Here is a 70,000-nt window from a genome sequence, read left to right as displayed (position 1 = left end):
TTATGTACCTTCTTCTAAGGAACAACTGGTTCGATTACAGTAAAATTTTTATGTGTTATTTTTTAGGTCCTTATCATGAAATATAGAGCGCAAAACATTTTGGTTTTTAAGAAAATTTCATTAAAAAAGATTTTTTTTAAAAATAAATGTTTTTTTTGAAAAAATTTTATGTTATTTATTTTTTTGCGTAATTATAAAAGATTTTTTTTTACAATTTTACGCTCTTAAAATGTGTATATTGGTGGCATGTACAAGTGGTTTTTTTTCATAATGATCCATCTAATACTTCCTGAGATAAAGGTACATAAGTAAGAAAAAAATTAAATTCCGGGAAATCAACGTTAAAGTTAAAATATACATTTGGTCTTACTTGGTAATATGTAAATGAAGTTAATGGCATCCCTGCTCCATAACTGGGATCATCAGGATCCTCCAAATCTTCCCATTCATCGTCCAACTTCATTTTAGCACTATCACGGGATTGTCTGCTTCTTTTTGCAACTTCCGAGATCATGGCGCTGAGCCTTTTTTAGCCGGGATATATCTTTATTTTTCATAGCATCACAAAAATTCTGCCCAAAAATCAATCCCAGTTTCTTAAATACCATACACCTTGCTATGTTTCCTTTATTAAAAGTATTGATGGCATCATATACACCTAAGTGAAGTTGGTGTGAATGCTTACAAACACGGTTTTCGGTAGGCGAGTCCAAATTATTTGGTTCACCAGACTCATTGGGATTCTGTGATTTACCATGTAAGCACTTTTTTTAGAAGGTCAGGAGCACTAAGATCTTTGAAAATAGGTTTTAGCCTCTCCATTATGGCAAGTGGTAGGTGAAAATGTTTTTCATGATCATATTTTTCATTTTGGACCAATGATTTTGATATTTTACACCAACTATCACTCCCTTTCGGGTAAAGTCCATGTTTGAGGATTAGAGTTACTTGATAGTAAATGGTAGTATTCTGCCCATATAGCTTGCTTCATGTCATTCAAATTACCTGTATTTCTGCGTATGGCTAATCCGTAGTATTTCTGAATTGATAATATAGCAGCATCTGTTAGTCGGTTGCGACCGCCTAAGGTTTTTTCCATCAATTTGTTTTGCCTTACCTTCTTTTAGTTTTAATGTCCTTAGGCGTGTGCCCATACGCTTTTGGACATGTCCAATGCACTCTAATTTTTGTAACTGGACAGTCATTACCATAAGGCATGCTTTCTAATACACTAGCAAAACCCTTTAGAGTCGCCGTCTCCAAGATATTCAATATAGAGTTGGAACGGATCGTTGAAATATTTTACAGGCTCCTACCACTTCCACTTCCATAACCCCCACTTACTCCTTGGTAATTAGCACTGCAATTTATCATCATGATGGCCAGTAAACTTGCCTCTACAACGACAGTACTTATACAGTATGACGACATCTACAACTTTACCAGTATCAACACTTGCAGCAGTTACAACGCCATTTTGAGATGTATGTCCACGCTTTTGCCAAGTGCCGTCGGATGGCAACACACAAATCCCTATTTCCATCATTTATTTTCACTGCTTCTTCTACAGCCTCTTTCATAAATGAAAAACATATATCCTCAGCTGTAGACCCTAGAACTCTAATGTATTTCACTAAACTTTGTAGGAGGTTTAGGCAAGTTTAGCACGCCGCAAAGAGTTTCACAAGCGACCTGGCCCCTTCCAATAGTACGCATACCGTACACTAACCTAACATTTAGATCATACATTTTATTGTGTGATGGATTATCAGGTAAAGTACAGCAATTTTCATATGAAGCTAATGTCTTTGTACTACAACCTGAACATGTAAAATCACCTGAAAAGAAAAGTCCAACACGCCTACCGACTTTGAAATCAATTGCTTTCATGGCAATGTTTTACAAACTGCTATATTAGAAATTATTTTCAACAAACTATTCAAATCAACTATTTCATAGGCTAGACTAGGGCTCACCATCAACAATAGATTGGTAGTTATTGGAAATATTTCCTAGTCTTGCTTTTGAAGCACTAAACTGGTTTCATCTAGACTAGTCATATCTTCCAAAACATCAGCATTAGGACTATGCCTAATTTCAGTTTCTACTACTGTCTTCTTTTTACAAAATACTCGTTTCCTTTTCTTGAAAACACTAGTACTCCCTAGGCATTTTGAATAATATATTCTTCTAAAACACTAGACACAACACTTTAGAAAAATAATTGTAATGTGTATTTACTTTTTGAGTCTTCACAATAAAGAATAAACTCATGAATGTAAAACAAACAATGTTTTTCTTACTTCTCTTGTCTGCTGTTTATTGGCACAATACTTCAGGTTAGCCAACCATTGAAAGAAAAACAACTGTTTCTGGATGCTAGTTATTATAACAAATAAATAATAGTATTGTCGTTACCATAGATACAATTCTGGTAAAAATTGCAGCTGTGCAGACAATATGTTGTTATATTTTTTTTAAATACTTCCCATTGTCAGAATTAAATAATTTTTATGTCAAAATGTTCAGAAAACAACACAGAAAAATAAATTGAAATAAAAAAAAATTTATAATTTTTTAATTTTTAACCTACCGAAACCCCCTTAAACGCAATGCAATTTCAGACTAAAAAATGTTACATATTTGTTCCATACAAAAATAAATTATATTGAAATATTGATGCATATATATAATTATATATATATATATATATATATATATATATATATATATATATATACAGTATATATATATAATAATTTATTTATTTCTTTCTACTAAAATAATCTCTAGATATAAAATATATGGCAAAACAAAGTTTGCCGGGCAGGATAGTATATATTTTGCCAAGTAAATTCTTTTTATAGATTATTTTTTTTGAAAAAAAATGAATAAACTATTGTAAGTATGTAAGGATGTGGTTTATGAGGGGAAGATGCATTGATCACTGTTAACTATGACGGAAATAAATAAACAAATTATTTTGTCTAATTCATTAAATTATATTCTGTCTTTAGATGTAAATAAAAGGTCTTTATTAACTTTTTTTCATTAACTGAGAAATATTGTTAATGTATTAGAACATTTAGAACTGGAATTATTACATTAGCACTCAGTCCAGCGAACTTTCATCTAGCGTAGTTTCTTGCCGACGGCTTCAAAGTCATTCATTATTCGTGTTTAAATTCTTACCACCTTATGTTTTGGGGAATTTTGTAAAATATAAGATTACTTACCTAATCTTTAAAATCTAAAACGGTGTTAAAAATATTTCTACCTTACTATAAAATGTAAACAAATTGAAAATAACAAAACAATGCTATACACAGAACAGTTGATTACATTAAAAATGAATTTTCAATTAATATTTCGCAATTTTAGAGACCAAGGCGGGATTTTGTTGCTACTTTAACGACCAGTGGGGTGGAGCGCGGAGATTTTCAAAATAAGAATGGGACCCTAAGAATGCCCATGTTAAATTTTTAGCGCAAACTGGATTAATAGTTTTTGCGCGAAAATAAACCAAACAAATAAAAGGGACTTTCCCATTTATAAAATTATTAGGATTAGGATTTGGTTAATACAGTTTTTAGTAGTTGTAAAGAAAAGTTCAATCACATGTTTGTAACAGTTCTATTATGCAAGGTATCAATAAAAATCAGGTTAATTATACAAACACACAATAATTCAAGTAACGTTTAATAAATATGAAAAATTACTTGTTGGCGGACATTACTGCTCCTATTAATAAATTGAATTGTGGAAGATTAAAATTTTTGTTATAGACTCAATTGTTATGCGAACCACAACGAAATTGTAAAAAGACGTATGCTACACATACATGTACTTTATTTTTTAAGTTGTGTAACATTCAATCTTAAGCTCAAACAGCAAAATCTATTTTAAACTCAAATATACGTCATAAACTAGCGTCTTCAAATAGTCATTGGCTATTTAATACACGTGACTGTCTCGTGTTGTAGTTTACAATGTTCAGGCGCTTTCAAAACTTGTATCTTTTAAGTTTAATTGGTAGATCACCATTATCACTCAGGGGTATGAAAAATAGATAGAAACCTATTCTAAAACCTATCTAGTGTACATCTAAAATTCGTAAAAATCTGTTAAGATAGCCGTTTCTGAGTGAATATGGCAACTAACAATGTGACCACGAAATTTGTATATTTATATATTTAAAGATATATACTTATATTAGATTTTATATATATATATATATATATATATATATATTTGATTATTAAAATCAACATATAAAATTAACTTTATTAAATAAAGTTATGCAAATAAAATATTATTAAAAGAACAACTAGAAGCACTAGTATATATGTATAATTGCCTCAAAATAAAAATATTTACATACAATAACTTTCTAGATGTTTTGGATGGATTAATGTGTTTTTAGATAACAAAACATTCATTTAGGTATGACTGGAAGGAAGTGTTACCATGTGAAATGCTTCTGCTATAGAAGCAAGGAAATTACTTCTGATCGAAATAACTCTACTCCAGGCAGAGGAAGTATTTGTAATGAAGCATTCTCGACCGAAAGCGGAAATTAAGTTACGCTTCCCGATAATTGAGTGCATATCCATTCATCGCTAACAAGTAAAAAACCTTTAAGTGGTGAATTTTCAAGTACCCTAGGCCTCCGGGATACACAATAAAATTTATTAGGCAGGTAAATAATACATTTATATGTAAACAATATGCGTAATTGTAAGATTATCTAATATATAAAATACAACCGCATTGTGTAACTGACTGACTGACTGACTCACTCACTCACTCACGTTATACTAATTCTAAACCTACTTCCAGATGAGTTAGAGAGACTTGAAATTTGGTACACAGATAGCTTTCCACGTGTAACCCACCAGGAAAATCCCGAAAAGTGAGAATTTTTCATTTTCAACCCCTCAAAAAAATTCCCAAAAAATCGCGCATTCTTCACCCCTGCAGGCATTTTTTGTAAGCCCGATAGCGGGCGAACCGTTGGAGCTAGCTCGGATCTGACGGAAAATTCATAGTCAGGAATGAAGTGAAACTACAAAAAAGGTCTAATGACTTTTTGCTCTATCTTCCATGGTTAAGCGACAAAACGCCTCGAACATTTGAAATTCCAGAGATTTTTTCGATAAAAATAATGTTTCAAGCCCGATAGCGGCCGAACCGTTGGTCGTAGCTCAAATCTGATTGACCCATCAAATTAGCAAAATTGCGCGAATCTACAGAAAAAGGTCCAGTAATCTTTTGCCCTATCTCGATTGGTTTGGCCGAAAAACGTGATTATGTACAATTTTGTTGTAACTTTTACGCGAAACTTTTGTTTTTGGGGTCGATAGCGGCGAAACCATTGTGTCGGAGGTCAAAATAAGACTAACGTTTTATTTAGGAAATAAGATGACCTACAAAAAAGGTCCAGTGACTTTTTACTATATTTCCCTTAGTTTGACCGCAAAACGCGATTAAGTGAAAATATTGGACATTTTCGCCCTAAAAATTTTACATTCCGGGCTTGATAGCGGCTAAACGGTTGGTCGTAACTCAAAAACAAATTTTAAACGGGATTTAGGAAATCACGTGATCTACAGAAAAGGTTTCAGTGACTTCGGGAGTTGGCTGAGCGTTAGCTAAGCGTCAATAGTAGATAGGGACAGAGGAATATTTATTATGTTCACAGACACAATACCCTCTAAAAAAGGCCCAAGTGTGTCATTAACCCCCGGTAGGTAATATTAACCCCCCCCCCCGGGATTTCCTGGTATGACCTGATAACCTCCTGTACATTCAACCCCCTGATGTGTTAACCCCCCTGGTAACATTAAACCCCCCCAGGGAATTTCCTGCCATGACCTCATGTCCGAATTTTACCAGTCACCAAATCTCTTAAACCCCCCCCCTGGGAAGATCCTGGTATGACCAGATAACCCCCTGGAGACTTATCCCCCGGTAACGTTTAACCCCCCCTGGGAATTTGTTCATATGACCAGACAATATCCTGACGAAATTAAACCCCCTCTTGTCTTAACCTCCTTAACATTAATCACCCACCCAGGGAATTTCTCGCCTTGACTAGATAGTCTCCTGGTGATATTAAACCCCCTGTTCGACTTAAAATACTGCCTTGAGGTCGGTTTTTATTATGTTTATACTAAACAATTCAAGATAGCTGACCCGTGCAGACTTTTTCTCCCGAGCTCATTTCTGGCTAAACCATAGGTCGTAGATCAGATCTGAGGGCACAATCGAAAGACAAAATTAAATTTCCAACAAGAAAGGTCCAGTCCACTTTTTGTCGTATCTCTAACGGTTTAACCGCAAAATGCCCTCAAAGTCAAAAAGTTTTTACGAATCCGGAAAAAAATCTATGAAAAAGGTCAATTTTTAAATCCCTTGTCATTTACTTAATGTCCGGACTTAACCAGTCACCGAATTCCGCTTATCCCCGAATTTGCAAGCGGAAGGCGAGTCCCTAATATATACAGCCGCATATGTAACTCACTGACTGATAGGGTATACGAAATTCTAACCCACTTCTAGAAGTGCTGGAAACACCAAATTTTGAACGCACGTAGCTTTTACCTTCAAACCACCGGGAAAAGTCTGAAAACCGGATATTTTTACTTTTAAACCCCTCAAAAAAATTGGCAAACTTTCGCACTTTTCACTCTTGCAGGCTTTTCTTTGAAGCCCGATAGCGGGCGAACCGTTAGAGCTAGCTCGGATCTGAGGAAAAATCGTTAGTCGGGAATGGAGTGATCTACAAAAAAGGTCAAGTGGATTTTTGCTCTATCTCTATTGGTTTGGCCGCAAAACGCAATTATGTGTAAAATTTTCACAATTTTCACTTAATCATTTACCTTCCAGGCTCGATAGCGGCCGAACCGTTTGGTCGCAGCTCAAAACAAATTTTCAATGGGATTTAGGAAACGGCGCGATCTACAAAAAAGGTCCAGTAACATTTTACCCTATACTTAATGGTTTGGCCGGGAAACGCATTTAAATGTGTCGCTTTTTCAAGTTTTACTGCAGAATTTTGTTTCTGGGTTCTATATCGGCAGAATCTTTAAAGTTAGGGTAAATTAAAAAGCGGATTTTATTACAAAATAAGACGATCTACAAAAAAGGTCCAGTGACTTTTTGCCCTATCTCTATCGGTTTGGCCAATTAAATGCTAATATTTTGTCATTTTGACGTGGAAATGTTTTTACTGGAGACGATATTGGTTAACCCGTTTATCCTAGCTTAAACTTAAACACTTTATTAAATAGCCATTAATAGGATCTACAAAAAAGGTTCAGTAGCTTTTTGTCGTATACCTTTCCGTAAGCCCTGTTATACGCTCTCAATGGCAAAATCTTTTTTGTGAATTGGTAATTTTAAGGGTTTTTTTATTTTTTCCGAATAGAATTGGTACAATTAATAACAGTTTCATATTGAATTTATATTAGTTCGTAAATCAGTTACTAGTGTAAGTGGCTAATTGAGCACATCGCGAATTGGCTGAGCGTTAGCAAAGGTTATTTTTAATTTTTAAACAGTTTATTTAATTCATATAATATATCAGATTTTGTTTTCTTTTTTATAACCATACGGTATTGTATCAATCTTATTTTATAGAACAATTATTTTATCGCCTTTCGAGCTCAGTGCTAGCTTGTTTATCTAATATACTATACAGCCGCATGTGAAACTGACTGACTGATATATGTATACAAATTCTAACATAGTTCTAGAAGTGCTGGAAACTTGAAATTTGGCACGCAGGTACCTTTCACAATATGACCCGGAGGAAAAGTCTGAAAACCGGACTTTTTACTTTTAAACCCCTCAAAAAAATTCCTCAAAAATCGCGCATTCTTTACCCCTTGCAGGCATTTCTTGTAAGCCTGATAGCGGGTGAACCGTTGGAGCTAGCTTCAATCTGACGAAAAATCGTTTAGTCAGGAATGAAGTGAACTACAAAAAAGGTCTAGTGACTTTTTGTCCTATCTCGTGTGGTTAAGCGACAAAACGCGGGAATGTTTGACATTCCAGAGATTTTTTTGCTTAAAATAAAGTTTCGAGCCTGATAGTGGCCGAACGGTAGGTCGTAGCTCAAATCTGATTGACCCATCAAATTAGCAAATTGCGCGATCTACAGAAAAGGTCCTAGTAACTTTTTGCTCTATCTCCAGTGTGGTTCGGCCGAAAAAAAAACGTGATTATGTGCAATTGTTTTGTAATTTTTACGTGAAACTTTTGTTTTCGGGCTCGATAGCGGCGAAACCATTGGACGGAGGTCGAAATAAGACAGACGTTGGAGTTAGGAAATGAGGTAATCTACAAAAATGTGCCAGTAACTCTTTACTCTATCTCCATTGGTTTGGCCGCAAAACGTGATTAAGTGAAAATATTTGGAAATTTTCGCCTAAAAATTTACCTTTCGGGCTCGATAGCGGCTAAACGGTTGGTCGTAGCTCAAAACAAATTTTTAAAAGGATTTAAGAAATTGCGTGATCTACAAAAAATGTTCAGTAACATTTTGCCCTATCCTCAACGGTTTGGCTGCATAACGCGTTTTAAAGTATTGATTTTTTAAGTTTTACGTGGTATTTTTAAACTGCCCAGTGCAGCCTTTTGTCCTAAGCTCTGTACTGCCTAAATTATAGGTCGTAGCTTAAATCTGATGGCATAATCGAAAGAAAAAAATCAAATTTTCGACAAGAAAGGTCCATTCACTTTTTCTTGTATCTCTAACGGTTATCTAATCTAATATACTATACAGCCGCATGTGAAACTGACTGACTGATATATGTATACAAATTCTAAACATAGTTCTAGAAGTGCTGGAAACTTGAAATTTGGCACGCAGGTACCTTTCACAATATGACCCGGAGGAAAAGTCTGAAAACCGGACTTTTTTACTTTTAAACCCCTCAAAAAAATTCCTCAAAAATCGCGCATTCTTTACCCCTGCAGGCATTTCTTGTAAGCCTGATAGCGGGTGAACCGTTGGAGCTAGCTTCAATCTGACGAAAATTATTAATTTGGAAAAGTAGATAAAGTTGGTCAATTTTTCACTCCCAAACCAGTAATCTTAAGCTCGGACATAACATTTCCCCTGTAACATTACCCTCTGGGAATTTCCTGGCATGGCTATATTAACTCCTGAGCAACCCTGTAAAATTGGCACACGTGTGTCATTAACCCCGGTAACATTTACCCCCCTCCGGCGACTTCATGGTATGACCAGATAACCTCCTGAGTAAATTAAACCTCCTGATGTGTTAACTCCCCCGGTAACATTATACCCCCCCAGGCAATTTCCTGGCATGACCTCACGTCCGAATTTTACCAATCACCAAATCTCTTCACCCCCCTTGGGAAGTTCCTGTTATGACCAGATCACCCCCTGATGCCTTAACCCCCGGTAACGTTACAACCCCCCCAGGGAATTTTCTGGCATGTCCTCATGTCTGAATTTTACCTATAACCAAATCTCTTAACCCCCCTTGGGAAGTTCCTGGTATGACCCGATAACACCCTGATGTCTTAACCCCTGGTAAAGTTACAACCTACCCCTGGGAATTTCCTGGTATGACATAATGTCCGAATTTTACCTATCACCAAATCATTCTTTTCCCCGAATTTGGCTAATACCCGAAAGGGGGCCTGGGGGCGTAGCCCCCAGCGAGCCGAAGGCGAGTCCCTAATATATACAGCCGCATATGTAACTCACTGACTGATAGGGTATACGAAATTCTAACCCACTTCTAGAAGTGCTGGAAACACCAAATTTTGAACGCACGTAGCTTTTACCTTCAAACCACCGGGAAAAGTCTGAAAACCGGATATTTTTACTTTTAAACCCCTCAAAAAAATTGGCAAACTTTCGCACTTTTTCACTCTTGCAGGCTTTTCTTTGAAGCCCGATAGCGGGCGAACCGTTAGAGCTAGCTCGGATCTGAGGAAAAATCGTTAGTCGGGAATGGAGTGATCTACAAAAAAGGTCAAGTGGATTTTTGCTCTATCTCTATTGGTTTGGCCGCAAAACGCAATTATGTGTAAAATTTTCACAATTTTCACTTAATCATTTACCTTCCAGGCTCGATAGCGGCCGAACCGTTGGTCGCAGCTCAAAACAAATTTTCAATGGGATTTAGGAAACGGCGCGATCTACAAAAAAGGTCCAGTAACATTTTACCCTATACTTAATGGTTTGGCCGGGAAACGCATTTAAATGTGTCGCTTTTTCAAGTTTTACTGCAGAATTTTGTTTCTGGGTTCTATATCGGCAGAATCTTTAAAGTTAGGGTAAATTAAAAAAGCGGATTTTATTACAAAATAAGACGATCTACAAAAAAAGGTCCAGTGACTTTTTGCCCTATCTCTATCGGTTTGGCCAATAAATGCTAATATTTTGTCATTTTGACGTGGAAATGTTTTTACTGGAGACGATATTGGTTAACCCGTTTATCCTAGCTTAAACTTAAACACTTTATTAAATAGCCATTAATAGGATCTACAAAAAAGGTTCAGTAGCTTTTTGTCGTATACCTTTCCGTAAGCCTGTTATACGCTCTCAATGGCAAAATCTTTTTTGTGAATTGGTAATTTTAAGGGTTTTTTTATTTTTTCCGAATAGAATTGGTACAATTAATAACAGTTTCATATTGAATTTATATTAGTTTCGTAAATCAGTTACTAGTGTAAGTGGCTAATTGAGCACATCGCGAATTGGCTGAGCGTTAGCAAAGGTTATTTTTAATTTTTAAACAGTTTATTTAATTCATATAATATATCAGATTTTGTTTCTTTTTTATAACCATACGGTATTGTATCAATCTTATTTTATAGAACAATTATTTTATCGCCTTTCGAGCTCAGTGCTAGCTTGTTTATCCCTAATATATACAGCCGCATATGTAACTCACTGACTGATAGGGTATACGAAATTCTAACCCACTTCTAGAAGTGCTGGAAACACCAAATTTTGAACGCACGTAGCTTTTACCTTCAAACCACCGGGAAAAGTCTGAAAACCGGATATTTTTACTTTTAAACCCCTCAAAAAAATTGGCAAACTTTCGCACTTTTCACTCTTGCAGGCTTTTCTTTGAAGCCCGATAGCGGGCGAACCGTTAGAGCTAGCTCGGATCTGAGGAAAAATCGTTAGTCGGGAATGGAGTGATCTACAAAAAAAGGTCAAGTGGATTTTTGCTCTATCTCTATTGGTTTGGCCGCAAAACGCAATTATGTGTAAAATTTTCACAATTTTCACTTAATCATTTACCTTCCAGGCTCGATAGCGGCCGAACCGTTGGTCGCAGCTCAAAACAAATTTTCAATGGGATTTAGGAAACGGCGCGATCTACAAAAAAGGTCCAGTAACATTTTACCCTATACTTAATGGTTTGGCCGGGAAACGCATTTAAATGTGTCGCTTTTTCAAGTTTTACTGCAGAATTTTGTTTCTGGGTTCTATATCGGCAGAATCTTTAAAGTTAGGGTAAATTAAAAAGCGGATTTTATTACAAAATAAGACGATCTACAAAAAAGGTCCAGTGACTTTTTGCCCTATCTCTATCGGTTTGGCCAATAAATGCTAATATTTTTGTCATTTTGACGTGGAAATGTTTTTACTGGAGACGATATTGGTTAACCCGTTTATCCTAGCTTAAACTTAAACACTTTATTAAATAGCCATTAATAGGATCTACAAAAAAGGTTCAGTAGCTTTTTGTCGTATAACCTTTCCGTAAGCCTGTTATACGCTCTCAATGGCAAAATCTTTTTTTTTGTGAATTGGTAATTTTAAGGGTTTTTTTTATTTTTTTCCGAATAGAATTGGTACAATTAATAACAGTTTCATATTGAATTTATATTAGTTCGTAAATCAGTTACTAGTGTAAGTGGCTAATTGAGCACATCGCGAATTGGCTGAGCGTTAGCAAAGGTTATTTTTAATTTTTAAACAGTTTATTTAATTCATATAATATATCAGATTTTGTTTCTTTTTTATAACCATACGGTATTGTATCAATCTTATTTTATAGAACAATTATTTTATCGCCTTTCGAGCTCAGTGCTAGCTTGTTTATCTAATATACTATACAGCCGCATGTGAAACTGACTGACTGATATATGTATACAAATTCTAACATAGTTCTAGAAGTGCTGGAAACTTGAAATTTTGGCACGCAGGTACCTTTCACAATATGACCCGGAGGAAAAGTCTGAAAACCGGACTTTTTTACTTTTAAACCCCTCAAAAAAATTCCTCAAAAATCGCGCATTCTTTACCCCTGCAGGCATTTCTTGTAAGCCTGATAGCGGGTGAAACCGTTGGAGCTAGCTTCAATCTGACGAAAAATCGTTAGTCAGGAATGAAGTGAACTACAAAAAAGGTCCAGTGACTTTTTGTCCTATCTCGTCTGGTTAAGCGTCAAAACGCGGGAATGTTTGACATTCCAGAAATTTTTTTGCTTAAAATAAAGTTTCGAGCCTGATAGTGGCCGAACGGTAGGTCGTAGCTCAAATCTGATTGACCCATCAAATTAGCAAATTGCGCGATCTAAATAAAAGGTCCAGTGACTTTTTGCTCTACCTCCAGTGGTTCAGCCGAAAAACGTGATTATGTGCAATTTTTTTGTAATTTTTACCTGAAACTTTTGTTTTCGGGCTCGATAGCGGCGAAACCATTGGTCTGAGATCGAAATAAGACAAGCGTTGGAGTTAGGAAATGAGGTGATCTACAAAAATGTGCCAGTAACTCTTTACTCTATCTCCATTGGTTTGGCCGCAAAACGCGTTTTAAGTATTGATTTTTTAAGTTTTACGTGACATTTTTAAACTGCCCAGTGCAGTCTTTTGTCCTAAGCTCTGCACTGCCTAAATTAATAGGTCGTAGCTTAAATCTGATGGCATAATCGAAAGAGAAAATTAAATTTTCGACAAGAAAGGTCCAGTCACTTTTTCTTGTATCTCTAACGGTTATCTAAATACTTATACAGCCGCATGTGAAACCACTCACTCACTCACTGATGGATGTATACAAATTCTAACATAGTTCTAGAAGTGCTGGAAACTTGAAATTTGGCACGCGGGTACCTTTTGTCGTGTAACCAACAGGAAAAGTCTGAAAACTGGGAATTTTTTATTTTAAACCCCTCAAAAAAATTAAAAACCGGTTGAAAACTGGTTAAAAACTGGTGTAGCTTTTTGCTTTCGAGCCGTCTAGCGACTAAACCGTTGTTAGTAGCTCAAATCTAATTTTTAAAGGGATTTTAGCAAATTTTATGATCTACAGAATGGGCACATTATACTTCCCCGCATCTCTACCGGTCCACCCGAAACATGCTCTCAAATTCGAAAATATTGTCAAATTTTGACGATTTTCGCTTGTAGATTTTCGTTTGAGGCTCTGTAGCGTCTAAACCGTAGGTTGTAGCTCGGATCTGATGAATAATCGTTAGTGGGGAATGAAGTGCTCTACAAAAAAGGTCCAGTGACTTTTTGTCCTATCTCGTCTGGTTAAGCGTCAAAACGCGGGAATGTTTGACATTCCAGAAATTTTTTTTGCTTAAAATAAAGTTTCGAGCCTGATAGTGGCCGAACGGTAGGTCGTAGCTCAAATCTGATTGACCCATCAAATTAGCAAATTGCGCGATCTAAATAAAAGGTCCAGTGACTTTTTGCTCTACCTCCAGTGGTTCAGCCGAAAAACGTGATTATGTGCAATTTTTTTGTAATTTTTACCTGAAACTTTTGTTTTCGGGCTCGATAGCGGCGAAACCATTGGTCTGAGATCGAAATAAGACAAGCGTTGGAGTTAGGAAATGAGGTGATCTACAAAAATGTGCCAGTAACTCTTTACTCTATCTCCATTGGTTTGGCCGCAAAACGCGTTTTAAGTATTGATTTTTTAAGTTTTACGTGACATTTTTAAACTGCCCAGTGCAGTCTTTTGTCCTAAGCTCTGCACTGCCTAAATTATAGGTCGTAGCTTAAATCTGATGGCATAATCGAAAGAGAAAATTAAATTTTTCGACAAGAAAGGTCCAGTCACTTTTTCTTGTATCTCTAACGGTTATCTAAATACTTATACAGCCGCATGTGAAACCACTCACTCACTCACTGATGGATGTATACAAATTCTAACATAGTTCTAGAAGTGCTGGAAACTTGAAATTTGGCACGCGGGTACCTTTTGTCGTGTAACCAACAGGAAAAGTCTGAAAACTGGGAATTTTTTATTTTAAACCCCTCAAAAAAATTAAAAACCGGTTGAAACTGGTTAAAAAACTGGTGTAGCTTTTTGCTTTCGAGCCGTCTAGCGACTAAACCGTTGTTAGTAGCTCAAATCTAATTTTTAAGGGATTTTAGCAAATTTTATGATCTACAGAATGGGCACATTATACTTCCCCGCATCTCTACCGGTCCACCCGAAACATGCTCTCAAATTCGAAAATATTGTCAAATTTTGACGATTTTCGCTTGTAGATTTTCGTTTGAGGCTCTGTAGCGTCTAAACCGTAGGTTGTAGCTCGGATCTGATGAATAATCGTTAGTGGGGAATGAAGTGCTCTACAAAAAAGGTCCAGTGACTTTTTGTCCTATCTCGTCTGGTTAAGCGTCAAAACGCGGGAATGTTTGACATTCCAGAAATTTTTTTGCTTAAAATAAAGTTTCGAGCCTGATAGTGGCCGAACGGTAGGTCGTAGCTCAAATCTGATTGACCCATCAAATTAGCAAATTGCGCGATCTAAATAAAAGGTCCAGTGACTTTTTGCTCTACCTCCAGTGGTTCAGCCGAAAAACGTGATTATGTGCAATTTTTTTGTAATTTTTACCTGAAACTTTTGTTTTCGGGCTCGATAGCGGCGAAACCATTGGTCTGAGATCGAAATAAGACAAGCGTTGGAGTTAGGAAATGAGGTGATCTACAAAAATGTGCCAGTAACTCTTTACTCTATCTCCATTGGTTTTGGCCGCAAAACGCGTTTTAAGTATTGATTTTTTAAGTTTTACGTGACATTTTTAAACTGCCCAGTGCAGTCTTTTGTCCTAAGCTCTGCACTGCCTAAATTATAGGTCGTAGCTTAAATCTGATGGCATAATCGAAAGAGAAAATTAAATTTTCGACAAGAAAGGTCCAGTCACTTTTTCTTGTATCTCTAACGGTTATCTAAATACTTATACAGCCGCATGTGAAACCACTCACTCACTCACTGATGGATGTATACAAATTCTAACATAGTTCTAGAAGTGCTGGAAACTTGAAATTTGGCACGCGGGTACCTTTTGTCGTGTAACCAACAGGAAAAGTCTGAAAACTGGGAATTTTTTATTTTAAACCCCTCAAAAAAATTAAAAACCGGTTGAAACTGGTTAAAAACTGGTGTAGCTTTTTGCTTTCGAGCCGTCTAGCGACTAAACCGTTGTTAGTAGCTCAAATCTAATTTTTAAGGGATTTTAGCAAATTTTATGATCTACAGAATGGGCACATTATACTTCCCCGCATCTCTACCGGTCCACCCGAAACATGCTCTCAAATTCGAAAATATTGTCAAATTTTGACGATTTTCGCTTGTAGATTTTCGTTTGAGGCTCTGTAGCGTCTAAACCGTAGGTTGTAGCTCGGATCTGATGAATAATCGTTAGTGGGGAATGAAGTGCTCTACAAAAAAGGTCCAGTGACTTTTTGTCCTATCTCGTCTGGTTAAGCGTCAAAACGCGGGAATGTTTGACATTCCAGAAATTTTTTTGCTTAAAATAAAGTTTCGAGCCTGATAGTGGCCGAACGGTAGGTCGTAGCTCAAATCTGATTGACCCATCAAATTAGCAAATTGCGCGATCTAAATAAAAGGTCCAGTGACTTTTTGCTCTACCTCCAGTGGTTCAGCCGAAAAAACGTGATTATGTGCAATTTTTTTGTAATTTTTACCTGAAACTTTTGTTTTCGGGCTCGATAGCGGCGAAACCATTGGTCTGAGATCGAAATAAGACAAGCGTTGGAGTTAGGAAATGAGGTGATCTACAAAAATGTGCCAGTAACTCTTTACTCTATCTCCATTGGTTTGGCCGCAAAACGCGTTTTAAAGTATTGATTTTTTAAGTTTTACGTGACATTTTTAAACTGCCCAGTGCAGTCTTTTGTCCTAAGCTCTGCACTGCCTAAATTATAGGTCGTAGCTTAAATCTGATGGCATAATCGAAAGAGAAAATTAAATTTTCGACAAGAAAGGTCCAGTCACTTTTTCTTGTATCTCTAACGGTTATCTAAATACTTATACAGCCGCATGTGAAACCACTCACTCACTCACTGATGGATGTATACAAATTCTAACATAGTTCTAGAAGTGCTGGAAACTTGAAATTTGGCACGCGGGTACCTTTTGTCGTGTAACCAACAGGAAAAGTCTGAAAACTGGGAATTTTTTATTTTAAACCCCTCAAAAAAATTAAAAAAAAACCGGTTGAAACTGGTTAAAAACTGGTGTAGCTTTTTGCTTTCGAGCCGTCTAGCGACTAAACCGTTGTTAGTAGCTCAAATCTAATTTTTAAGGGATTTTAGCAAATTTTATGATCTACAGAATGGGCACATTATACTTCCCCGCATCTCTACCGGTCCACCCGAAACATGCTCTCAAATTCGAAAATATTGTCAAATTTTGACGATTTTCGCTTGTAGATTTTCGTTTGAGGCTCTGTAGCGTCTAAACCGTAGGTTGTAGCTCGGATCTGATGAATAATCGTTAGTGGGGAATGAAGTGCTCTACAAAAAAGGTCCAGTGACTTTTTGTCCTATCTCGTCTGGTTAAGCGTCAAAACGCGGGAATGTTTGACATTCCAGAAATTTTTTTGCTTAAAATAAAGTTTCGAGCCTGATAGTGGCCGAACGGTAGGTCGTAGCTCAAATCTGATTGACCCATAAAATTAGCAAATTGCGCGATCTACATAAAAGGTCCAGTGACTTTTTGCTCTACCTCCAGTGGTTCAGCCGAAAGAAAAAAAAACGTGATTATGTGCAATTTTGTTGTAATTTTTACCTGAAACTTTTGTTTTCGGGCTCGATAGCGGCGAAACCATTGGTCTGAGATCGAAATAAGACAAGCGTTGGAGTTAGGAAATGAGGTGATCTACAAAAATGTGCCAGTAACTCTTTACTCTATCTCCATTGGTTTGGCCGCAAAACGCGTTTTAAGTATTGATTTTTTAAGTTTTACGTGACATTTTTAAACTGCCCAGTGCAGTCTTTTGTCCTAAGCTCTGCACTGCCTAAATTATAGGTCGTAGCTTAAATCTGATGGCATAATCGAAAGAGAAAATTAAATTTTCGACAAGAAAGGTCCAGTCACTTTTTCTTGTATCTCTAACGGTTATCTAAATACTTATACAGCCGCATGTGAAACCACTCACTCACTCACTGATGGATGTATACAAATTCTAACATAGTTCTAGAAGTGCTGGAAACTTGAAATTTGGCACGCGGGTACCTTTTGTCGTGTAACCAACAGGAAAAGTCTAAAAACTGGGAATTTTTTATTTTAAACCCCTCAAAAAAATTAAAAACCGGTTGAAACTGGTTAAAAACTGGTGTAGGTTTTTTGCTTTCGAGCCGTCTAGCGACTAAACCGTTGTTAGTAGCTCAAATCTAATTTTTAACGGGTTTTAGCAAATTTTATGATCTACAGAATGGGCACATTATACTTCCCCGCATCTCTACCGGTCCACCCGAAACATGCTCTCAAATTCGAAAATATTGTCAAATTTTGACGATTTTCGCTTGTAGATTTTCGTTTGAGGCTCTGTAGCGTCTAAACCGTAGGTTTGTAGCTCGGATCTGATGAATAATCGTTAGTGGGGAATGAAGTGCTCTACAAAAAAGGTCCAGTGACTTTTTGTCCTATCTCGTCTGGTTAAGCGTCAAAACGCGGGAATGTTTGACATTCCAGAAATTTTTTTGCTTAAAATAAAGTTTCGAGCCTGATAGTGGCCGAACGGTAGGTCGTAGCTCAAATCTGATTGACCCATAAAATTAGCAAATTGCGCGATCTACATAAAAGGTCCAGTGACTTTTTGCTCTACCTCCAGTGGTTCAACCGAAAAACGTGATTATGTGCAATTTTTTTTTTGTAATTTTTACCTGAAACTTTTGTTTTCGGGCTCGATAGCGGCGAAACCATTGGTCTGAGATCGAAATAAGACAAGCGTTGGAGTTAGGAAATGAGGTGATCTACAAAAAATGTGCCAGTAACTCTTTACTCTATCTCCATTGGTTTGGCCGCAAAACGCGTTTTTTAAAGTATTGATTTTTTAAGTTTTAACGTGACATTTTTAAACTGCCCAGTGCAGTCTTTTGTCCTAAGCTCTGTACTGCCTAAATTATAGGTCGTAGCTTAAATCTGATGGCATAATCGAAAGAGAAAATTAAATTTTCGACAAGAAAGGTCCAGTCACTTTTTCTTGTATCTCTAACGGTTATCTAAATACTTATACAGCCGCATGTGTAAACCACTCACTCACTGACTGATGGATAGATACAAATTCTAACATAGTTCTAGAAGTGCTGGAAACTTGAAATTTGGCACGCAGGTACCTTTCGTCGTATAACCAACAGGAAAAGTCTGAAAACTGGGAATTTTTAATTTTAAACCCCTCAAAAAAATTAAAAACCGGTTGAAACTGGTTAAAAAACTGGTGTAGCTTTTTGCTTTCGAGCCGTCTAGCGACTAAACCGTTGTTAGTAGCTCAAATCTAATTTTTAAGGGGTTTTAGCAAATTTTTTGATCTACAGAATGGGCACATTATACTTCCCCGCATCTCTACCGGTCCACCCGAAACATGCTCTCAAATTCGAAAATATTGTCAAATTTTGACGATTTTCGCTTGTAGATTTTCGTTTGAGGCTCTGTAGCGTCTAAACCGTAGGTTGTAGCTCGGATCTGATGAATAATCGTTAGTGGGGAATGAAGTGCTCTACAAAAAAGGTCCAGTGACTTTTTGTCCTATCTCGTCTGGTTAAGCGTCAAAACGCGGGAATGTTTGACATTCCAGAAATTTTTTTGCTTAAAATAAAGTTTCGAGCCTGATAGTGGCCGAACGGTAGGTCGTAGCTCAAATCTGATTGACCCATAAAATTAGCAAATTGCGCGATCTACATAAAAGGTCCAGTGACTTTTTTGCTCTACCTCCAGTGGTTCAACCGAAAAACGTGATTATGTGCAATTTTTTTGTAATTTTTACCTGAAACTTTTGTTTTCGGGCTCGATAGCGGCGAAACCATTGGTCTGAGATCGAAATAAGACAAGCGTTGGAGTTAGGAAATGAGGTGATCTACAAAAAATGTGCCAGTAACTCTTTACTCTATCTCCATTGGTTTGGCCGCAAAACGCGTTTTAAGTATTGATTTTTTAAGTTTTACGTGACATTTTTAAACTGCCCAGTGCAGTCTTTTGTCCTAAGCTCTGTACTGCCTAAATTATAGGTCGTAGCTTAAATCTGATGGCATAATCGAAAGAGAAAATTAAATTTTCGACAAGAAAGGTCCAGTCACTTTTTCTTGTATCTCTAACGGTTATCTAAATACTTATACAGCCGCATGTGAAACCACTCACTCACTCACTGATGGATGTATACAAATTCTAACATAGTTTCTAGAAGTGCTGGAAACTTAAAATTTGGCACGCGGGTACCTTTTGTCGTGTAACCAACAGGAAAAGTCTGAAAACAGGGAATTTTTTATTTTAAACCCCTCAAAAAAATTAAAAAACCGGTTGAAACTGGTTTAAAAACTGGTGTAGCTTTTTGCTTTCGAGCCGTCTAGCGACTAAACCGTTGTTAGTAGCTCAAATCTAATTTTTAAGGGATTTTAGCAAATTTTATGATCTACAGAATGGGCACATTATACTTCCCCGCATCTCTACCGGTCCACCCGAAACATGCTCTCAAATTCGAAAATATTGTCAAATTTTGACGATTTTCGCTTGTAGATTTTCGTTTGAGGCTCTGTAGCGTCTAAACCGTAGGTTGTAGCTCGGATCTGATGAATAATCGTTAGTGGGGAATGAAGTGCTCTACAAAAAAGGTCCAGTGACTTTTTGTCCTATCTCGTCTGGTTAAGCGTCAAAACGCGGGAATGTTTGACATTCCAGAAATTTTTTTTTGCTTAAAATAAAGTTTCGAGCCTGATAGTGGCCGAACGGTAGGTCGTAGCTCAAATCTGATTGACCCATAAAATTAGCAAATTGCGCGATCTACATAAAAGGTCCAGTGACTTTTTGCTCTACCTCCAGTGGTTCAGCCGAAAAAAAAAAACGTGATTATGTGCAATTTTTTTGTAATTTTTACCTGAAACTTTTGTTTTCGGGCTCGATAGCGGCGAAACCATTGGTCTGAGATCGAAATAAGACAAGCGTTGGAGTTAGGAAATGAGGTGATCTACAAAAATGTGCCAGTAACTCTTTACTCTATCTCCATTGGTTTGGCCGCAAAACGCGTTTTAAGTATTGATTTTTTAAGTTTTACGTGACATTTTTAAACTGCCCAGTGCAGTCTTTTGTCCTAAGCTCTGCACTGCCTAAATTATAGGTCGTAGCTTAAATCTGATGGCATAATCGAAAGAGAAAATTAAATTTTCGACAAGAAAGGTCCAGTCACTTTTTCTTGTATCTCTAACGGTTATCTAAATACTTATACAGCCGCATGTGTAACTCACTCACTGACTGATGGATAGATACAAATTCTAACATAGTTCTAGAAGTGCTGGAAACTTGAAATTTGGCACGCAGGTACCTTTCGCCGTATAACCAACAGGAAAAAGTCTGAAAACCGGGAATTTTTAATTTTAAACCCCTCAAAAAAATTTAAAAACCGGTTGAAACTGGTTAAAAAACTGGTGTAGTTTTTTGCTTTCGAGCCGTCTAGCGACTAAACCGTTGGTAGTAGCTCAAATCTAATTTTTAAGGGGTTTTAGCAAATCTTTTGATCTACAGAATGGGCACATTATACTTCCCCGCATCTCTACCGGTCCACCCGAAACATGCTCTCAAATTCGAAAATTTTGTCAAATTTTGACGATTGTCGCTTGTAGATTTTTGTTTGAGGCTCTGTAGCGTCTAAACCGTAGGTTGTAGCTCGGATCTGATGAACAATCGTTAGTGGGGAATGAAGTGCTCTACAAAAAAGGTCCAGTAACTTTTTGTCCTATCTCGTGTGGTTAAGCGTCAAAACGCGGGAATGTTTGAAATTCCAGAGATTTTTTTGCTTAAAATAAAGTTTTCGAGCCTGATAGTGGTCGAACGGTAGGTCGTAGCTCAAATCTGATTGACCCATCAAACTAGCAAATTGCGCGATCTACAGAAAAGGTCCAGTGACTTTTTGCTCTACCTCCAGTGGTTCGGCCGAAAAAACGTGATTATGTGAAATTTTTTTTGTAATTTTTACGTGAAACTTTTGTTTTCGGGCTCGATAGCGGCGAAACCATTGGTCTGAGATCGAAATAAGACAAGCGTTGGAGTTAGAAAATGAGGTGATCTACAAAAATGTGCCAGTAACATTTTGCCCTATCCTCAACGGTTTGGCCGCATAACGCGTTTTAAGTATTGATTTCTTAAGTTTTACGTGATATTTTTAAAACTGCCCAGTGCAGCCTTTTGTCCTAAGCTCTGTACTGTCTAAATTATAGGTCGTAGCTTAAATCTGATGGCATAATCGAAAGACAAAATTAAATTTTCGACAAGAAAGGTCCAGTCACTTTTTTTTGTATCTCTAACGGTTTAGCCGCAAAATGCCCTTAAATTCAAAACTTTGGTTAAATCTGGATAATTCGATAAAATAGGTATTCTTTTAACTCCAAGATCCCTAATCTAATGCTCGGACATAAACTTTCCCTGAATACCGCTAATCCAGTTAACGAGTGAATATACCTCACATTACAAATTGGCTGAACGTTAGCTAAACGTCAATAGTAGATAGGGATAAAGTGAATTTTTACTATGTTCACAGACACAACATCTTCTACAATAGGCCCATGTGTCATTAACCTCAGATAACATTATCCCCCCCGGAAATTTCCTGGTATGACCAGATAACCTTTAGGATAAACTAAAACCCCTGATGTCTTAACCCCCGGTAACATTAACCCCCCTGGAATTTTCTGTTCTGACCAGAAACACTCCTGAGTAAATTAAACCCTCTGTTGTCTTAACCCCCGGTAACACTAACCCCCCCTGGAATTTTCTTGTTTGACCAGATAACCTCCTGAGGAATTAAACCCCCTGATGTCTTAACCCCCGGTAACATTAACCCCCCCCCTGAAATTTTCTTGTCTGACCAGAAAACCTTCTGAGTAAATTAAACCCTCTGTTGTCTTAACCCCCGGTAACACTAACCACCCCCGTTGAATTTTCTTGTTTGACCAGATAACCTCCTGAGGAAATTAAACCCCCTGATGTCTTAACCCCCGGTAACATTATCACCACTGGGAATTTCCTGGCATGACTAGATTAACTCCTGAATGTTTACAGAACAAACACCCTCCAAAAGCGGCCCAAGTGTCTTAACATTAAACCCCCTGGAATTACCAGGTATGACCAGATACTCTTCTGAGTAAATCAAATCCCCTGATGACTTAACCCCCGGTAACATTAAACCCTCCCCTAGAGAATTTCCTGGCATGACTAGATACACTCCTGAGAAAATTATACTCCCTAAGCAATTTTATAATACTGACTTAGGGTCGGTGTTTTATTATATTTACACTAAACATTTCACAATAGCTAACCAGTGCAGACTCTTCTTCAATGGTATGTCCTGGCTAAACGAGAAGTCATAGCTGAAATCCAATGATAAAATCAAAATAAACAGATTCTAATTCTAATTCTCGGAACTAACCGCTGATCCCCGAATTTGCAAGCGTAAATTTATTCGGTTATCCTTGAATTTAAGGCACTTACTTTGGGGGCCTGGGGGCGTAGCCCCCAGCGAGCTGAAGGCGAGTCCTATATATATACAGCCGCATGTGTAACTCACTGACTCACTGACATATAATCATACTAATTCTAACATAGTTCTAGAAGTGCTGGAAACGTGAAACTTTGCACGCATGTCGCACGTATCTTCAAACCTCCGGGAAAAGTCTGAAAACCGGACTTTTTTTACTTTTGAACCCCTCAAAAAAATTCGCGAAGTGACCCCTGTTTTGGCCTTGCAGGCTTCCCTTTGAAGCCCGATAGCGGGCGAACCGTTGGAGCTAGCTTCGATCTGATGAAAAATTCATGGTCAGGAATGAAGTGAACTACAAAAAAGGTCTAGTAACTTTTTGCTATATCTCAATTGGTTTGGCCGCAAAACGCGATTACATTAAAATATTTTGAAATTTTCGCCTAAAAATTTACCTTTCGGGCTCGATAGCGGCTAAACTGTTGGTCGTAGCTCAAAACAAATTTTCAATGGGATTTAGTAAATGGCGTGATCTACAAAAAAGGTCTAGTAACATTTTGCCCTATCCTCAATGGTTTGGCCGCATAACGCGTTTTAAAGTATCGATTCTTTAAGTTTTACGTGAGATATTGTTTTCTGGGCTCCTTGTTATCGGAACCTGTAAAGTTAGGGTAGTAGAAAAATCGGATTTTAATACGAAACACTGTGGTCTACAAAAAGGTCAAGTAACTTTTTACTTTATCTTCTATGTTTTAGCCGTAAAACGTGATTATGTTGAAAATTTCACTTAAAAACTTACCTTCCGGGTTCGATAGTGGCCAAACCGTCAACCCTAGCTTAAATGTCAAATTGTTTATAACTAGCTTTTGATAAGGTCTACAAAAAAGGTTCAGTAGCATTCTGTCGTTTATCTTTCCGTAAGCCTGATAAATGCACTAAATGACAAATTCTTTGTCATCATTTTTAGGTGTTTTAGATGTATGCAACTATAATTAGTGCGATTCATGTTGGTTACAGATTGACCTTGTATTTCTACGTTAACGAGTGACTAAAACCCCGCTCCACATCGTGAGTTGGCTGAGCGTTAGTGAAGCTTCAATAATAGATAGGGGCAGAGTGTTTTTTATTATGTTCACATACACAACACTCTCTAAAATAGGCCCACGTGTGTCATTAACCCCTTGAACATTAACCCACCCCGGGAATTTCCTCGTATGACCAGACAATATCCAGACTAAATTAAACCCCCTAATGTTTTAACCCCCAGTAACATTAAACCCCCCTAGGGAATTTCCTGGCATGACCTCATGTTCAAATTTTACCAATCACCAAATCCCTTAACCCCCCCCTGGGAAGTTCCTGGTATGACCAGATAACCCCCTGATGTCTTAACCCCCGGTAACGTTACAACCCACCCAGGGAATTTTCTGGCATGACCTCATGTCCGAATTTTACCAGTCACCAAATCTCTTAACCCCCCTGGGAAGTTCCAGGTATGACCAGATAACCCCCCGGAGTCTTATCCCCCGGTAACGTTAACCCCCCCTGGGAATTTGTTCAAATGACCAGACAATATCCTGACGAATTTAAACCCCCTGATGTCTAACCCCCTTAACATTAATCACCCCCCCCCCGGGAATTTCTCGCCTTGACTAGATAGTCTCCTGGTGACATTAAACCCCCTGTTCCACTTAAAATACTGCCTTAAGGGTCGGTTTTTATTATGTTTATACTAAACAATTCAAGATAGCTGACCCGTGCAGACTTTTCTCCCGAGCTCATTCCTGGCTAAACCATAGGTCGTAGATCAAATCTGAGGGCACAATCGGAAGACAGAATTAAATTTCCGACAGGAAAGGTCCAGTCACTTTTTCACGTATCTCTAACGGTTAAGCCGCAAAAACGCCCTCAAAGTCAAAAGTTTGGGTAAATCCGGAAAATTAAACTATGGTATACATACGTCCTCTGACTTTGGTTAGAACCAAATTCTTCTTGTCTCCAAATTTCACGAACACATAACTTAACTCTTCTACCACATCAATTGATTAATATTATACACCACACATCTTTTGGCTGAGCGTTAGCGAAGCATTACGTCCCGTAAAATTCTCGAGAACGGATACATAAAATTTGGAAACTTCACGTCTGAATTTAACCAATCACCGAACTACGCTTATCCCCGAATTTAGCCAACACCCAAATGGGGGCCTGGGGGCGTAGCCCCCAGCGAGCCGAAGGCGAGTCTAATATACTATACAGCCGCATGTGAAAACTGACTGACTGATATATGTATACAAATTCTAACATAGTTTCTAGAAGTGCTGGAAACTTGAAATTTGGCACGCAGGTACCTTTCACAATATGACCCGGAGGAAAAGTCCTGAAAACCGGACTTTTTTACTTTTAAACCCCTCAAAAAAATTCCTCAAAAATCGCGCATTCTTTACCCCTGCAGGCATTTCTTGTAAGCCTGATAGCGGGTGAACCGTTGGAGCTAGCTTCAATCTGACGAAAAATCGTTAGTCAGGAATGAAGTGAACTACAAAAAAGGTCTAGTGACTTTTTGTCCTATCTCGTGTGGTTAAGCGACAAAACGCGGGAATGTTTGACATTCCAGAGATTTTTTTGCTTAAAATAAAGTTTCGAGCCTGATAGTGGCCGAACGGTAGGTCGTAGCTCAAATCTGATTGACCCATCAAATTAGCAAATTGCGCGATCTACAGAAAAGGTCTAGTAACTTTTTGCTCTATCTCCAGTGGTTCGGCCGAAAAACGTGATTATGTGCAATTGTTTTGTAATTTTTACGTGAAACTTTTGTTTTCGGGCTCGATAGCGGCGAAACCATTGGACGGAGGTCGAAATAAGACAGACGTTGGAGTTAGGAAATGAGGTAATCTACAAAAATGTGCCAGTAACTCTTTACTCTATCTCCATTGGTTTGGCCGCAAAAACGTGATTAAGTGAAAATATTTGGAAATTTTCGCCTAAAAATTTACCTTTCGGGCTCGATAGCGGCTAAACGGTTGGTCGTAGCTCAAAACAAATTTTTAAAAGGATTTAAGAAATTGCGTGATCTACAAAAAATGTTCAGTAACATTTTGCCCTATCCTCAACGGTTTTGGCTGCATAACGCGTTTTAAAGTATTGATTTTTTAAGTTTTACGTGGTATTTTTAAACTGCCCAGTGCAGCCTTTTGTCCTAAGCTCTGTACTGCCTAAATTATAGGTCGTAGCTTAAATCTGATGGCATAATCGAAAGAAAAAATCAAATTTTCGACAAGAAAGGTCCATTCACTTTTTCTTGTATCTCTAACGGTTATCTAATCTAATATACTATACAGCCGCATGTGAAACTGACTGACTGATATATGTATACAAATTCTAACATAGTTCTAGAAGTGCTGGAAACTTGAAATTTGGCACGCAGGTACCTTTCACAATATGACCCGGAGGAAAAGTCTGAAAACCGGACTTTTTTACTTTTAAACCCCTCAAAAAAAATTCCTCAAAAATCGCGCATTCTTTACCCCTGCAGGCATTTCTTGTAAGCCTGATAGCGGGTGAACCGTTGGAGCTAGCTTCAATCTGACGAAAATTATTAATTTGGAAAAAGTAGATAAAGTTGGTCAATTTTTCACTCCCAAACCAGTAATCTTAAGCTCGGACATAACATTTCCCCTGTAACATTACCCTCTGGGAATTTCCTGGCATGGCTATATTAACTCCTGAGCAACCCTGTAAAATTGGCACACGTGTGTCATTAACCCCGGTAACATTTACCCCCCTCCGGCGACTTCATGGTATGACCAGATAACCTCCTGAGTAAATTAAACCTCCTGATGTGTTAACTCCCCCGGTAACATTATACCCCCCCAGGCAATTTCCTGGCATGACCTCACGTCCGAATTTTACCAATCACCAAATCTCTTCACCCCCCTTGGGAAGTTCCTGTTATGACCAGATCACCCCCTGATGCCTTAACCCCCGGTAACGTTACAACCCCCCCAGGGAATTTTCTGGCATGTCCTCATGTCTGAATTTTACCTATAACCAAATCTCTTAACCCCCCCTTGGGAAGTTCCTGGTATGACCCGATAACACCCTGATGTCTTAACCCCTGGTAAAGTTACAACCTACCCCTGGGAATTTTCTGGTATGACATAATGTCCGAATTTTACCTATCACCAAATCATTCTTTTCCCCGAATTTGGCTAATACCCGAAAGGGGGCCTGGGGGCGTAGCCCCCAGCGAGCCGAAGGCGAGTCTAATATACTATACAGCCGCATGTGAAACTGACTGACTGATATATGTATACAAATTCTAACATAGTTCTAGAAGTGCTGGAAACTTGAAATTTGGCACGCAGGTACCTTTCACAATATGACCCGGAGGAAAAGTCTGAAAACCGGACTTTTTTACTTTTAAACCCCTCAAAAAAATTCCTCAAAAATCGCGCATTCTTTACCCCTGCAGGCATTTCTTGTAAGCCTGATAGCGGGTGAACCGTTGGAGCTAGCTTCAATCTGACGAAAAATCGTTAGTCAGGAATGAAGTGAACTACAAAAAAGGTCTAGTGACTTTTTGTCCTATCTCGTGTGGTTAAGCGACAAAACGCGGGAATGTTTGACATTCCAGAGATTTTTTTTGCTTAAAATAAAGTTTCGAGCCTGATAGTGGCCGAACGGTAGGTCGTAGCTCAAATCTGATTGACCCATCAAATTAGCAAATTGCGCGATCTACAGAAAAGGTCTAGTAACTTTTTGCTCTATCTCCAGTGGTTCGGGCCGAAAAAACGTGATTATGTGCAATTGTTTTGTAATTTTTACGTGAAACTTTTGTTTTCGGGCTCGATAGCGGCGAAACCATTGGACGGAGGTCGAAATAAGACAGACGTTGGAGTTAGGAAATGAGGTAATCTACAAAAATGTGCCAGTAACTCTTTACTCTATCTCCATTGGTTTGGCCGCAAAACGTGATTAAGTGAAAATATTTGGAAATTTTCGCCTAAAAATTTACCTTTCGGGCTCGATAGCGGCTAAACGGTTGGTCGTAGCTCAAAACAAATTTTTAAAAGGATTTAAGAAATTGCGTGATCTACAAAAAATGTTCAGTAACATTTTGCCCTATCCTCAACGGTTTGGCTGCATAACGCGTTTTAAAGTATTGATTTTTTAAGTTTTACGTGGTATTTTTTAAACTGCCCAGTGCAGCCTTTTGTCCTAAGCTCTGTACTGCCTAAATTATAGGTCGTAGCTTAAATCTGATGGCATAATCGAAAGAAAAAATCAAATTTTCGACAAGAAAGGTCCATTCACTTTTTCTTGTATCTCTAACGGTTATCTAATCTAATATACTATACAGCCGCATGTGAAACTGACTGACTGATATATGTATACAAATTCTAACATAGTTTCTAGAAGTGCTGGAAACTTGAAATTTGGCACGCAGGTACCTTTCACAATATGACCCGGAGGAAAAGTCTGAAAACCGGACTTTTTTACTTTTAAACCCCTCAAAAAAATTCCTCAAAAATCGCGCATTCTTTACCCCCTGCAGGCATTTCTTGTAAGCCTGATAGCGGGTGAACCGTTGGAGCTAGCTTCAATCTGACGAAAATTATTAATTTGGAAAAGTAGATAAAGTTGGTCAATTTTTCACTCCCAAACCAGTAATCTTAAGCTCGGACATAACATTTCCCCTGTAACATTACCCTCTGGGAATTTCCTGGCATGGCTATATTAACTCCTGAGCAACCCTGTAAAATTGGCACACGTGTGTGTCATTAACCCCGGTAACATTTACCCCCCTCCGGCGACTTCATGGTATGACCAGATAACCTCCTGAGTAAATTAAACCTCCTGATGTGTTAACTCCCCCGGTAACATTATCCCCCACCCCCCAGGCAATTTCCCGTGGCATGACCCTCACGTCCCCCCGAATTTTTACCAATCACCAAATCTCTTCACCCCCCTTGGGAAGTTCCTGTTATGACCAGATCACCCCCTGATGCCTTAACCCCCGGTAACGTTACAACCCCCCCAGGGAATTTTCTGGCATGTCCTCATGTCTGAATTTTACCTATAACCAAATCTCTTAACCCCCCTTGGGAAGTTCCTGGTATGACCCGATAACACCCTGATGTCTTAACCCTGGTAAAGTTACAACCTACCCCTGGGAATTTTCTGGTATGACATAATGTCCGAATTTTACCTATCACCAAATCATTCTTTTCCCCGAATTTGGCTAATACCCGAAAGGGGGCCTGGGGGCGTAGCCCCCAGCGAGCCGAAGGCGAGTCTAATATATATACAACCGCATGTGTAACTGACTGACTCACTCACTCACGTATACTAATTCTAACCTACTTCCAGATGAGTTAGAGACTTGAAATTTGGTACACAGATAGCTTTCCACGTGTAACCACCAGGAAAATCCCGAAAAGTGAGAATTTTTCATTTTCAACCCCTCAAAAAAATTCCCAAAAAATCGCGCATTCTTCACCCCTGCAGGCATTTTTTGTAAGCCCGATAGCGGGGCGAACCGTTGGAGCTAGCTCGGATCTGACGGAAAATTCATAGTCAGGAATGAAGTGAACTACAAAAAAGGTCTAATGACTTTTTGCTCTATCTTCCATGGTTAAGCGACAAAACGCTCGAACATTTGAAATTCCAGAGATTTTTTCGATAAAAATAATGTTTCAAGCCCGATAGCGGCCGAACCGTTGGTCGTAGCTCAAATCTGATTGACCCATCAAATTAGCAAATTGCGCGATCTACAGAAAAGGTCCAGTAATCTTTTGCCCTATCTCGATTGGTTTGGCCGAAAAACGTGATTATGTACAATTTTGTTGTAACTTTTACGCGAAACTTTTGTTTTTGGGGTCGATAGCGGCGAAACCATTGATCGGAGGTCAAAATAAGACTAACGTTTTATTTAGGAAATAAGATGACCTACAAAAAAGGTCCAGTGACTTTTTACTATATTTCCCTTAGTTTGACTGCAAAACGCGATTAAGTGAAAATATTGGACATTTTCGCCTAAAAATTTACATTCCGGGCTTGATAGCGGCTAAACGGTTGGTCGTAACTCAAAACAAATTTTAAACGGGATTTAGGAAATCACGTGATCTACAGAAAAGGTTCAGTGACTTCGGGAGTTGGCTGAGCGTTAGCTAAGCGTCAATAGTAGATAGGGACAGAGGAATATTTATTATGTTCACAGACACAATACCCTCTAAAAAAGGCCCAAGTGTGTGTCATTAACCCCCGGTAATATTAACCCCCCCCCGGGGATTTCCTGGTATGACCTGATAACCTCCTGTACATTCAACCCCCTGATGTGTTAACCCCCCTGGTAACATTAAACCCCCCCAGGGAATTTCCTGCCATGACCTCATGTCCGAATTTTACCAGTCACCAAATCTCTTAACCCCCCCGGGAAGATCCTGGTATGACCAGATAACCCCCTGGAGACTTATCCCCCGGTAACGTTAACCCCCCCTGGGAATTTGTTCATATGACCAGACAATATCCTGACGAAATTAAACCCCTCTTGTCTTAACCTCCTTAACATTAATCACCCACCCAGGGAATTTCTCGCCTTGACTAGATAGTCTCCTGGTGATATTAAACCCCCTGTTCGACTTAAAATACTGCCTTGAGGTCGGTTTTTATTATGTTTATACTAAACAATTCAAGATAGCTGACCCGTGCAGACTTTTCTCCCGAGCTCATTTCTGGCTAAACCATAGGTCGTAGATCAGATCTGAGGGCACAATCGAAAGACAAAATTAAATTTCCAACAAGAAAGGTCCAGTCACTTTTTGTCGTATCTCTAACGGTTTAACCGCAAAATGCCCTCAAAGTCAAAAGTTTTTACGAATCCGGAAAAAAATCTATGAAAAAGGTCAATTTTTAAATCCCTTGTCATTTACTTAATGTCCGGACTTAACCAGTCACCGAATTCCGCTTATCCCCGAATTTGCAAGCGTTTACTTTGGGGGCCTGGGGGCGTAGCCCCCAGCGAGCCGAAGGCGAGTTTTATGTAGTACACTAAAATGTTTATAAAATCTACATTAAATTCTACTATATTGTACTACATTAGGTTAGGTGGGTTTAACCACTTAACTAGGTTTGATTATGTTTTTTTTTTTTCAAATCGAAAAGCCTCACAGATTTAAAACTATTATTAGATCGTTTGATATAAAATAAATTGATATTACAGTTAACTTTCATATTTGCAAAACTCATAAAAATGTATCACTTTTTGTAGTATTGATTTATTCTATAAGTAACAAATAATAAACACAAATTTTGACGCGGTATAGAAATTTAATGTCATCACAACGGTGTCCTGGTCACTTAGATCAAGGTGAGAAGACGCATCTTTGCATATAATCCTAGGGGACCTTTGCGCTGCTTTCTGAGTGACAGCTTGTATAAAATCGCTAATATTGGGTTAGGGACCCCATTTCCGACGATACCCACTCCTGTTATGGCTTTAAAACAGATTATACTAAGGAAGCCCCAGCGAATTTAACAGTTGTCCACCACAATAAAATAAACCTATCAAACAACCTTTTTAGGTCTGTAGTTCAAAATCTGCTTATAAAGTGATGTGCCACTCGTGTGTGACATTCTTGGACATTAATTGGGTAGTTTATATTTAAATAATAAACTTTTTTGTTACATATCTAGAATACGTTCTACTGGTAGGTTTAAGCTATTCAAAAGTGAACACTCCTAGGAACTGTCATAGTTATGATGAAAACTATATAGTAATATCCTTAGTTATGTATTTTTTTTATACTTAAAATGAAGCTAACAATTATTTTAAGTCATAAATTAGTATTATTTATGCACAAGAATTATATAAATAAACCTTCGTATTTATTTTCAGTAGCACTATAATATATTTTTGTTCGTAAATTTAAAACTATGTAAATACATACCAAATAAAGGTAATATTTAATACCACAATATAATTTTCGCAAGATCAGTAAAACTAATGTATTCAAATTGTATTACATTAGTAGTTAATTAATTCTCACTATATGCCGATACGTCATTTGCGTATTCAATTATTGTAGAGTAAAAAGCCATTCGAAACTAATTAATTACTGATTAGCATGACTGGTGGATTAGCATGAGTAAGTTACCACAAAGTTTAAACTGTACGAAACATTTTCAGCTGACATGTTGCTGTCAACAAGTAATCCTCAACGTAGTCTGAAAGTTGGATCAGTTACCACTGAGTTTTCTGTCTCTCAGTAAATATGAATAATTAAAAAAGATTCATAAAAGCTAAAAATTAACAGTGATTATCAAAAAATGTATACACTTATTCATATATTTAAAACTACCCAATAGAAACCTTAAATGTCTGCTGATGCACAACCCACATTCAAAACTTACTACGGTGATTGCTATCATGACAGCAAAGGCGAGGTAGAACTTCAGGAGCCGCATTGCAACACCAGAAATAGCTCTTTTACTAGATCCGTTTTTAAACAGGGCTAACTTTCTCCTCATATATTTGGACGTGCTCAAACTCAACATTTAGCGTCAGAAACTGTTCTGAAGCCCGAAGTCGTGTTCCGGCCCTGGTAGACTATGCAGTGTTCTGCAAGAACGGGAGATACGCCAGCTACTTATCCTGAGACAATAGTGATCCGTATATCAATAGTGTAATGCAGATTTCAAAGACGAAGTTATTATCATCAACTGTTCTATGTAAACATTATAATATTACAACACAATCGTATCTTGATATTTGTTGAATGTACTGGTATTTATAGCCTTAAAAGCATAGAGTAAGCATAAACATCCCAATCCTAATACTATCCTAATAATAATCATAATAAACTATTCAACCGATTACTCTGAAAGGCCTATTCTTATTTTGATAATCCCATCGGGCTACACCCCACTGGTCTTTAAAGTTGTGAAATATTAATTAGCAAAGCATATCTAATGTCATAACCTGTTCTGTGTAAACATCGTGTATCATTTAAAGTTTATTTACATTTATAGTAAATGCAAATACTTGAAACGCCGTTTTGGATTTCAGCGATTAGGTAAGTACTCATCAGTCTTACAAGATACCACAAAAACATAAGATGGTCAGAATCTGACACCAAAGACTCCCTTTGAAGTAGTCTGCAAGACTACGCTACGATGAAATTTTGGTAAAGTTTGCTTTTTTCTAATGTAATAATTCCAGGTCTAAACATTCTTAAGTATTATCAATATTTTTTAGTTTAAATAAACAATCGCGTAGAGCCATTGTTACTGTAGTTTTAGCTGTACATTTGTATTTCATATTAAATATAAAAACCAATGTTACTATCTATGAAAGTAAATTAGAATGGCCATAAATATATACTTTTTAGCGTATTTTTTTATTCTGGTAACAAGGAAAATTCAACATTGGGTGCGGAAATATAATTCACTCGAACCATCAATGGTCATACGAGTGCAACGCCTACAAAATTGCATGCAAAGGAGCAGAAACATGAGACAATGTGTAACCTTTAATTTATATTTAAAGACTATTATCAAACCTAAATATTTAGTTGACTTTTGACAAAATTAGGGTTCTCAGACCTGTGTATGTATATATATTTTTGTTGATTAGAAAAGAGGCACAATCAACAATGGGACAAAAAATAATAACATCGAAATAAATTACAATAACCATAAATTTACACTTTTTAAACATATTTTCTTGATTTTGGCAACAAGAGAAACTCAACATTGGCGTCGGAAATATAATTCGCTCGAGCCAGAAGTGCACATATAGGTGAAAAACTACGAAATTGGGTGCAAAGCCGCGGGTATCTGCTAGTTATTATTTAAGTGTTCTTTTGCTTGGATTTAATTGTATTTGCATGGAAAAATTAAATGCTGAGATGTCATTCATTTCACATTTCTTTTATTAATCAACTTTTTACATCGTTAAATTAGGACTTTCCAAAAAATAAGCACTTGCAATGATTTAACTGCTTTCTCAAAGAATCCTCTACTGGTTTTATTAAAGATTGAATTGATTCCTAATACAGTGCACATTGGCTCAAGACTCATATAGTGTTTATTTATTATCATACATTAATAGATAAGGTTCTATTATAATATAAGGTATTTCCCGCCATAAAGCAGTACATTACTTGTAAGAGTTGGTGATGCAAACCTATGCACTAATCATAATAGGCACTACTATATTGTACCATTACCACCTGCTCATCAAATTACATCAGTATAAAAGTGATTTGTCCATTCCTTTTAAATAAAAGATTGTTACATTCTAATAAAGAATTATATAAATTACTTATACACATTTACTTTATGCAATATTTTAATTGAATTCTAAAAAATTAAGTCTAGAATCATAAATAATAGGTTATCAGTTAGAGCAAATGTTTAAGTATAACATTATCCGTGGCAATACTTATTCTGTATATATTTGATTTTCTTTACTCACATTGTTTGCAAATGTAATTTTTTTATTCAATTCCGTTAAGCCAAAAGTGTTTTGAAATTAATATTTTACACATATATTATGACTAAATTTATATTACAACTATTAAAAAAACAACTATTATCACGCATATCTTCCTTAAAGACCGACATTAATGGAAGAAAGAGGAGGTTTTAGTGAGAATATACTATAAGTGAGAACAATACTTAGTGATGAAGTTATCGTTTGAATAGACTGTTCAAATAAAAGTATTATTAGATTAATTTTATCAAAAACACCCAATATTACTGTGACGTGTGCAGTTTATGGTGAGTTATGGTATAAATAATGTAGAACTGATCACTCTACATTATATAAATTTCAATTCATCAATGTCGTAGCGCGCCGACATTGTACCAATTATACCAATGCCCGTACGTCACTCTTGCCTGTTCTGCATAAAAGAATAGCCCATTGAGTAACCTTTTATCTCCGGTGGACTGTTCACCGCACGACCGGACGACACGCTGCGGCAGGTGAACTGATAACAAACAGCTAGTGGATTGGTTAGTGAGGAAGCTTGCGAGTGACTGGATTGCGTCGGTGCTGTGTGTGTCTACGAGCCCTTCAGCTTCGCTGGATTTTCGGGAGCCGACTAATAAATTGGCCAAGGTGAACTACTACCATATATTTTCCTTAGTTCTCGTCACTCTTACGTGAATTCAATATACTAATTTTAAAGTTTAAAACACTACTCAAGATTATAGAATCACTCAACTGAGCCTTTGGAAAAACTGTTAGGGTTTGAATTGAACGTGTAAAGCTAAAACGTGGCATTTACTTTTAATAGTTAATAATCTTACCTAATAATTTGTTTAAAGTATTTGTTTCAAAACCAATTACGCTAACTATGTTGACAACATTTCTAAGAGAAAGAGGTAAACTTATAAATAGTACATATGTTGAGAATTAATGTCACAACTTGAACTGTTATAACTGCAATGTTTTAAATGTTTTAATCGAAGAAAATGTTTCATTGTTGTTTTTCATTTGTATGTAAATGTCCATTTCAATTGCTACTGAGAACTGTTGTTATCTGATGTTCTCTGTTGGTTGAACATATTAATCAGGGCTTTTGGGATTTGGTATGGGTACACTTCTGGACTGCGCCCGGAGCCTGGTGGACTTATTGCCGAGCCGCTAGTGGGTACTCCAGCTTGCACTACCCTGAAACTGGGATCTGCTCCTAGCCGTGCCGCCTTACACCTACCACTACCGCACCGCGGATCCGCTCTCGCCGCGCCGCGCTCTTCCGCGCCACGGTCTGGACCGGACGTAGTAGGCCTTTTGTGTTGTGACTCCCAGTTGGTGAGTACAGACTTGGATTATTTCACAGAGTGCTCTTATGGATTAGTGAGTCGGACGCGGACTGATGTCTAATTCTGGACCAGGAGCCTTTGTATTGTGGAAGGAGCCCTTAAAATTTGGTTCAACGCTACCCTCCAGACGTTAACTGCACACCTTAGTGCATTATAGTGTATCTTTAGTATATTTACTTGTGTCGTCTATTATTTACATGTCTAGGCCATTTATTGCATGTGTTTATTGTATTTATTTATGTATGTTGAATGTTGTTTTGAGGAAGTGGAGCGCTCCCTACCATAAATAGAGTTCATTTAGCCATTTGTAATTCTCTCTAATAAGTGGTAACATTGTATCTTCGCTATATTTGTTGTTGATTATTTTCTGTCTAAAGCATTTACTTACTGTAAGGCTGGATTACTTGTGATAATGTCATACAATTCCTGCACATAAATAATTAGTTTAATTGCAAACATTTGAGTGTTTTGTTTCTTTTGTTCAGTCCTAGTAACTGGATTTAGATAACCTCGCATAAGTATTAGGGGTCTATATTTAACCTTATATTCAGAATATTTCAATACAACTATCTGTGTAGTCCAAAGGCCTGGTTGACAAAAAAATAGCTTTAGTGTATGGTAGTAGGGAGCCTGATTGGTACTTTCCTTGGAGCAGGGGTACTGTTCCTTGTTGGAGCCCTGCCTGTTACCTGTCCTACAACAAGGTGGAGCCCTTTCCCTCACCGAGCAACCTTAAAGAAGAAGAAGTACTAATCGTAGGTTACCCTTTACCCTTACGGCGCGCTGTCAAGGACCACCCCCTTTCTCCACTGAGTGATACCGGACATTTGCACAATTCCCCTAGGGGAGAACGTTGCATTACAGGTGGGTTGAGTTTTAAATATTTTGTATTTAATCCTTACAAAGCTTATCAAAACGTTAAAAATGTCGTATTCTCAGATCAAGTAAAGGACGCGCCATTTCAATCCAATGTTTCCACCACAGTGAAGCCTTCAAGTATGTCATTCTGTTGTGTAATATAACATGACGTGATGTCCGCCACGCCTAGCGATCCGTTGTGTAAATTAACGTCAAGTGACGTTCCGTCATGTCTAACCTACTAACATATAATTTTGCTGCGTAACATGATGTGAAGTTCACATCACTGCTAGCTGTATCTTATGTGAGGATGAGTCTCAAACGCCATTGCAATATTCTATATTTTTTTTAATGTTTAGGTGTTCTCCTGCTAATATATTACATAGAATTTTTGCTTAAAAAGTAGCTTTTCTAAATTAAAATTGCCGGGGATAAAATATACAAATACGCGTTTATGACACAGAATCTTACTATAATATTTTCTTAAACATTTTTAAAGCTTTCATAAACAAGGTGCGAGTATGCTACAGCACGTTTTGCGTTTTGCTCAAATTTCGCTTAGGAAAATAAGCGTTTAAATCCCCTTACAAACAAAAGAAAAAAAAATAGTGTACATCCCGTTTATGAAACAAATGATTATACTTTTTATGATATTTTAACCTCAGAAAAGCCTGTTAGACGACGCCTGCTGTAGCTTACCCAATTGTTGATAATATTAAAAGCCCTAAAAATAAATATGAAAAGCAAAGCGTGGTGTATTTTACTCTATTTGGAAATATTGTTATGAACCATATAAAACAAGTAATAATGTTGTACATAAAACATATTTGAGATCCTTATTACAATAAACATGACGAAAAAGTTAGAAATATTTTAAGTACATGGATAGCAATCAATTATGATATTCAAAAAAACTTAAATGTATTAATCCCATAACCACAAATGAATTGCATTTAATCAAAATTTCTTTCTCACATATACCTTAGAGACATAAATAATATTTTTCTATCATTTTAGGTTTTAGATTTTAGATTTAGACATCGTTATGTTGAAGTACATCGTAGACAGCCAGATTTAAACATACAGAGGATAAATTACAAACATCATACGTGTATTTTCTTTGTAATATTCAATCCTTTAATACTGAGTTGATACTCTGATAGGTAGAAAATATTTCTTATGGTTATTTAGCGATGGAGACATATTATTTTTCGGAATAATTGAATAAATATTACGTTTAAGTTTCCTTTCAATCACATGGTATACAAAGAATCAAAACTAAATTATTTATGTATAAAACTACTAAAACGTATATACGTTGTACCTATAAGTAATTCTGAATTGATATATCATTGTGTAGGAACCAATAAGCAGTTATTCATGTCAACCTTCCTGCTGTTGGCACATTTAGTACTGTTCTTAGTTTTCATGATTTATCGTTGTTGGATGGGAAGTTAGTGAAATGTAGATTACACATACAACATTTGAAGTTTAGAATGAATTGTGGAAAACAAATCTTGTTTAAACTTGTTTTGTCTTGTATATTTTTGAGTTTAAATAAATAAAAACATTACGAATAATTTAAATACGTATAAAATATTCATGAGATAACTGACAACAATTAAATCTAGGAATAATAAATCCGCTAACCCTGTTAACATATTACCTTGCTAATATATAGAATTATATAATTAGTTCTGAAAAGTAAGCCATTACCAATTTAATCCTTGTACTGGTGTATCACACACACGCGCGCGCGCGCGCGCGCACACACACATATATGCTTAAGGTCATCCCTTGATTCTATATTTTTAATCATATTTCTAATATATGTTTTATCCATTAATAACATATATATAAAATGATGCTAGAATAAAGAACCAGTTGTAATGAAACGACATTTAGTTATATTTTTAAGAAAATGTTATATCTTTATATTTTTGCGCAATAAAGTTTTAAAATGATGTAATTGCAGTTAATTCTACAGTCAAAACGTTTTCAAAAAATAAAGCCTTAATTCTTACTTAGCATGTCTTTAAAATAAGCATTTTCAATAATTCTTCACCTGAAACTAAAATCAAGATGCATTATAAATAGTTTTTAATGTGAGATCACAAACAATGCCTGATACGCAATATCCATAAAACGATAATAACTCCAAATAACTTTTATGAGCAATAGAATTAATAAATTATTATTTCAGTATTTACCTTTAGGACACCTCCTGTTAGAAGTTGTTTCACTTGACATCTCAATAAAACTACCATGAAACCAACCTTGAAATATAAATTTTTCTTAGTGTAAACAGAGATCATCCGCCACTTAGTATATAGTGTAATAATGTATTTTTTCACGTCACGACGGGTTTTATATGGGTAATTAAATGGCATCTAATCAAATATTACAATCACTGAATCTGTTATTGTGTTAAAAGTCTCAACCTGCAGTATATATTGTCTCTCTATTTTAGGATATAGTCTAAAGGGAACGTTAAACGTATAATTGACATACACAGTAACATATCCATACTATTATCAAGTAAGTGATTTTGTTGTTGGTTAATCTATTGAAAGGCTCGAGTATTTTAAGTTTCATATTTGTAAGTACTTTTTAAATACAAATATGGTTATCATATGGATTATAACCTTTTTCAACCCCTGTGGGTGGTTTATCTGCATTAAAATTCTTTATTTTTCTCTTGGGTCATGTATGTATCACATGTCATGTTTGTAGGAGATCGGAAAATTAATACAAAAACATAGTTCTTCTAGGGGGCAAACCATTTTGAACCCTATATTTATTTTAAAGGAAAATACTTTTTATATTTGAATCATGAGGCATAAGTATGCTAAATGTAAATTATCTGAGTTATTAAGAAGTTAGATACTTACTGTGCAGTGGATGAGTGCCAGCATGGCCTTTTATTATTGATATAATTGTAGTTGGAGAAGACATGTTAGGTATAATATTGTTTATTAAGTCTACAATTTTTCTGTACGTTGACTTATAGATTCGATAGAAATATGTTTACGCATCGTTACGTTAAAACAAGTTATTGAAACTCTCTAATTATTTAAGACAGTACACTATATGGTATTTTAACTGTAACATAAATAATCTAAGTATTTATTTGCGGAGGCGCCTGATGATGAAACCTTGGGTCTCGAAAGGCCTCATCTAAAAAATAAATCATTCGGCAAAGTATTGTATTATTTACATTCAGTAGTATCTAATTATTGTTTTCTATCTTGTTACTGCTACTTTATGGTATACTTATGAAAATAAGATATTCAACGTTTTAACTTTGAGATATCAAAATATCGGCATACAGCAATATTGAGACCACGTCAACCTCAATAATACAATGTTCTGACGAAACATTTTTCTGATTGTAGATGCAATGATCCATAAAATTGGGAGTTAAAAATTCCACCCAAGTGAACTGACTCGTGCTATTGAATCAGCTGATTCACGAGGATCTTACACAGCTGTATCCCAGTTTGTTGACACATTTGATTTGACACCGTTCTTGATAAAATAAATGTTATTCCTAATTCTGAAATTCACTAAGGATATTACCTAAAACACATGGTAAAAAAAGAAAATGTTTTAGAAGTCTTAATTTATCGAAGCATACTTATGATAAATGTTGGCCATTATAAAAATTCCTACATAATTAAAATAATGTTAGCTAATTCTAGTTTAAAATTCAAAATAATCTTATAGTCCTTAAGTATAGTAAAGTTGATAAATTTCTATAGTTCATAAAATGTGTTTTATTAGTAAACAGGATTATCAGTCGGTTTCTGAGGCAGAGAAACCCACACTAACCTGTAGCACCTTCGTACTAAAAACAACATTGATCCTCTTCCCCATATCCCAATCTGTTTTGATATGCAGTCGTGTTTCAATAGAATATGGTTGTTTAAATACCTTTGATATGACGTTAAAACCCTGTTCCAGAAAATCATTCTACTAATTATTAATTACTGTACTCCCCTGGGTCGCCTCTATTAACCGGAACATCTTCCTATACTGTAATAGGTTTAGTATACTCGTACACAGCATTTTACTGTGGTAAGTTACGTGAATGTGAAGATCTTATGTTCAAGCCTATCATACAATGATCATTAAAATTTACATAGAACAAAATGGTCACGTTCCTAATACAAATATGATCTCAATGGTTTTGTGAATGCTGTGATCATTTTTGCACCCTTGATTAATTGTAAAACCCCTAATTATGTAACATGCTTAAATAACTATGAACACTACGAGTATTTTGTAGAGTTTTGAGGTTACAATCTCCTAATAATGCAGTTGAGTATGAAATATTAGTTAAATTATTTAACAATAAAACATCCTTTTTAAACTCTTCCTTTAATTTTATAAGAAAGTCCTTTATGAGTACCTCGGTTGCTGAATATGTACACTTTACACTTCCATGAGATATATTCTTACAGTATGATCATTTCGAGTCTTGTAAAACGCGTAATCTTCTCCTCCGAATAATTCTTCACACAGCTAAGGTAAAAATTATATTCTCTCTTTTCAGTAAATTTAATCACATTAACATCACTACACTATTTTTCTCAGACGCCACAGAAAGCCATTATTTAATTACAGTAAAGTCTAGGCAATTTATTTTAGAACGCGTGCGAACACGAACGGACGTGCCACTTGGCTCATTATACGTGACCTTGAGACCGCGATACGAGATGTCACAGAGAGCTCTTATCAGTTTGGCTGACTGAGCTTGACTAAATTGTTGTGAGCAATAAAATAGTGACTCTACTATACTTTAAATCATGTTCAAGAAAGGAGATTAGGTTTTTGTTGTAATAAATACATTTGAGGCAGAGAAATTATAAAAAGTGCTTATTACAAAGTAAATTATGAAACACGATAACAAAATCAAAAAAGTATGTTAAAATTCCAATATAGAGTAAATATGGACACCCCACTAATTGAGATCACCCTTGTTACATTACATTTATCTCTGAATATTACAGTCATTGTTTTTTACGTTATGAAATTTCTAGTGACCATATTATTTTTATAGATGAGATTAACATATGTAGTTTAGCAAGCAATATAAAAAAGTTGATTATTCTCACGTTCAACCTATGAATCAATATTGCATTAAGGACATACATATTGCCATTAAGATTACAAATAAAATATTTTGCGCTGAATGTTGTGTTCTTTACAAAGTAAAAATAATAAATTAAGAGAAGTCTTTATTGAATTGGTCATGAATGATAAGCAAATGTCAACTTTATATCATTTCACATTAAACTTTTCTTGTATACTACGAATAATTAGAGAATCTGTCAAAATATTCTATTGGGCATAGAAAGTATTAGTAAAATAAGCAATTTTAATTTATCAAAACACACGTGAGTAAAATTACCTTTGGTTATTGATAGTTCTTTTAGCAATAAAAGTTAATATGGCTGCCATTACAGCAAGCTACTATTGCTGTAGTAACGGCTATTTGCCGAACATCGGATTTATCCCTATAAACTCATACACGTAAAGTGTTACATATTCAACATCGGGAATTACCAGGGAAGCAGAATCAAGCAATTGCCACTCCAGTCACGTCGTTCATAGGACGTCATGCCCTTACGCGATACGGATTTTGCATCCTTTGTGCCAATCACTTACGCAACTCTTTTCATGTCACAACATTACAAGAGTATTGTAGTCTAGAATTTGCAATTCATTGGATAGAGCTGAGATGATATTCAATTATATTCGAATGCATGGTTGAGAGCCATAGTGAGTCATTGTATAATTTGGCAAAATATTATTTTTTTTATTATTTATAACAGTAAAGGAAACTTTCATATTATATGAATTAAGAAAAGTTAAACATAGAATTCACAGTAGGATACAGCATTCAACGTTTACGAGTTCAATTTACAAACACGCTCGCGCGCACACACTCACTCGCGTGCACTCACACACTTGCGCACACACACACACTCGCATGCACACACACTTATACTTACGAATATGTATTCCGATGCCCTATAAATTTGATTCCAGTAAATTTGTTCTCTTACCTGATTTATGACTTTCTTTATTAATTGAGTTGCAATAAAATGTAGGTAAGGTGCGTTATTGCGATGTTGCTGGCTATATACAGCGTTCACGAGTTTCCGGCGTTTACCTGGGAGACCACCCAATTCGATGACTGATTCCAGCGCTGCAAGTGGGTTGAGATTGGCAAAGGATGAATGAGACTGGAATGTATGAAAAATTATGTAGGTTTGAATGTGGTAGTAGTGTGTTATGAGAGTTTAAAATTTAGAAATAATTATGACGTTTGCCATACAATGTGAAATTTTTGCGAGCAATTAAAGATTTGATTTGATTTGATTGCCCTGTGCTAAAAATCCAATGACCAGGAAAGAAATTATTTGTTCAGAATATCCCATAAACGAATGTGGTATTGTGTCTTGTACGAATATATAGGGTTAGCATATGTAAAATATAAATACACAATCTTGACCCTATAATTTACAATTGTAGATGTAATCACTAAATACATATTAAATAACCTTCATGAAGTAATTAATGTCTTGATAACTCTAGCACAGGCACCCGTTACAAATAACAGAGTAATCGGTTTTTTATGATATTAATCTTTTACCTTAAGAACCGTTAACCGACAAATTAATAATGAATGGTAACATAAATAAACAGGAAGATGTATGCAAGGAATATTTTAAAATGTTCTGGTTTATTCGTTCTTGGTTAGATATTTTCTACTAACGGAAAAACCTAACCTGTTAGAATTCAGCTGATACAGTACGTTATTTTACAGATGATTATTATTTCCACAGTTACCTAAAAAATATATCTGTAATGTTCTAGGTGCTTTCAGTTTATAAAGTACTTGTATAAAAATAGTACAAAATTTACACTTCAGTAATAATTATAAAAAATTGGAACGTTCATGACTTGTACATTGTTTTCTTGTAGGAATCTATGTTTTCTAAACGATTTAAGTATCCATGAATTTTACGGTACTTTTAAAATAAATTGCTTTTTAAATACATCTATTTAACCGTTATTTTTGAGTTTCCTAATTCACAAATTAAACCTCTAATCACCTAAGTGTATGTGTACTATTACAAAAGTAAAAAAAAACTGGATATAGATTCGTATGAAAATGATTTTTTTTTATTTATGTTAAAATAGTTATATAAGTTATGGAACAACGCGTTTCTAAGGGAAAATACGTTTTTCTTTCCTTAAATTAAAAATAACCCTTAATGTCAATACTTAGCGATACGATGTGGGACGATCCTTCTTTATACAGGTTAAAATTTATGTAAAAATGTAAAATAAATAATATTTTAAACTGTGGGTGTGTGTGTTCTGTTAGAACGAACCAGATTGAAACAGTAATATTTATATTAGTTACTTAAGGTTTCACATTCTTTTGAAAAAGGTAATGCAGTTCCAATGGATAACCTTTGAATACCCTTTTATATCACGTTTTTTATACGTAATATTTTACAAAGCTAAAATAATTTTTATAAAATAAAACTAACAATTTTCCAATATTTGTTATTTTCTTACACTTTTTTAAGAAAATTAAAATGTGTTTTGTGAGTAATGAGCATGCCTATATAGAATTACACGGATTTTTCATATTTCTCTCCCTGTCAATTATATTAGTTTAAGGTTAGTCAATTATGATAATGATAACAATAAAGGAATTTTAACGCTATAACAATAAGGCAGGTATATTACTAATACCGTAATTTTGAACATTATAAGTTGAACTGTTTAAAACATATATTATATATATTTTCTTTTAGTAAATTACTGTACAAATAAAATAAAGTGTTTTTAAAACATTGGCACTATATTTCGGTGAAAACCGTCTTCAGATGCATAAATTTTATAAAATATAAAAATATAAAAGAAAACAGTGCAAACGAAAGTAAATAAACAGTGAACTAGGCATCAACTCTCAAAGTAAAAACATATATTATAGTAAGACATATTCAATAAAATTACCTCCTCTTGACTGATAGCTACTCAGGGAAGTACAAGGTTAGTTACATGCCATGCTCAGAGCTAATTTTGGAAACATAGGTGGTGTTTGATGTAGATAATGGCGGACGGGGAACAGCCGGTTGATTAAACCTAAGCTAATGGATCCATACAGCCACGGAACGATTACTTGGGCTTGGTAATACAATCGTATTCTGTATTAACTGGTATTTTATTCTTGTTAACGTAAATTTTCACATTGTATGCGTTTCCTGTACGATTGCTAAAAGGATAGAAGAACATTGACGGAGTATTAATTGATATAATGAACAGTAAATTTTGTAGTATCAGCGACGTATAAGGATGACCCAAGCATATCAACGTAATCACGTAGCAATCTCTGATTCAGTGTGGAAAAATATTTCTATCAGAATCAATACTGTCGTGAAAAATGTATATGTAACAAAATTATAAACTATTATTGCATGGAAATAATGGTGCCAATATCAGCTAGATTTCAAAAATCTTGAAATATTATAGCAAAATTAGAGAAACATTAATCTTCTATCATACTAAACATATTTAGTATTATTTAAATCAATCAATAATAAAAATACGATTGATACAAATTTTAACTGGATATGTAGCTTAGATTGGTATCTTTTATTAAAAATTATTGGCTGAGTTTTAGCACAGCCTTTCACTCAAGAACCTAGTACAATTTCGTTTTCTGTCTATTTGTCTCTCTGCTCGATTTCTGGATAACGAAATTACCTATACAATTGAAATTTTGGCTGAAGCTTCATTTTTATATTAGCAATACTTTTTTGGATAATGTGGCATGCCACTGGATGTCCTTTGGCTGAGCAATAGGTAATTTTCAATGTGTGTGTGTTTGTGTGTGTGTGTGTGTGTGTGTGTGTGTGTTTGTGTGTGTGTGTGTGTGTTTGTGTGTGTTTGTGTATATACAGGGTGTCAATTAAGTCTGGAACCTCTTTTTTAATTTTTAAACCACAATATAAAAAAATACCAAAGTTCACACGTGCTTACTGGTGATAGTACCGCACACATCTGCCCAATTACCGACCAGATAATCCCTTTGGGGGACGGTCCACAAGGAGTCAGACAAAATTCTTAAATAGCAGCATAGGTCAAGTTTGGTATCGAATTAAAGGTCTTACTTAGCAGAGTACAATGCCGCAAACCGGAGTTCAAAACGTGGATTCATTCAGTAGTTATAGCTATTTGAATTTTAAAACAATTGAACAATGTAAATTATTAAGTATTACAAGTAAACACAAATTTTTAAGTACCTGTGATCAAAGTAAGTGTTCAAAATGTTCCCCTACCATGTTACCCCTACTCGCCGCCACAACCTTCAAAACCTCAGCTGGAATGCCATCAGGTCCTGGAGCCTTCTTGTTGCGCATGGTAGACACCGCCGCTACAAGCTCCTGCTCCGTAAAAATGGAAACATCTGGAGCCGGTCTCGCTACTCTCTCCTCCCGCCTAACAGGGTGACTTGGGAAGAGAGCTTCCACGATCGCCGAAATCATACCAGCAGGCATTTCTGTGCTGTTCCCTATTCCTCCGAGCTTTCTCCTCACAAGTTTGTATCCTCTTCCCCAAAGGTCCGAGTCAACCTCCTGGCAGAGCTCACGCCAGCATCGCGCCTTGCTCAGACGAATTGTTGCACCCAGAGCTTTCTTAGCAGCCTTATGCTCTGATGACCTAATTATAGCTTCAGGCCGGTTTCGAGCTCACTGCGCTCTACGTCTGTACATTAGTGCAGTTCTCCTGAGCTTGCCGATTTCGTCCGTCCACCAGAAGGCTTGGCGACGGCCCCGGTAGGGTCGTTTCCGAGGCATTGACGAATTGCAAGCGTGTTCTATCAGTTTCATGGAAGAGTCGATATAAGCCTCAACCTCAGCTGTTACAGTGGACTCGGGAAACCCCGGAACACCAGCCTCAATACTACGATCTAGCTGCTCGACGAGTGTTTTCCTGTCCAGCTTAATCAGTTTCCAGCCAAGAGTGTTTCGGGTATTCGCTCGCCGCGGCAGCCGATTATCGATAAGATGGAAAGCGATGAACTCGTGGGCAGTAGGAGTGTAGACGTCCATCACTCGCCATTCCGCTACTAAAGGAAACAAATAGGTCGTAAATCGTAATATCTGGTATTGACTCACCGAGAGTGCTTCGGAAGGTCGGCCTTGTCCCTCTATTCACGACTTCCAAATCGAGTCTCGAGACCATCTCCAACGTTCTTCCCCTCACGTTAGTCACGGGCATACCTCATTTGACCGCACGGGCGTTGAAGTCACCCGCCACTATAACACGCCCAGGGATGTTTCGGAGACTGTCTTCCAGCGCTTCCAACCTTTCCAGATACTCTCGCCAGGAGTAATTGGGGGAGAGGTACATACTGTAAATGGTAACGCTGTTCAATTTAACCCAGGCATAACTGTCACCGGAACCATGACTCAGTAAACGGACCCCACGACTGTCTGAGATCCAAACAGCCGCAGTGCCGAGTCTATGGTAAAACCAAGATGAGCTGGTTTTGGTTCGGACGGGTTCACTTACGATCTGGGCTTTGGTCTCACAGGCCAACTGTTCAAGGATTGCGTCCGCACCGTGACATCTCTGCAGATTGGTCTGGATAAAATTAGAGTGCCTTAAATGTGGCACTGACTACGGAAATAAACAAAAATGGCTGTTTGGAATCCAACTTAGATTTAAAAGCGCTTACATGCGGTCTGCGATGTTTCTTAAGCTATAAGTAATAATTATTTTTATTTGTCAAGAATATATGTGCATACTTAAGCTTAAAGACCACTAGTCAAAATGCATCTACTGCCGTTATTTGTATTATACTACCGATATAAGGGGAAGGCGGTGCCATACCTTTGTATTCCTTTAATTACAGAAAAGTTTTAAGGTAAATATAAATTTTAGGGCATTAGATAGTTTATTTGTTACTAAACCAATCTAAAGCAAAAATTATTAACTCTGTCTTTGCAGTCTCCATAATGATATAGATCAAGCACTGTATATTGCCTTAATATTTTCAGAAATTTAAATAAAAACAAAAATGTTTCTGCCACTTTGGTGAACTTTAACTAGACAGCTGTTTAGGGCAGTGAAATAATAATAACAAACGTCATTTCAATTTAATATAGATATTTTGTAAATTTAAACTTTACCTTCCCATATCCACACGCTAGGGAAACTGATTTTATTTTACATCTTTCCGGAGATCTCACAAGTCTTTACCAGGAAACGGCATTTCTACACTGAATGAACAACAGGTTTCTATTGTGACAAAAAAATTCCCGAATTCGACAACAAAGACTCCTTAATATGTATTTTTCAAATTTATTAGTTTTTCTTTAAGTAGATGATCAAAAGTCATATGATGAAATATTATATGATTCAACTTGGTTCATTTGAACATTTTAAATTGTTTTATTTTTATGTAGCCAGCTAGGTTACCCGTAAGACCAATGTAAAAATATTCCCCAAGGCTTAGCCAACTCCTATGAAGTGACTCTATCATCGAACTTAGTTTTCTTATATAGAAATTAAGCTTTAAATTTTAAAGTCTATAAGTAATTTGTTTTATAGACATCGAAATGTTTCCAGTACCTCAAGTGATTTAATCACTTTAAATAATAAAGGGAAACGACTTCGTTGAAGTGTTTTTGATCCTGGTTAAATAACGGCTTCCAATGAGGTATTTTTGGATATATTTCAACGATTAACATGTGTGAAATACATCACATACTGCTTCACACCTTCACTTCTGATCTATACTGAGTGTTCTTGTCTTGTGTCTGCGGGCATCTTCGCACTAGTGCATCTGCAGCAGGTAGCGTGTTAAATTACTGTACAATACATGTCCGGTTATTTAACATGTAGTTACAATGCTGTACGATATATGTCCGACTAAATTACAAGTAGTTAAAATACTGTACGATATATGTCCGGCTATATTATATGTAGTTAAAATACTGTACGATATATGTCCGGCAATATTACACGTAGTTGAAATGCTACACGATATATATCCGGCTACATTACATGTAGTTTAAATGATGTACGATATATTTTCGGCTACATTACATGTAGTTTAAATGCTGTACGATATATGTCCGGCAATATTACACGTAGTTGAAATGCTACACGATATATATCCGGCTACATTACATGTAGTTTAAATGATGTACGATATATTTTCGGCTACATTACATGTAGTTTAAATGCTGTACGATATATGTCCGGCTACAGTACATGTAGTTTAAATACTGTACGATATATGTCCGGCTATAATACATGTTAAAATTCTGTACAATATCCTTTCCGCTACAATACATGTAGTTAATTACCGGTGTATGATAGCTTCTCTATTTTGCACGATATCTTCAATACTGCTGTGTGACAAGAGCGTCTGTATGTATTCCCACACTAACGTAATGAGTTTAGGATAAAACACATTATTATTAATAATTCAAAGTGAATTTATTTTATAAGCGTTTTTATTGGTTGAGGCGTCATTAGTAATTGCAAACACAAAATATGTGTATAAAATTAAAAAAGGAAGCTTACACAAATATCTCTTACACTAAAATCCTACCACCTCAATCTAGGATACAATACAGAAAACAACTTTTACATGTTCTATTAATTTAGTAATGTCCATTCACAAACTTGTAGTGAAGTAAAAAAAGGTTACAACAAATTAGTCGTTTTAATTCACTCATATAAATAAATACACATTTAATATTTTGAGTATTTTTTTATTTATGGGTCTTTGTATAGCCTAGTTATAAACATAAAACTTGAAATTGGATATAATAGCTCAATGAACTGAAGATATACTTTTCAGACACTTCTTTATTAAATTTTTTTACTGAGAGAGTTCAGATATTTTCCATTTTATACGTCACAAATCTTCCCTCTTCCTTAAAAACCAGTTAAGGTATACAGTTTTAGACATGAAAAGAGAACCTTCTAAATATATGGCGATGACTCATCGAATTTATAGATGACATCTACTTCCTCCAGTCACCTTGGACCCTTAGATGTATTCACCAGTTGAGATGCATTTTCAGTTTTTATACTTTAATTTGTTTACTTTATCACCTAATATTTAATACATTTTCAAAATTGTGAAACATTATAACATTATATAATTTTGAGACCTGAACAAGAGGGTAGATCTAATCCAAGAGACGAAGATATTCATTTTTTTAAATTTATACAACAATTGAAAATGTACAAATTAACATATTCTTTAAACCTACCAACAAGGAATAATACCATGTGTTAAATTTTTCCATTGTGAAGCTATAAATTAAGTACTCCATTAGTATTATTTGATATAGTTTATACATTCATAGCCACTATTATCTACTAAAGGGTTGGATAAATTGAGGCCCATAAAAATTCTATTGTTTATCATTCCATTTTAAAAACGCTGTTGCTATGCTTAAATTTAGAGCAAATTATAATAATTGCATATCTGGTTGCAAAATAGGTTTTTTGATATTTTTAACCTAATGTTGAAATTATAGTGCCACAAAGTTGCCGGAAATAACTTAACATTAAAACAAAGGTGTCATAAAACGATATAACTTCCATTTTATTAAGTTTGTACGATATTGTGTGCAGTGAATAATGAATAAATAATCCCTAAGCTATTTTTAAAGGAACTAAGGATGGAATGAAGTATATCCAATGTGAATTAAAGTAATAAATAGTTTGAATCGTGGTAAAAATACAAACAAATTTGTGATGTGTACTGTCAAGCAATAATGGGGGAACAACGAGTGAGGTAGTGGTGCATTGACCTTAAAAATGGATTACCTACTTGGTACGACGAGCATCGTATTTGAATGTCTAGTATTGTGAGTGATGAGTTATTGGTGAAAATCAACTAAAGAAGCCGTGAAAATCGTCATTTCATAATTATGGATAATATGATAATATGCTTTATAAAATTAAGTTTAAAGTAAAGAAGCCAAATTTAATTTTAAGTCCAGTCATAGTATCTTTACTAAAACGTTTGTGTTACAGTTCTAAATTGGTATCCATATTTATTTATTAATCAACCAAGTATGCTAATACCAGTTTAAGCTAGGTTAATTCATAACAGTTTTGAAAATAAGGCACAAATATGAAATTTACATTTATCTCAGGGTGTTAAGTGAATCAAACCAAGGAATAATTGAGATTGAAGTATATAATTTTTAATACATTTTCATAGTGCTTATATCTATTATTCATTGGTATACAGTTTTCGTTGGTAACATCCTTACAAAGAGGAGTTACTAGATAGTCTATAGTTTTATAAATATATCTTGATGAAGAGCTGAGCAATGGTGAAATTCTTGGTAGAACAATCTTAAAAAAAAAAAATAAAACATTACTTCTGGAGACAAGTACAAGTATATTTAATTGTAATACTGCTATTATTTATTGTAAGCTAAATTACACAACCCTACAAGTTCAATACCCAATTCTGAAACTGCCTTATAATTGTTGGAAATTGTATCCAGTAATGCTTTACCTTTAACTTTGATTCCAAGTAATCACTGGACTCAAGGTCTGAAGTATCGCCAGAGGGAAATTTGACATGTGCCACATCATAGTCATCTTCCGTGTCAGAATACATTCCTGGCATCAGCTGACAAAGTATGAAAATAAACAGATCGCTGGAAGATTTGAAACCATGATTGAGTTCTTCTAATGTCAATCTCTCCACGCAGTCGAGATCCCGCAAAGAATTGTTCAATGTTTGAAGATAAACCTTACAGAGATCTTGTAATCTGTATTCCCTCACCACTTCATCAGCACTGCCCCAGAAAAAGAACAGAAGATCGAGTACTGGAGAACTGTATCTTGAGAATTGAAAGTCTATGAACTTCACGTCGATTACTTCTCCGAAATCATCAGTTTTGAAGAGGATATTATTGATCCACAAATCTCCATGGTTTAAAACATTCAATCCTTCCTCTTTCCTTCTATAAATTTCAACAATTGACTCCCAAAGATTCTCGAGGTTCTTTAGGAGAAACTCTGCAAGAACTTCATGTCCATAAGTTTCTTTGGCAATCTTTGCAACAGTTCTCACACAATATTCTAATACTGGTTTCTGAATACTTATCATATTTTCATTAATTACAACTTCTTTCCCAATATCTTCAACAAAGTTTGGGTCCTCATGGTGCAGGGAAACAGAGGCGGCATGAAACTTCGCTAGGGTGACAATTACATGTTTACAGTACTTGAAATCAAGATTTTTAATCTTATCACACATTGTGTAACCATCTTCTATGAGATCTTTAAGGATTAAGTTGCTCTCATTTGGGCTTTTGAATGATTTCGGAGCTAAATCAAATTTACATTTTTCACAAATCCTTGGAAAAAACGTATTATATATTTTTATTTCTTTCTTAAATAAATTTCCCTTATTAGATATCGTACCAAAGTAACCTTCTTTTACTGGTATCTTTACAATAAGTGATAATGAGAGCAGATTTTCTGAGTTTGTAGGTTTGTAATGTACTTGGACTCTGTAGATATAACTGAGGTAGTTGTGACCAGGAGGCACAGCTGGGCTCACGGTGAATTTAATGATTGATATGCTGGACTCCTGACGTTCCCCTCCTTGAAGAACAGCTTCTAGAAAGGATTCATTGATCCATTCCAGCATAGGTTTGTCCATTTCCTGAAATATCAAATCTATATGAAACCAGAGTAAAATAATTTCAAAGAGAGTAATTTAATAATACTTCAAAGTAAATATTTTTATCTAAGTTGTAGTTCCATTTGCTTGTTAAATATATGAATATTCAATTACTATTAAATATTAAAATTATTACTATTAAATATATAACATTTTAGACCAACTTGAATTAATATCACCCAGCTGGTAAGATCACCTACCAAAATGCCTGCATTTCTATTAGTGTAAAATTAAATGTAATTGATAATAATACCAGCGATGCTTTTGCTACATTATTCTTATTAAATAATAGTATCCAATAAAAGTTTTTTCAAGATTTAAATTTATTTATAATAATTAAAACGCAAGAAATACCCGCAATGGCTCGTCTATGCTGCATATTCCATGTCACAGGACATCAATATTTAATAGTCCATTCCTAGTTACCACACCCTGAGCTTCTAATTCCTTGCAGAAAACATTAAAGAACTGGAGTGATTGGCCATCTTCAATTCAGCTTTGAAGAAGCTCTTCTTATATCGGATAACCGAGAAGATTGATCTCATGGATGAGGGTGAAAGCGGGTAGAAAAATGAATGATTAAATGGGGTAAACATTTATAATGTTTTATGTAATATATATTATTATGCAAAGAAATATTTTTTTTAATAACTTTGCTTCTTTTTTCATGGTAAAATTTAGGAAAGGGCCATTTGAACCTAATTTCGCCTCTGTACTCATGTACAAATGAAGAAATAACTTTTCATTTCTCCTTGTTGGTATGAATTCATTAGTTATTTATTTCAGTTTAAAATACAAAAATAATTAGCAGGAATAAAAAATATCTTTACAATACAAACTAATGACTAAATTTATTGATAAGCAGTAATCTCTAGAGTAATCGGAACAATTTTGCTATTTTATTGAAGAGAAAATAATAAGAAGAATGGAAAAACTTTCCTGAACTAGTTCAGAATTCATGAAAGAAGTTATTATGTTTAAAAACATATTTTAAAGTTAACTGATATTAAATAGCAGTTGACACACTTACCTAAAGTTTACTGAAGAAGTAAAAACATTTGTTTGTACTTGAGATTTAGAACATATTAAGCAAAGATTAATTTTTTGTCGAATTTTTACTACGTACTGAATGAATTATGAATTTAAACGATCTAAAAACCATCATGATGAAGAAACCTGTGAATGATTGCCCGTAGGGTATTTGAAACCGGCTCCGTTGACATTGTGTACCTTATGAAATTTTTACTGTAGATTAAGGCAAAACCAATGGGTAAATCACACTTTCTTTTATACAGGTAGAACATAAGCGACGGAAGTATATGGTTTTTGAGGGAATTAGTCTTTTTAAGTTTACTTATACATAATCATATATTTTCTTGACTGGGATGAAAATTAAAACGAATAATAGCACTAGACATATTTTAGGCCGGAATTAGTCGTTTTTTAATTTAAGTTGATTTTGAATACCCAGATATATATTTGTTTTCTTAGGTGATGCAACTGTGGAACCGTAAATAAATTAGACTGTGAGTGAATTTCATTGGCCGGAATTGACACTTCTTGACTGCACTCATTTTTTAGTGGCACGCCAATATATAAAAAATCTCCTTCATCAGACCAAAAACGCAAATTACAACTAATTATTTGACTTTAAATAACTTAGACTATAATTATGTATGACATGTTATCAAAGTACGAGGCAAACTCAACTATTGTATTGGAAATACCTTAGAAAGCAAGTGAATTTATAAAGACGGAAATTGATGGGTTTTAACAAAAGTTAAAATTCAAGCAGTACAGAATGTTATTTAAATCTTTAATTTCCTAACAATGGATATTAAAATATGTTTACGTTTGTTTAAAAATATCATAGGGCTTCAGAATTTAACATTATAAACGCTTTCATTTAGTAGACTACGCCCTTCGCTTTTGGGAATTGAGTATGAAGTCATAATTACTGCAAATAAACAATAAAAACTTGGAAGTTAAAAAAACAAGTTATTAACAAAAAATTTATAACTTACGATGATTTAATTATATTATTTTATTTTATTATATAAAATCATATAATTAAATAAGTTCGTGATTTTGTTGGGCTAATTTAGCTTTCAAAAATATTCTTGTATATACATAATTCGTTTGAATTTAAAGAAAATTATGCTTTCATATTAATTAGTTTTCTTCTAAGTAAAGCGTTAAAATATAATACAAAATATGCATGACAACTGACTGATTTCATTATTATATTAAATTGCATTGAGTAATATATATCAAAACTGCAACACCCAATTGTGGCTAGAAAATTAAAAACGGATCCCACAAAGTGTGTATCTGAAGAAGAAGAGATTGGTCAAATGAAAATTCTCGGAAATGGCACTCTAGATTGTGTGAACAGTATTTAAAACTAATGGTATCATATGTAACGCCCTTGAATGCTATAATTCGGTAAACAGTGGATTTATATTACTTAGAAGTGCTTAGAATGTTATTGACTTTATTGTTTGCTGACAGAAACATTCAAATTTCACACAATTCTTCAATGGAGTCTGTTTATCCACGTTCCAAATCTTGTTGATCCGTTATAATATAAAATAGTTGAGTTACTTCTTATTAGTTACTAATCATTAAAGTTGTACCAGGCTCGATTTAAAGTGCCACTATATTCCTTTTTTTGATTTTAATATACTAAATACAGTGAGTTTTAGAATCAAATTATAAATACTTTAACGTTGTATTTTTCTTTAAAAAGATGAGATTTCCGAGGAAAAAAATCTTAAGATTTTAGCAGGCTTCTACATTAATTTTCAAAACAAAGCAAGTTTATTGATTATGCCAGATACACCATAGCAGTAAGAAAGTTAAATTATTAACACAGGCAACATTTTAGAATCTTACACCAATCGGACCTTTTTTCTCTCTGGAACTACAGAAACGTAGGAATACTTCTGTATGGCTTTAGTTTAGCACTTTTCAATTATATATCTCTAACAGTAACTTTGTTGTATATTGGTAGTTTTCAAGAATTCTTTTAACAAAAATTAAATTATGATTTAGATCTAACAAATTTTAATTAATTAAAGAGGGAACTTACAAAATAAGACCGTTCTTCAACACATGGAAGTTTCTACTGACACCAGATACCTTACAAGAGATAGCATACATAAACAACTAAGTTGTATATCTCCTTATGATTTAATATTTACATTTACTACTCCAGTTATCTCTGTTTTTGCAGCACATTTAAACAATAAAATTTATGTTGTTTGTTCAAAGATAGCTATGGACATTGGATCGTAAAAATTATATTGTTAATCAATAAACATACGTATATTTGGATAAAATAGGTTTCTACATGTGATATTTAAAAACACGATGTTTATATATATAGTCAAAGTTAAGGTCGTTTGTGTTTAACGAAATGTATTGGCATTTATAAATTGATAAAGGAATGAAAGCATCAACCTGCATTTTGGTTATTCACTTGTAATGATTAATAATTAAATGAAATAATTAATAAACATGAGTTTCGTTTATTTTAAATTACTATTACAAGAAACCTAGAGATATAAAGTGTGAGTTAAAAGTATGGATGCGTTACGTTTAGTTTTTTATGGATTAAGGTGGAGTTTTAGAACTATGGGAAACCATTCTAGGAAATAGAAGTGAACTTTACTATTTTACAGTGTTACTCAACACTTAAATTTGTTTATATTATAGTAACCACAATAATATTAACTAATAATAAGTTTAAAACGGATGGTTCTAAAAGTGTTAAACATATTAAACAATATGTTTTCCGCCAATCATATATATATTAATTTGACATACTTATATCCGACACACAAACAACAGTTATATCAGTTTTTATAAAGAAAGATAAAGAAACAAAAGCGCCATTTCCAGCAAAATAGTCGTTCTGTTTATGCTTAGATTATGTTTTTTGACACATATAAAGAATATATATTTTCGTGTTTGTAAAGTTTAAAAAATCTCAAAAAAGTTTTATTTTATTAATTTTTGTTTAAATTTAAACCTTTCAATGACCTTTCATTTCAACCTAAAATTGGCAAAGGTTGGTTTAAAAACTTCTTTGTTCGCCTGTAAGAAAACCAGTAATATCTATGTGATTATAAAGTTCAAATTAGCTCTCAACTCATGGACAACAACATCGTGAATATTCATCACTATAAGTCCATGATGGTTACCAATCAAATACAAATTTGAAATCGAAACCGAGTTAATAAATTACATAAACTTATATGTTTGATTCATCTGTAGTGCGAGCATAAATTATGTGGTGAACATCCGTTTGGTAAAGTAACACTACTTTTTTTGGTTATTGTTTTATATATTTTTACGATAAAAAAATGTTATAATTTTGTAATTATTTGGATTAATGAAGCAAAGATATAAGGGGAGGGGGGTTTAACTAAGTTACATGATATGCGGGTTATTTGACAGTTATTAGCAAGCTGATAGGACACACACTAATTAAGCAAAATTGGTAATGAAATATTTATATTGAGTGAGGAAAGAGAGGAGCAGGTTATACAATGGATAGAATTTAACAACACATGGAATTGGCAGGAACTATGACTCACTGATATTGACTACTCCTAGGTTAGACAGGGTTGAAAGACCTTTAACTGGTTAGTGTTTTCACCCTCGGATCCTTGGAGCTACGAAACTTTTGAAAATTTACTGTTTATAGAGTTAAAGGAGAAACTCACGATCAGAGTCTGGAATCCACAGAAACTGCATGCCACTAGTGCGAACTAGTGTAGGTTTCCATACACTCTTAGAAGTTGTATGGAAATCATTAACACAACACATCATAAAATAAAACGTACGATACAAAACACCAACTTTGATAACATAATTTGAATTAAAACATATAAAAACTGAAAATAGTGCATTATGGGAGGTGTTAATCACAGTAAGGAGGGAATCTTGTTAACTATATTTGGAAATCTACGCGGCGCACAATATAAATGGCAAGATAATTCATTCATTCGTTCATTTTTAACGTTTTTGCAAAAAGTAAATCGTAAATAAAAAATAACCCAGTAAAATGTAGAAACTGTAAGGAAAACAAGCAATGTGTACTTGGGACAAGCTAATGAGAACCTCCACCCCATCTCACCACAGCTACTGTCCTAAGTCGTGGGTTTAGGGGTTGCTTTGAGCCCTGTTACAGAGAACCTAATCCTGCTTAGACTTACCATGTGCTTAAATTTAATACCAGTTGCATTTAATGATAAGGGTATATTTTCTAATCAATTATAGCACGTAACTGGAGTGTAATTAAAATTACCTCAAACAATTTATGTCACTGCCATTACAATCCTAGGAATCCAGATAGAACCTACAATAGAAAGATTATTTGGAATCACTTTTTCCTTTATATTGTGGCATATTTAAGCTTTAGGTAAACTAAAAAAGTTTTAAATTAGTATATTTGCCGGTGTAATTTCAATAAGAATGAGTTTAAATTTCTGAACTATATACTGTAAAGGAATTTGGTTCAAAAAAAAACTTGGAAAGGAATATGGGAAGTAGTTTCTACTTTTTTAGGCAATACATTGTATGTTAATGGGACTATGCACAGTCAAGATCGTATCTTAAAATAAAAACATTCCACGTAAAAGTAAAATAAAAAAACATTTAAATCTATATTTCACATTCGTCACCAAAATAATTAAGATTTAGAAGAAAATTAGTTACGTTTAATAAACCACCCATATTTATTACTTAACAATTTTTTCTCTGTTTTATATATATATATATATATATATATATATATATATATATATATTGTGTAATGTATGGATAGTATATATACATCTTATAAATGAAAATGAATCGCAAAATGTATCGGTATATATATATGGTTTCATACCTTTAGAGGTGAGGTATGAATGAATGATTTAATATTATTTATTTCCTCATAGATACAAAGATCACAGCATATATGCAAAAACAGGACATGCACGGGCGTAACCTGTGTGTGAACAACATGAAATGTAACATATTTATTAAATATTATTAAATATTAATAAAAACACTACTTTTCCAAATTGTTTATTTTTTCGGGCGAGGCCTTTCAAAACCAAAGGTTTCATCTTCAGGCAACTCCACAAATAAATATTTATACATTGTTTGTTACAATTAATACTAAAATAACATATGGTGTAAAAATGTAAATACAAAAATTTTGGAAATATTTCAGCCAGTATGAAAAATTATATTTGACTAGAGTTTAATTTTTGAATAAATTCAACACATGGTAACACTTCAAGATGCTCAGGTAAGTCTGAAATTATACTGTACTGAAACTAATGCATGAAGCTGCCGTTAATGACTTAATCATATTACCCTTTGTGTTTGGGTAAATCTTCTCTCTAGTAACTAAGAGAGGCAGCTTGACATTTAAGTTAGTAATATAGTTTTATTCGTTAATTTAACATCCAAACTATTTAGAACTCCTCCCCTCAAATGTAAAATCTTGAGCCCCTTCCAATACCAATACAAAAATCTTGGTTGATATGTAAATCTTCCTATAAATAATCCCTCAAAATTGTTGCTTGAATTGACACAACAAAACTTTCCAGTTAACTTAAACTTCAATATCCATGAATTTAATCCTGGATTAACGATTTATCCAAATAATATTTTTAAAAACACTTGCTAACCATTGCATTTGAGAGTACTATTTTAATTAGACCACTTAACAAGTGACTTACTACAATCTTACACTTAATAATGGGGTTACCTTTATTATTTCAACATTAACACTTTAAATATTTTCAGTAATACTGGATGTTTAGTAAAAGCAGTGTTATTTTTTCAACTTAAATGGATACTTAAGAGTTTAATAATTGTTGAATCTAGTGTTCTTTTAAACTCAGAAATGAGGGAACAATAATGGCCTTCAAAAATTAACTTTAAAACAAAAACACTTTGTGTAATTGACGACATTAGGTTTCATAGGTTAAATTTGAGACGCCATTTATAGAGTTGAAAAAACACACCAGAATATGCATAAGAGAGCACAGTGTCCTATTTGGTGTTTTCTTTGCGGTTACTATTACCATTTGTACTGTATAGGTTTCCACGCAAAAAAGCTGCATTTGAAGCCAACGGTGTTGTTGTTGATCTTTAATATATTTGCAACATATGAGCAGGTAATTCTTATGGCACGTCAAAAGCGTACACCATCGTGGGAAACAATGGGAGAAACCTACGCAATGGTAAAAGAATATTCTTGAATTAGAATATAAATTAGCTATCAGTATCCCGACTGGAACTCAACATGTGTTCAACGTGCTTATTATTATATTAAATTTTTGAGAAAAATGGATGTCTGGATAAATAATGTAAAAAGAGCAAAGCGAGCGAGTACTTGTGTTAGTTTGCTGACTTGCAGTTTGATTCAATCCTTACTTTTGTTTCGGTAGCACTAAAAGCAAGCAACGTTCTCTTTACATGTGATACTAATTTATGTATTTATTAAATAAATCTCGAATGTCCTATATTTAGGATTTTTATATGAAAATTATATAATATCACAATTGTGTGTTAAACGATTTAATACGTAATAATAACTTAAGTATAGCTCCCATTTCATTGGTCCAAACTATTGCTCATTTAACAGATATGCTATTGTTATAATTAGCAGATTAAAAATCTACTACTACTTAAAATATACCACCGATATTTTAAATATTTACAAGAGATAATATAATTACAAGATTCTTTAGAGGAAATAGAAAGCCTTGTACCAATGTATAAGATTACAATCTGACATAGAGACAATAACATAGTAATTTATTTTGTCATTTAAATCTAATTTTTTCAGGGTCACTATTAAGCTCGTCACCATATTCCATAACATTCTGAACTCATCTGTTGGTTTGTCAGAATGCATTTCGGTATTCACTGCAGAATCGTTCTGTAGCAAATGGAACGTAAATACCTGCTCTTCCAACTGTACGTGCACCTACCGTTCTCACGTTTACAAGAATGTTTATATTTCATCGCTCTATCAATTCTATATTTGTTTTCAAATGAAATATTAAGATTCCTTAGCACAACACTTCGTTTATAACCTAACTTCCTGAGAAAGAATAACGTTTTCTAATTTTCTGCTATTAATATTACAACAAACTGAACTGATATAAATATTTGCAAGAAGGCCTGAAACAGGAGATCCCTTTGCCAACCCATTTTCTTGTTTGTAAACGTCCTTATTGTATTGAAAAAAATTTTGATTAACAGTTGATTTTTTTCAATGATAAGATATAGTCAATTTCATTCATATCTAGTTTACTGTATTTTATTAGATTATCTTTTAGGATTTGAATTGTTTTTTGTTTTGGAATGTTTGAGTACATGTTGTTAACATCAAAAGAAATGAAGAAAGAGTTTATTGGAATTTGAATGTCTCGAATTTAATTTTCCAGATTACTTGAATTTGATATACTGTAATTATTTTCAAAATGTATGTGGGTTTTTATTTTGTTATATAAAAATTTACATACCTTGTAAGTAAGAGAGTTACGAAATTTTACTACTGTTCTAATTGGAATATCCGGTTTATGTGTCTATGGTTGACCTTTTGGTGTAGGAGCTTTTGGGTTTGTCATTTTAAGTTGGTATTGCTCTGCTTATGATAAACTTTTGCATTTAGTTATGGTGTCATTTATAAGTTTTGTGTATTTTAGATTTTGTTGCTGTCAATGAATGTTTCAACCTTTTCTTGATATACTTGACTGTCGATAACTATATGTTATATGCAAAAATGAATGAAATAGACAAATTAATTGATGAAATTAGAACAGAAATCAAATTAACACTTCACCAACGTAGCATTGAAGAAAATTTATAGTAATACACAGCAATGGATCAAACTTATCATTCTAGAGAAAAAACAAGTTCATCTTAAGAAGATTAATAAATTGATTACTCACAGGAAGAAAATAATTAAAAAAACTATGCATTTGATGATAATAAAGATTTCTGCCCAAGAATAAAAAACTTACCATCAATACAATGGCATAAACAGTTTTTTATCACATCTGATAACTCCTCATCAGGAGTTATCAAACTTTCAAATTTAATCTCATTTCGAAGGTTCCCTCTCGAATCATCTTTCCAATGGCATAAACAGTGTTTTATCAAATGAAGAGTTATCAAATTTTCAAAGTTAATCGGATTTTGAAGACCCCCTCTTGAATCTCTTCACTTCCAACAGATCAGCTAAGAACCGAAGCAATACACAAATCACATATGCGAATTCATTGTTTTCGCAGTAGACAGCATACGCTATGTTGCTTAAGAGGAACGGTATCTTGCTGAGAAGCACCACAGTTCTTAAAATTAGTGTCTTAAAGATATTAGTTCATTGGATGAAAAATTATAAACAATTGCATAGATATTGACATTCACTTAAAAGCGCAATACAAATAATGTTAAGAAACTTAAAACTTTGCTAGAATAAAGAAAAGTTATGATTTTATAGCTTTATAAGTAGTATTAAGAGGACGTAGGCATTTCAGTGGTAAATCTTTAGGTTCCTTTTCTACCGATTAAAATAATGTGCCAAAAAGATATAACTAGCTTGCCTTTTAAAATAGTATCAGCTCTTTTCGAATTATTTTTTATTCTATGGTATTACTATGGCAAGTTAATTTTAACAAGATTAAAAATATCTTCACAGAAGATATGTAGGATTTAAACATTCTCCTATTGGAAATGAACTTGGATATCTGTGGATACTGTGAATGCTGTAAGAGTTTACATGACGTGTTGCAAATTCTTCGAAACGTTTGCTAAAAATAAAGGGAACCTAATAATGGTTTTAGAAATGTACTCATTGAGATATTGAGTTGTTTTATAGATTAGCAGTAAAATTATGTAGCACAAGCAATATACTCTCGTGCTATAATGTGTAGTATACGAGGTAGAAATATAGCAAACTAGTGTAACAGAAATAGCTGTAGTTGGATTTAAAATATATGGCTCGTTTCACAGGTTCCTATGTAATATGTAAAAGTTGCACATGATTATAGTTAGTTTATTATAATGATTATATTGAGATTGTATACAGTCAAATGAATCGAAAGAAAAACAAGACAGGTCAAATATATCAATTGAACAAAGGGTTAAAATAACATAAAATTCATAATATTGTGATTGAAAGTATCTCTAATCATGAACATTTAGCATTATCACGAAAGTTTACAGGCTAGAGGGGCCTGTTTGTTTTGCTAAAATATTACCATAAGGATTTATTATACGTTTTATATTGACTTCTACTTGATTGAAAGAAAAAAAGGTAAAAAACATTATATTGGATCATACGGTAGCAAAATATGTTTATAGAACTATTCTCGAAGTTTCCATTCTAATAATAGAAACCAGTCAGTGACATCTGTTATGATGGTGACGGTTGTTTATATATTGAATATTGATATATTGCAGGAACAAACATTTCAATGTCAGGCCGTTGACAGATTGTTGATTTCCTATACAATAGAACACTCGTGATGTTTTGAAATTTTGTCTCAATGGAGTGTGTGGGAGAAAGGATCAATATGTTACTGTCAGCACTGAATACCAACTGTGAAAGGTGTAGATTATATATCGCAAGCGATTTTATTGGTATCTAATGAGAACTGTCAAAATAGAAATAATCAAAATAGAAATAATCAAAATAGAATTCATATATTGTACAAATATTGAAGGAAATAAGTTCATTTATTATAAAACAAAACCAAATTTAAGACTTGAAAAAATATTAAAACTGTTATTTCTTTATAAAACTGTTTTAGCTCAAAATATTTGCAATGAAAACCTAGTCTTAATCAAATTATAATAGTATTTCATAATCAAAAGTGTAACCTCCCTGTGGTTGAATATGTGGACCATATAAAAATATTATAGTTTGTTTATCTCAATAAACTTTGACTTAAGGTGATAAAAGAACAGTTCAAGAAAGCTAGAATACAAGGTAGGGTTCATGCGTATCTCCCCCCTCCCCGCGGCGACTGTGCCGCGTCGTCTGGTGCCCACGCCCCGGCCCACCACTGGGCACCACAACACAACACCCATTCCTGAGTCTTACTGCCGACTGCCTTACTTAAAAATGATAAAGCATTTATTATTATTTTACCATAATGAAGTTACAAACATATTTATATTATGGATAAAGACATTTTATTTATATACAGTATAATTAAATTAAAACCAAGACTTAAAACATGGAGGTAACACTTACTAGTAAACACGTTTGCAGTAATCGTTTTATTTAATTTTAATACATCCTTTGTGTTGTTTATTTTCTTCTCCATTCTATAAGTCTTATTCTTGTTAAATTTAATTTACGCTTTGTAGCACTATAAATGCGTTGTACTGGCTGGAAAAAAAAACTTTATAAAGTAACATATTTGTTAAATTATTATACTTTTATCAACTGAAATAGTAAATATTACGTACTCTGATTAAAACAGTAATTGAAATACTTCAAATTATTAAAAACATAATAGTGTAACATTTAAAAAAGCAATATTAATATCCTACTAGTATTTACGTATTTATATTTTACAACTTACTATTCAAAAATAAATAACGTGTAACAATTACCTGATATTTACTGAAGTTTAGCCAGTTTTTTACTCTTCTTTCGCCCGTCATCTGAATCAGTACATATGTATCTTGTCAAAGTTTTTTTTCTTATTCTCAGATTTCATTCTTATGAATGTTCTTGTACGGACGTAACACGAAATAGCGAATTCGTCGATATCCGGGTACTTTAACGAAAGGATTTTCTGTAAGTTTGCCATCACATTGTCACCCTTGTTTAGGCTATCTCCATGGTAAGTATTAAAGTCTTTTTCCATGTTACAAACTATTTGAAGACAATTATCTGATGTTTCCATTAGTGACTCCTGGATATTTTAGAGCCAATCTTGTTTGTCTGTAATGTTTTGACTTGTAGGATGACCATAAATATAGGATGTGATCAATTTATTCTTTTTCACCCTAAACGCTATGTACCCTGCAAGCATTTTCAGTAAATCAGGATTTCCTTGACAAGCATCGCTGCTCAATACATCTGTCTCTAAAGTAAGTTTGGAATTTAGTGTTTCTATAAACTCATCCTCTTGTACTTCATCACCTTCAATTTGATCTTGTGATATGTTCTCTGCAGATGAGACATCTGTGTTTTCACTCTGTAGGTTGGCAATCAAATCAGCACTTAACGTCGCTGAGTCTTCTTCCAACAGTTCCCGTGCTTTGTTAATGGAACAGGAAAACGGCTTAAAAGTAGTGATTTTTATTATATTACTAACTGCTGTTGGAAGTGGGTGATCATAGAATTTTCCGAGGCCTCTAATTAAGGAAAAGTAGGACTCAAGACAGTCTTGAATACGTCTTAATGGCATAACATACGTGTAACCTTCTTTATTCAGTTCATTATATCAGCCCCTTAAACTGCTAATAGAAATAAGAAAACCTTTCTGAAATGGTAACAACCCGGCCTCCTTGTTTTTTGTCTTATCTTTCTTAGCTCTTTTCCTCTTGGGTGTTTTTTTGTTATCATCAACCGATTGGGTGGTTAGTTCTATATTTTTTCCTGTGTTCAGTGCTTTATTAGTTCCGGTATTGTTTGTTTCAGCACAATTTTGTTGGGATTTTGTTTTAATAACTCTCATTGACTTACACAATTGATGTAGGTTTTCAAGAGCTTGATCTTGTTATGTTAGGTTTATGCCATAACCGTTTTTAATTTATTCGTGGGGTCTTACGGCTGCCTAGAGTTCAATACGTCAAATCCACCATTGACCGTTTTGATGAAAGAGACAACGTGGTCATCCCCATGCAAATTGCACTCTATAGCTTTAGCTAAAGTGTGAGAAAGTAACTCAGTTGCCTTTCTAACATTTTGTCTTTCTGATCCTTTTAGCAAAAGATGGTTTAGTGAAACTTTATATGCAAATTTCAGATCTCCGCTTTTTGCATTTCAATCAGTTTGAAAAATATCTGTGACAAAACCATTTTCCAATCACAAAGCAAATATCCATCATCTAGCAAATGGTTCCTTATAAGTTTTAAAAGGTGAGGAATATCAAAGAAACACCATATATTTCTGTTTGGGGCAAAGGGGTTCTTTATGTTATAACAATTTGGACTTATTTTTAACTGACTTCCAAGTTTTTGGTTTGTTCCTCATCAACTGGCCTATCAAAATCGTAGTATATAGGCTTTTTCCATTTTCCAACTAACACTCGACAGACAACACTTGTACTCCTGAATGAAGACCTAACATTTTATCTTGTACCGAATCGTACCATATTTCTGACAACCTTCATTTCATGAAATGAAAGCACTACGTCCTTTTCTAAGTCCGTGCATACTTTAATTTTTTATTTTAAAATGTCTAAGCTTAAATCTATCAGGCCTGGTTAACAGTTATTTGGCTAATTCGTCTTTTAATAGTGCTTTCACTTTTAACTACATCCTTAACGTATTCGAAAGCTTTCTTAGATATATATCTGAGAGTGACTGCTTTGGATATATCTTCAGATTTCCAGTTAGTGCATTTCCCCTTCAAAATTACTTGCTTCTGTGAGTCAGAGAAGAAAGTTTCATGTTGGTTTATTTTAAAATTTTAGTGAGTTAATTTCTTCCACAGCAGACGCTAGTTTAGACTTCAGAGTGGTGATTTCTTCCGTTAATTGTTTAATTTCTTTTTTACTGTCATCTACTTCTGGAATGTTTTGTAAAGGCTCAGTGTTATTTACTTCTAAAGGAATCTATAAAGACAGTTCACAAGATTCTGAATTTACACTAGTTGTGTCAAAAATTTCGTTCACAGATTTTTTAATTTCACGCTTGCTAGCTCGTATATTTCTATCAGTTTCAGAAAGCAATTTGAATTATGGCACGGCATTACTTTTTAAAGTTCTTTTAGACTTCAAACCAAGTAACTATGCTCGTAAGTCTCGTTCAAAATTTTCTTCACAAAAATGAGCAGAACATAGCCTAGCACTGATATTATATTAAACTTATCCGCTCTCTTACATGCTTGGAGCCACTGTTGTCGCAGAACTTTATCCTTTGGGAAACGGAAAAAAGAAATCCCATGATTTTGACTATTTCTTGAGTGGTTCGTGCACCCAGCAAAACACACAGCAAGGCATGTTTGTTACGCACAGAAACACTTACAACAACTACAACATAACCACAACTCAGTAATGGCGAAGCAGACGTCAGGTAACGAAACGAGGGAGAGTGGCGGGCGGCTGGCCAGCTGGGCACCTGTGACGTCACCGGCGTGGCTGTCTACTGCGCACACAGCGCGGGAACCCTTCCTTGTATTCTAGCTTCCTTGGAACAATTTAAGTCACTAAATAAACAATACATAGGCTACTATAATTATGGTTACATGATTGACACTGTAAGGAAGCTGGTGGATTGAATAAAACGGCTACATTGAAAGATAATGAACAAAGTTTTGCAATTCTCTGAAATATTTAATCGAACCTCATTTACATGCATTTTAAATTCGATGTTGCTAGTGTAAAATTGATGGTTTGTGTAATATTGTAAGTCTTAAAAGTAAGTTTATTCTGAAGATATCGTTCGGGTAGACATACAAATAGATCGACAGAATATATTTTTTCCAGCCCTTTGAATGATATTTCCTCCACTGACACTCGGCTAATAAAAGACTACCTGAAGTCAAAATACGTTCGTGATACCCCTGATATGAATCAACAGCTACCCTATTGATAAAATATATTAAATTATGTTTAAAAATATTTTCTCTTACAGAATAAGTTCAACCGTCTACAGACTGATATAAAAGGCAATTATTTACAAAAAATTATAATCTTATTTGGTATTTTATATTTTACAATAGAGAGGTAAGGATTAGAGTACAAGAAAAATACTATGAAGACAGTAACCAATCTTTCAAAAAATATCAAAAATACATCAATTCTTATTTTAATAATTATTTTTTATCTAGCCGTCTTTTACCGTTTTTTAGACATTTGTGTTGGCACCTTATCCATAATTAACATAATTAAGTAATAGTCATAATAATTAACATAGGAATTTACTGAATAAATTACTACGGAATCTATGTAGGAAAATATTTTACTTTGGGTTATATTGAAGCTATGTTTTACACTAACAGTAATATACTCCATATCGTTACATTCATTTACGAATAGGAAGCTAAGAAACCAATGCACATTTTATCGCGTTTCAGGGACATCAAATTTGAGCCAGTATGGTTTTATTTAAGTACCAGTGCTGTTTTTCAGTTCGTGTACATTAAATATAAGCTAAATTATTGCAAATTCTAATATTCTGTGACTTTTTTACTCTTATTCATATTTCTTTATAGTAAAAACTCATGGAGTATAGTGCATAAGTAGGTATGGAAAAGAATAAGGTATGATTTATATTTATAAACTCAATGAAAAATGTGTAAATTTTTTTGCTGAAACTAAAACTATATAAAATATAGTTTTTACAAATAAAATACAATACAATAGATACATAGATAGATATTGTAGATCGTTTAGTTTATACAATTTTATTAGATATATAATAAAGGCTATCATTAATGGTTAAGTAAATATCATATCTATCGGTTGTATTTATAAGTACTAGTATTCTACACTACGCATCATATCAGGAATATCGTGTCGTGATTCCCATGCAACGTTTCAAGTATAAAGGCCATGTTTTACTATCGTGTTAAAATGTCATATGATAGTACTCAATTTGTTCACAATTGTATTTATTCTGGTATTCTCTCTTTGCTATCAGGGTTACCTGTAAGAATAATCCAAAAATATTCTTAACGCTTCTTAATGCCAAAATCGTATTTTATCTAGTCTGGGAAATCGTTACTAAAAGAATATATTAAAATTATGCAGAACGAATTAACAAAAAATAAATTTAAACTACAATATACATTAACATTATACGTTTTGTGAACGTCTGTTATAGTATGAATGTTTACGTGAAGAATTATATTTGAATATGTTTGAAATGTTCATATTTTAATAGGTTGTCCTTGATAAATGTACTCGTTATAGTACTGTTGAATACATTTTTTGTACTTTATGCCACATACTTACGCATGCATGCACGCACGCGCGCGCACACACACACTATCATTATGTGTCTTCTTATGAATGAAATCTATTTCAACCCTATAAAATTATATTTCCCATGTGGGTATACACATTGTGGAGCAGAGCGTAGTAATGAACAAATACCGTTACATCCGCTATACAAAATTATCCGTACTATTTTAAAATTGCCAAGATATTATACGGAATATACGATATAATCAATAATATAAGTTCTAGACATAAAGAGGAACGAGTTTGGTTTTTTAAGTGCCAAAACTATAAAAGTTTACACAAAAACTCTAGCTTCGAGTTTTGAACGCAATATATTATCCAGTTCTTCTCCGAAATAAAACGTGTTGAAATAATTCTTTAAATGATCCGGGAAATTAAAATATAGTTTTCCAAGCTGCGTGCTTTTCACTGGATTGAAGAGCCGAAAGGATCTGGCGCTTTATGATTTGGTCTTAAAGGCCCTGGAGTAGAGTATAGTATCTCCTTCAATAAAGAACTAGAAAAAAAGAAACACACTTGTATTGATCTAATATAAGATAATTTAAGTAAGTATTTAGATCACACTGATTTGGTATTTTAGTGTCTCATATTAATAGGCTAGCATTACTGACGACTGGAGTAGATAATCTTTAATAATATTGAGATTGTACTGGAAATTCACAATATACAGTTATTTACCTTAATTACCGATCCAAACATTTTTTCATCGCTCCTCATAAAAATGTAGATTTTGAAGTGTATAATTAGGTTAGTAATCTTAGTTGAAGAGTACTTTCCAGAGTTAGTTACAGTATACAAACCTAAATATATTATCTCTGGCATATAGAAGTTACCAATTTACTCCCACACAGCACTTTTGTATTTAACTATTTAGTTAACTACCTTGCATAATCTCTGGAGCTTACTTTTTAATAAACAAGAAGGAACTTTCTTAATGTAATTAGAAATTTACTAACTGCAGCAGGGTAACCTGCTTAAAGTTATCGAGAGTATGTTCATAGAATAACAAAGTTGTTTAATAACAGAAGTGTTTGCTCACGTTAACCTACATTTTTCTAATATGAAAATTGTTAAGGGCGATACATTCTGATAGACTAAGATATTTTAATCAAATTAAATATCAATGTAGTAATCGATAATTTAATCCTTTAATTGCAAAATTAGATTTAAAAAACATGATAGTTTTTTTTTAAATACCAAAATAATTGAGTTAGCACATTTTTTTTTGTTTACATAGTGCAAAAAATGTTTATCTTTTTAGCCTTCAGGATAGTTAAATAAAAGTCATGGTGTTATATGGTGACTCAAAAAGAACATTGTCTAAAATCATACATATTTTTAAGCTGATTATACATTTCAAGAGGTATTTGCTTCTGTATTGTGAAAGTTTTGTTTAATATACGTAAACAAATTACTGATTCGGTAA

General features: G+C 34.6%; 1 protein-coding gene across 3 annotated transcripts; it reads right to left on the bottom strand.

The window, feature by feature from the left end:
* Positions 1-42,030: 42,030 nt before the first annotated feature.
* On the bottom strand, positions 42,031-55,591 carry LOC124371792. 3 transcript variants are annotated; one of them, XM_046830144.1, is made up of 3 exons: positions 53,436-53,573; positions 51,227-52,387; positions 42,031-42,890 (listed from the first exon to the last, which is right to left on the bottom strand). In XM_046830144.1, exons 2-3 carry the CDS (start codon positions 52,382-52,384, stop codon positions 42,591-42,593), a joined length of 1,458 nt encoding a protein of 485 aa, XP_046686100.1. In that variant the 5' UTR covers positions 52,385-52,387; positions 53,436-53,573; the 3' UTR covers positions 42,031-42,590. The 3 variants fall into 3 exon arrangements, with proteins under 3 accessions (XP_046686100.1, XP_046686101.1, XP_046686099.1); XM_046830145.1 differs by lacking the exon at positions 53,436-53,573 and adding an exon at positions 52,760-52,905; XM_046830143.1 differs by lacking the exon at positions 53,436-53,573 and adding an exon at positions 55,497-55,591 and having other exon boundaries at positions 42,036-42,890.
* Between the last annotated feature and the right edge of the window lie 14,409 nt (positions 55,592-70,000).

This window comes from Homalodisca vitripennis, unplaced genomic scaffold, assembly GCF_021130785.1.
Source record: "Homalodisca vitripennis isolate AUS2020 unplaced genomic scaffold, UT_GWSS_2.1 ScUCBcl_2014;HRSCAF=6347, whole genome shotgun sequence".
NCBI classification, from domain to species: domain Eukaryota; kingdom Metazoa; phylum Arthropoda; class Insecta; order Hemiptera; family Cicadellidae; genus Homalodisca; species Homalodisca vitripennis.
This window is presented reverse-complemented; position numbering and strand designations above follow the sequence as displayed.

Bases quoted from the DNA above. Each gene is read 5' to 3' on its own strand.
- LOC124371792 (XM_046830143.1), bottom strand. From the start codon at position 52,384: ATGGACAAACCTATGCTGGAATGGATCAATGAATCCTTTCTAGAAGCT. The intron at 42,891-51,226 runs GTAAAGCATTAC...CATACATTCCAG, and splicing joins ACTTGGAATCAAAGTTAAAG to TCTCATTCATCCTTTGCCAA.